This window comes from Amblyomma maculatum, chromosome 6, assembly GCF_055883805.1.
Source record: "Amblyomma maculatum isolate TAMU_Amacu chromosome 6, ASM5588380v1, whole genome shotgun sequence".
Classification (NCBI taxonomy): Eukaryota; Metazoa; Arthropoda; class Arachnida; order Ixodida; family Ixodidae; genus Amblyomma; species Amblyomma maculatum.
In genome coordinates this window covers 184,538,651-184,610,739 of record NC_139349.1, presented here as the reverse complement: position 1 = coordinate 184,610,739, position 72,089 = coordinate 184,538,651, and the positions used below count along the sequence as shown (strand labels likewise).

The following is a 72,089-nucleotide window of genomic DNA, read 5'->3' as shown; positions in this document are numbered from 1 at the left end:
CAGCGATGCCTTGTCTAGCGTTTTAATCTGATGACAATGATGATCATTATGGTATGTACAAATGAAAGAGGAAGATCATGGAATGAACAAATTAAAGAACATCCGCGGAAGGCTCACACAATCTGCCCGGGGGGTCGGAAGCGGCCAGCCTGGCCGCTCCTAACTAAGCGATGCATCGCGGCGCACAAATGGTTTCAAGCGAGACACATAAACAATTTCAGTTCCACGGTGGCGTCGATCAGCTGGGGGATCAACAGGCGTCACTTTGTAGTTCACTGGAGAAGTTTGGCTTATGACCTCATAGGGACCTACGTAGCGGTGGTGGAATTTGTCACTAAGGCCAGGGGTGCGCAATGGTGTATAAAGCAGTACTTCGTCACCAGGACGAAAAGAGGCCAGTCGATGTGTGAAATCATAGCGAGTCTTGCGGTCTTCCTGGCACGCTGCCGTATTGAAGTGGGGAAGATGACGGCATCTGTCCACACGAGATAAAAAATGGGTAGGTACTGATGTGGAGTAGTCGGGCGTAGAGAAGAAGGAAGCGTCGAGAATTGTAGTGGGAGAACGGCCATAAACGAGGGAAAATGGAGAATAACCGGTAGTCCGGTGTTATAGGCGAATGTGACGAATGCTAGAATAGTGTCCCAATTTCGATGATCTGGTGTGATGTACATGGATATCATGTCTGACAAGGTGCGATGAAATCGCTCAGTCAGAACGTTAGTCTGGGGATGGTAGCTTGAGGTTGTCTTATGAAGGGTGGATGACGCGTGAAGAACTTCGGCAACGACTTTCGATAAGAAGGTTGTAGCGCGGTCACTTAGGAGCACCCGAGGAGCGCCATGACGCAATACAATTCATCGCAAAAAAAGAAATTTGCTACTTCTTCAGCGGAACCAGTCGCTACAGGTGCTGTCTCAGCGTAGCGTGTGAGGTGGTCGACAGCCGTTATAATCCAATGATTACTCCCATCGGAGAGAGGTAAGGGACCATATAAGTCGAGGCCGACTACGTCGAATGGCGTGGCGGGACAAGGAAGAGGTTGTAGAAGGCCAGCGGGCGAAGAAGTCAGCCGTTTGCGACGTTGGCACAGAGGGCAGGATGCGACGTATTTGGCAACGGTGGAAGATAAGCCAGGCCAAAAGAATCGTTTTCTCGCGCGGTCGTAGGTTTTGTCAAAACCAAGGTGACCTGCAGTAGCGTCATCGTGGAGAGCCGCCAGTATACGTGGGCGAAGCACACGCGGCACGACTGGGATCCAGCAAGTTCCATCAGGGCAATACACGTAACGGAGTAGGATGCCATCTTCGAGCTTGAAATTGCGAAGCTGTCGGCGAAGCCTAGCATTGGGCGGGTCCGAAGCGCCGATAAAGCGGTCGATGTTAGGACGGCAGTAAGCATCGGCTAATTGCTGTGAGCGGAGAGCGTGCTTGTTCTCAGAGTCGTCAAAACAAACGGTTGTGATATACGTCGGGCAAAGAGATGGTCGGCTCTGGTCAGAGGTGGAAATGCATTGGGAAGGAAAACAGCAAGTTGATTCCGAAAGGGGACAGCGAGAGAGAGCGTCGGCGTCTTGGTGTTGGCGACCAATTTATACATGACGTCGAAATGGCATTCTTGCAGGCGTAGAATCCAGCGGCCTAGTCGGCCTGTCAAATTTTTGAGTGAAGACAACCAGCAAAGAGCATGGTGGTCGGTCACAACTGTGAAGTGCCGACCGTATAGGTAAGGGCGAAATGTTTGGACAACCCAGACGACGGCAAGACACTCCTGCTCGGTAATAGTGTAGTTTTTCTCAGCTGGAGTCAGAGTCCGACTGGCAAAGGCAATCACTTTCTCACGCGATGTTGCATCACGCTGCAGAAGTACAGCGCCAAGACCGTGACCACTGGCATCGGTGTGCAGGATAGTTGGAGCGCTGTCACTGAAGTGGCCAAGAACAGGATCTGATGTGAGGGCGTGCTTTAGGCCATTAAAAGCAGTTTCGCACTGTTCCGTCCACACGAAAGGGCTGCGTGCTTTAAGTAGCTCATGAAGTGGTGCAGCAATAGTTGCAAAATGCCTTATAAAACGCTGGAAATAAGAGGCGAGGCCCAGGAAACTGCGCAAATCTGTAGTCCGTTGTGGACGAGCAAAGTTCAAGACCGCGATTATTTTTTCAGGATCTGGGCGAATGCCGTCATGGCTGACCAGATGTCCCAATATTCTAATTTCCTTCTGTGCAAAGTGGCGCTTCTTGGTGTTGAGCTGCAGGCCTGCCGAAGCGAGACAGGTGAGGACTTCATTCAGGTGCGTGAGATGGTCAATAAAGGTTTCCGAAAAGATAACAATGTCGTCCAAGTAACACAAACAGGTTCTCCATTTTAGGCCACGAAGCACAGTATCGATCATTCTTTCAAATGTCGCTGGTGCGTTACAAAATCCGAAAGGCATAACATTAAATTCGTAAAGGCCATCGGGTGTTGCGGAAGCGGTTTTTTCTTTGTCGTCCTCGTGCATAGGTATTTGGCAATAACCTGAGCGGAGGTCCAAGGTCGAGAAATATTCGGAGCCTTGGAGAGAGTCAAGGGCGTCATCAATTCGTGGCATCGGATATACATCTTTGCGGGTAATTTTGTTGAGTGCGCGGTAATCAACACAAAAGCGTACCGAGCCGTCCTTTTTTTAACTAGCACTACTGGGGATGACCATGGGCTTGGTGAGGGACGAATTATATTGCGATGGAGCATGTCATTTACATTTTCTTCAATTACTTTTCGTGCAGAGAGGGAAACCCGATAAGGCAGTCGGCGAACAATAGAGTTACCTTCAGTAATGATGCGATGGTGCGCAACACTAGTCCGTCCCAGTGGTGTGGAAGTGGCATCAAAAATGGCTTGGTGGTGTCGAAGCAATGTCAGCAGTTCTTGGCGTTGGTTCGGTGTGCGTTTAGGATTAATAGTCTTTGCGAGAACAGAAAGAGAGACGTCTGACGAAACACTTTGCTGAGGCGGAGGGGCGGTGAGCACCATCAGGGAAAAAGGTTGAACACCCACCATACAATGCAGAGAAGTTCCTTTTGGGAGCACGAGGGATTCACGTGAAGTGTTAGTGGCCAGTACTGTCGCTGATCGGTTGTGGAACCGGACAAGACTTGACGGGAAAGCGATGCCGCGTGCAAGATGACTATATGATGGTGCTATGAGTACGTCCCCGTCAGTGATGTGGTCAGAAACAACAGTAAGCAGTTTTTCGCACTGAGGAGGCAAAACAGTATCAGCGGCGGCAACGAGGGGATGATGTCGTTCAGAAAAGTCAGATGAAAAATCGCTGTCTGTCATATGGATAACACGGTCACCACAAGAAATTAACGCTGAAGCGGTTGACAAAAAATCCCATCCAAAAATCATCAGGTGCGCAGAAGGTGAGAGCACAGCAAACTGCACATGATGGCGGATGCCGTCGATAACAACTCGTACGGTGCACTTCGCTGAAGGGCGCAAAGGGACGTCATTAACTCCACGGAGTTCAGGCCCATCATATGGTGTTGTCACTTTTCGCAAACGGTAGCACAAATCAGCGTGAATGACAGAAATTGCAGTCCCTGTATCAATCAAAGCTTCGACCGGTAAACCTTCAGCAATAACGGCATTCACATTATACGGGCGATCAAGAGGACTTTTAGTAAGTTCGCAGAGTGCAGTTTGACCTCCGGAAACTGCAACACTTAGTTTTCCGGATGGCGGACAGGGATAGTTGTTGCGGGGCGGAGAGGGGAAACGGAGCGGCGGTATGGGGATGTGGACCGGCGTCGGGATACATGGTTCCCACCAGGCTCAGAGGAAGATACTGGAGGTGGGGACGATCGTCGAAGTGGGCTTGGAATAGACCACCGTTGATAATATGAGGTTGAAGGCATGTTAGTTTCGAAGGTGTTGTAACCACGGCGCTCGTTCTGAAGGCGGCGACGACAGAAGCGGGATATATGTCCTCTAATACCACAGTAATAGCAGACTGGTCGGGAGGGACGCCAAGGTGCGTAATAGGGTGGTGTAGGTTGAGCCATCGCCATTGCATTGACGTGATTGTAAATTGGTGCCGGTCGGGGCGGGGGAACCAAAGAAGGGGGGGGGGGGGATGCAGCGCTGGATGGTTTGCAGAAGGTTCGGATGTCATGGGGTGGCTGATAGTTGATAACTCTTCTTTAATCATGTTGCGGAGAACGGCGTCATTAGAAGGTGCGGAAGAATGATCGCACCCATGTCGACAAAAAGTATTGAGGGCTTGGAGCTCCTCGCGGATGATTGCTCGAATCATTGCCCGCAGATCAATGTCAGCAGAGGTCGGACCAGTGGCGAAGCTGGGCTGTAATCGAGAGGACTGCAGCTGGTCGAGGTGTTGACAGGTCGTTATAATTGAATCAACACTTGAAGGATTCTGGGCAACTAAGGTATGATAAGCCATAGAATTAATCCCTTTTAAGACGTGGTGCACACGTTCAGGTTCTGTCATGGTGGGACTAATGCACCGACAAAGTGCAAGAACAGCCTCTATGTAAGACGCATATGATTCATCAGGACCTTGACGGCGGGAAGCGAGCTTGTTTCTCGCGATCTCAGTCCGAACTGCCGGGTCGGCGAAGTATTGTCGGAACTGCTGTTTGAAAGTGTCCAGTTAGTAGTGTGGGGTTCGCGATTAATGAACCAGTTTCTGGCGACCTCAATGGGATAGAACGAAACGTTGAAGAATTTTAAAGCATCGTCCCACCGGTTATAGGCACTGCAACGTTCATACGTGTCGAGCCAGTCATCGACGTCTTCGTCGCGACGACCAGCGAACAGCGGCGGGTCACTTTGACGTGGGGGCAGAGTCGGAGGCGTCGGTGCAGCCGAGGTAGAGGGTCTGGCCTGGTCGGGATTGCTCTCGGTGGACATGATTATGGTGTAAGTTGCCAAACGGCGACCGGAACGTAGCTCCAGCGAGAGGCAGGGCCCAAGGCAGCAAGGGGATCGAATTTGACCTCCACCACTTGTGAAAGAAGGCTAGGTTGAGACGGCAAGGTCGTGACGGCAAGGACAGCGATGATTTGTCTAGCGTTTTAATCCGATGACAAAAACCCAGGCGCGTGCCGGAGCCGGCGCCACGGGACGATGATGATGGTATGTACAAATGAAAGAGGAAGATCATGGAATGAGCAAATTAAAGAACATCCACGGAAGGCTCACAAAATATATATCTATATATATATATATATATATTGTCACGAAGACAGGGATTTGGGGGTATCGGCAACAGGGGCAGATACACACAGTCAAGAGAGAGGTTCCCGAGAAACGGTAGCACGAAGACACAAGCTCAAGAGTCCACAAGGATTAACTAGCCGAAGCGCGCGAGAGTCTCCAACTTCTTTGTCGTTCAAGCGCTACCTCGAACCGTCAGGTGGCATTATTCCCCCCCTCGAAAAAAAAAACCGCAAGCTCACAGAAAAAAAAACTGCTCCGGATGGCAAATATGACTTTCAGCGGGTAAAATACGGCTTCATGCGAAGCACATGCACCCGGTCAGACGAGCACTGACGACTGGAACTCGGTACAGTTCCGTCTGGAATAACCTCGTACGTAACTTCTGAGAGGCGACGCAACACTCTGTAGGGTCCGAAGTAACGATTGAGAAGTTTTTCTGACAGGCCTGGGCGCCGGACAGGTGTCCACACCCAGACTTTGTCACCAGGCTGGAACACGACATAGCGATGGCGGTCGTTATATCGGCGTGCATCTGTTGCTTGCTGTTTTGTAATGTGATTACGGGCGAGTTGGCGAGCTTCCTCAGCGTAGGTGGTGAATTCTTCTGCGTCAGCGGTAAGCAGCTGGTCGTCAGCCGCACATGGCAGCATAGCGTCGAGCATGGTCTGTACATTGCGTCCGTATACTAGGCGAAACGGAGTGAATCGAGTTGTTTCTTGGACGGCCGTGTTATATGCAAATGTGACATAAGGCAATATCTCGTCCCATGTTTTATGCCGGACATCGACATACATGGCGAGCATGTCCGCTATTGTTTTGTTTAGTCGCTCAGTAAGGCCATTAGACTGAGGATGGTAAGCAGTAGTCTTGCGGTGATGTGTCTGGCTTAGTTGGAAAACTTCTTCAAGAAGACGCGCTGTAAATGCTTTGCCACGATCAGTAATGACGTATGAAGGGGCGCCATGGCGGAGGACAATCTGCGTTATGAAAAATTGTGCCCCTTCGGAGGATGTTGCACGTGGCACCGCCATAGTTTCCGCGTAACGTGTCAGATAATCTGTAACCACGATAATCCACTTATTGCCAGCTGACGACAGAAGAAAAGGGCCAAGAAATTCCATACCAATTTGGTCGAATGGTACTAGCGGTGGGGGAATAGGCTGCAGGAAACCCGCTGGCTTCAATGGCGGTGTCTTGCGTCGCTGGCACTCGCGGCAACCTCTAACATATCGATGAACGGTGGCGGTAAGTTTGGGCCAGTAGTAGGCCTGGCGCACTCTGGTAAGAGTGCGTGCAAAGCCCAAGTGTCCAGCGGTGGGTTCATCATGGCAAGCATGAAGGATTTCATCGCGGAGATCTGCAGGGATGACTAGAAGATAGGCTCGGTCACTGTTGCCGGCGCTTTTCTTGTAGAGGATTCCGTCGCGCGTACAGAAGGATGACAAGTTCTTAGCAAACAGTCGAGATACTGTAGAATCGAAACCCTCCAGATGATCGATCACAGTTTTGAGGTCTGGGTCAGCCCGTTGCCGGGCCTTTAAATCAGAGGAACTGATAATGCCAAGAAAATGGGCGTCTTCATCCGTACTGTCATGGGCCAACTCCACGGGTGATCGAGACAGCGTGTCAGCATCTTCGTGTTTGCGTCCGGATTTATAAACGATAGAGTAATCAAACTCCTGCATACGAAGGCTCCACCGTTCAAGACGTGCTGATGGATCTCGAAGACTAGCTAGCCAACACAAAGCATGATGGTCTGTCACAACTTTAAATTTACGGCCGTAGAGGTAAGGTCGGAATTTCATTGTGGCCCAAACGACGGCGAGACACTTTCAGAAGTTGAATAGTTTGATTCTGCCCGAGAAAGGGTGCGGCTGGCATAAGCGATCACTTTTTCCTCGCCTTGCTGGTGCTGGACCAGAACAGCACCCAGACCGACATTGCTGGCGTCGGTGTGAATTTCGGTGGCAGCGTCCTCATCGAAATGTGCAAGAACGGGAGGGTTGTGCAGCCGTTGGCGCAGCTCGGTGAATGCCTCCTGCTGCTCGGAAGACCAGACATACGGGACGTCATCACGTGTCAGGCGCGTCAAAGGTTCTGCAATCTTGGCAAAATCGGCAATGAAACGGCGATAGTACGCGCACAGGCCCAAGAAACGTCGGACTGCTTTCTTCACTTCACTTCACTTTATTCACCTTAAAGGCCCCCTTCCGGGGGTATTACATAAGGGGTGGGTTAATATATACAACAATAATAAATACATGTCATTGCCTTACGATAAAAGTAGTTATAGCATGTAAAAAAGAAGATGGGCACATGATAGTGGCGACGTTGGTGGGGAGGGCATTCCAGTCCACAGCAGTGCGGCGGAAAAAGGAACCTGAAAAAGTTGCAGTACGAGATAGGGGCCGGGCAATCTGAAACGGATGTGCAGTGCGGTGAGATATGCGGGTCGGATGAGTAATGTAAGGTGTTTGATTCAGAGTGCTGTGGTACAACTTATGGAGTAAACAAAGGCTCGCGATGCGGCGGCGAGCTGCGAGGCTTTCGAGACCGGAAATATTCTTCAGAGATGAAACGCTGATGGTATACGAATATGCAGAATGAAAGTAGCGGATGGCGCGGTTTTGGACTGATTCAAGTGCATTTGTTTGGTACATTTGGTGAGGGTTCCAGATGGGACTAGCGTACTCGAGTTTAGGTCTGATAAGTGTTTTATAAGCCAGAAGTTTAACGTGCTGCGGTGCATGACGAAGATGACGTTTTAGGAAGCCTAGAGATCTGTTGGCAGAGGATATGATTGTGGTGATGTGTGTTCGCCAAGAAAGATCGCTAGACAGGGTTACACCGAGGTACTTGAAGGATTGAGTGCTTTCTATGGGTGAATTAGCAACTGTATAGGAAAACATAAGGGGGTTGTGATGACGTTGGAATGAGACGAGTTTGCATTTTTTGGCGTTTAGCGTCATTAACCAGTTGTTACACCATTCATGGACACAGGTAAGGTCATTCTGAAGGGTCATTTGATCACAAATGTTAGTAACGGTACGATAAATTACACAGTCATCGGCGAAAATGCGAATATTACATGATACTTGTAGTGCCAAATCATTAATGTAAATTAAAAACAAAAGCGGGCCGAGCACAGATCCCTGCGGAATGCCGGATGTTACAGACAGGGTGCCTGAGCTGCGATTGTTAATAGTAACGAACTGAGATCGGTTAGCAAGGAATTCTTTAATCCACTCTGGAACATTGGGGTTTAAATTTAAAAGGGCGAGCTTTAGTAATAGGCGTTGGTGTGGTACCTTGTCAAATGCCTTTGCGAAATCTAAGAATAATGCATCGGTCTGCAGGTTGCGGTCAAGGTTACTATGCAAGTCAAAAGTGAAAACTGCCAATTGGGTTTCGCAGGAGAGACCCTTGCGAAACCCATGTTGAGCCGGATGAAGGAAGTTGTGGCAATCTAGAAAATTTATTACATGAGAATAGATGACATGTTCCATGATTTTACAAGGTACGCTTGTTAAGGAGATGGGGCGATAATTTAGTGGAGAGTCCTTTGTACCTGACTTGTAGGCCGGAATGACCCTCCCCACCTTCCAGTCGGTCGGTAGGGTTCCTGTTGAAAGCGATTGAGAAAACAATAATGAAAGGTAAATGGCTGAGGTGTGTTTCGTGTTTTTAAGCACTTTAGAGTTTATTTCGTCCACTCCTGCGGCTGATGAAAGTTTAATTCTGTCAATATGGTTTATGATGCCTTGCACAGTAATTTCTATGGGTGACATTGCTGGTAATGATACGCTAGGCGGGGTAGGCAATGAGGAATCAGTTTCATCTGTGAAGACGGAAACAAACGCACGGTTAAATATGTCAGCACATTCGTCATCAGTGGCTTCCTCGCCCGCGGCACTTGTAAAAGCGGTGGGGCACGTTGCTTGCGGGTTTATTATTTCCCAAAACCTCCTGGGGTTGTTTTTTAGGATATTTGGTAGGTCATTGTGAAAAAAAGCACGTTTGGCGGAGCAAACTGCAGCATAATAAGAGTCCTCAGCTGCGTGGTACCGTTCCCATGCTTCAGCACTTGAGTTCCGTTTTGCTGTACTATAAAGTCGTTTTTTTTCTTCTTTCTAATCTTTTCAGATTGTGTGAGAACCACGGCTTCTGGCGGTTTGCGCGAAAGCTGATACAGGGAATAAATTTGTTTGTTAGTTCGTTTATCTTGTTTTTGAAAAGTGACCAGTTATCAGTAAGAGACCGGAGATGAAACGTGGATTGAAAACAGGGCAGAAAAGCTTCTAGTTCGTTGTTGATTGCTTGGTAGTTTCCTTTGTCGTACAGGCGGATGGTTTTCTTGAACGTTTGGCGGGATGCGGGCGAGAATTTGAACGTGGAATGAATAACTCTATGATCACTGATTTCACGCAAGTAAGTAATTGAGGATAAGCTTTCAGGGCTGTTGGTTAGTATTAAATCCAGGATGTTTGAAGATCCTTGGGTAACCCGAGTCGGTTCAAGCACCATTTGCCTGAAGTTGAAATTTAAGCAAACATCTACAAAGTTTCTTGCTTCAGAGTTACCAGCTACCTACGTTTTGCCAATTTATACTCGGGAAGTCTCCAAAGAGAAGCATTGGGGTGTTTCGTAGTAATTTGGACCAGAACATCGTTTAGTTTAGGTGCAAAACCGGGATTGCTGTTAGGGCGCCTGTAGCACACTTTCTTCGTGGTAGGGATGGGAAAATTGGCTACAGCGGCTGTTTTATCAGGGTCAAGCCGGACACCGTCAGCGCTAACCACATGACCGAGAAATTTTAGCTGCTGATATCCAAAGTGACATTTTTCCGGTTTGAGTGTCAAATCGGCCGAGCGAAGAGCGTCCAATACCGTTCGCAGCCGCTTAAGATGTTGGTCAAACGTTTCTGAAAACACGATGACGTCGTCCAAATAAACCAAACAGGTTTTGCCATTTAAGACCAGCAAGTACGGTGTCCATCATTCTCTGGAACGTCGCTGGCGCTGAACACAGACCGAAAGGCAATACTTTAAATTCATATAAGCCATCGGGTGTCACAAAGGCAGTCTTTTCCCGATCGCGCTCATCCACTTCTATCTGCCAATATCCACTTTTTAAATCAATAGAGGAAAAGAACTTGGCGTTGCGAAGTCGATCGAGTGAATCGTCGATACGGGGCAACGGATATACATCATTTTTTGTGATGTCATTCAGTTTCCTGTAATCAACGCAAAAACGCAGCGTGCCATCCTTTTTCTTAACCAACACGACGGGCGACGACCACGGACTTTTAGACGGCTGAATAACATCATCATTAAGCATTTCCTGGACTTGTGTCCGAATTGCCTCACGTTCTTTGGCCGAAATACGGTACGGCTGCTGTCGAATAGGTCGGGCATCGTCAGACGTTAAGATGCGATGCTTGGCGATAGAAGTTTGCCGGACTTTCGATGATGAGGCAAAGCACGGGGCGTACTCTAGCAGTAAGGCACACAGGTCGCGTTGTTGACAGGTAGAAAGGTCACAGCTGACCAGGAGTATCAATAATGTCAGACGCAAAACATTCAGAAACTTCGTTTAACAGTTCGCCGAAAGCGATGGCAGTAGAGCGATACAGGTGGCGAGATTCATTCCTCAAGTTCGTGACGAGAAGCTCAGAGTGACCATTGCTGAGAATAATTAAGCTTCGAGCTGCACAGATGCCATGAGAAAATAAAAGAGAACGGTTACTTTCAGCTATTATCGGCCCGTCACGAAGCCCGTCGCACACAACACTCACAAACACGCTGGAGCGGGGAGGCACTGAAACACACTCGGCTGAAACCCGTAGGGCGCACGTACGTTGGCCATCGGTGGGGCTGGCAGCCGCTTTCTCCGTTGAGAACGAGACCGTTCGCTGCCGGAGATCGATGATGGCGCCATATTCCCGCAGGAAATCCACACCGAGAATCAAATCACGAGAACATTCCCGGAGAACGACGCAGCTGACAACGAACGTTGGAGTACGAATCTGGATTCTAGCCGTGCGCTGTCCAATAGGAGTAATTACATGCCCCCCAGCCGTGCGTATTTGCGTGCTACACCATGGTGTCATAACCTTCCTAAGGGTCGCTGCCAGTTTCCCACTCAAAATCGAAAAATCTGCTCCGGTATCCACTAAAGCGCTGACATTATGACCATCGATGCACACAGGAATGTCCAGCGATAGCCGGTCTCGTGAACCAAATGCTGTCGTTTCTGCTCCAAAATCCATATCTGTTCTCATTGGGGGGACTTCTTTGTGCTGACATTTAGCGGCCCCGCCCCCGGAGGTCGCTCTACTCAGTTTTCCCGGTGGGGGCTTGGCGAGCGACCAGGCGGTGCTCGCGGGAAGTTGCCAGTTGTTGAAGCGGTTTGCCGACGTGGGGATGGAGACCTGGATTGTTGGCGCGCCATCCGGAGGCTCTCTTGTGCGAGGTTGTCTCCAATGTCACGAGGTAGTTGTCCGAACGTGCGTCTAGGCGCGTTGGTGTAAAAACCCTCCGGTCCGAGTTCCCGATAAGGGCACCACCGGAAAATGTGACCAGGTTCCCCACAGTGGTAGCAAAGGCGGCGGCTCCGAGGTGCCTGCCAGACGTCCGTTCGTCGAAAGTTTGATCGCGGTGGCCGCACGTACCGCGTAGGCTGCTGTACAGGAATGTATTGCATTGGCTGCTGGACGGGCATGCACTGGGTTGGTGGTAACGTAGACAACGGAGCTTGGACGGGAACTGGGCGTCGGAGAATGTCAGCGTAAGTCGGACGAGAATAATCAGGAACAGGGGTACTTTGAGCTTCAGCAACATGCAGAGATGGCTGCGTGACTTGCTGAATCTCTTCGCGGATCATATGTGCGAGAGAATCACCCCTGGGTTGGAACGTGCCACAAACCTTCTGCAGTTCCTCGCGTACAATCGCACGAATAAGATCTCGGAGCTGTTCAGTATTTCTTACAGCAGCTGTAAGAGGCTCGGCAGCAGTCGTAGCGAGGATTGGGCTGTCGTAGACCGCCGAGCGGCACTGGTGCAGGATCTTTTCCATGGTGACCGCCTCTGTTAAAAATGAGGTAACTGTAGTTGGTGGGCTACGTACAAGACCTGCAAAAAGCTGTTCTTTAATCCCATGCATGAGGTGGCGCAGCTTTCTCTCTTCAGACATGTTGGGATCCGCACGTCGAAATAGTTTCGTCATGTCCTAAACATACATCATGACGGACTCGTTTGGCATCTGTTTTCGAGATTGTAGAGCACGTTCTGCTCGTCCGCGCTTATCCAGGCTGATATACGCCTCTACGATAAGACGGCGGAACTGAGGCCATGATGTTATTGAGCCTTCTCGGTTCTCATACCATGTCAAAGCATGGTCTTCCAGGCAGAAAATGGCGTTCCGTAGCTTTAAGCTGTCGTCCCACTGATTAAAGGATGCGACTCGTTCGAACTGAGTTAGCCAATCCTCAACGTCTTCATGCGCAGTGCCATGGAACGATTTCGGCACTCGGGGGTTTTGAACGTAAACAGGAGTACCTTGCATGACTGTCGTAGTGCTTTGCGTGGCTGGCCGGAGGCTCGTTGTTGAAGTGGACTCCAAGGGCCCGTGTTCGGGAGGAAGCCCAGGTTCCTCCGGCTGACGCGATGAACTGGCGTGTCCACAGGCAAAAGCTCGGTGTCGTTGGTTCGCGGAGGGGTGTGCGACATTGAGAGGACAATTACCCAGCACCTCCACCAAAACTGTCACGAAGACAGGGATTTAGGGGTATCGGCAACAGGGGCAGATACACACAGTCAAGAGAGAGGTTCCCGAGAAACGGTAGCACGAAGACACAAGCTCAAGAGTCCACAAGGGTTACTTACCGAAGCGCGCGACAGTCTCCAACTTCTTTGTCGTTCAAGCGCTACCTCGAACCGTCAGGTGGCAATATATATATATATATATATATATATATATATATATATATATATATATATATATATATATATATATATATATATATATATATATATATATATATACGGAGAAGTCAGATTTTCTGCACTGTCCAAGCCCATGTCAGCTAACGCTGCTCCTCAGCTATGCGCTAAGGCCCTCGTCACCGAAGACATCGACATTCCTCCCTCTTCTGCCCTGCTTGTAAATATCACTTCTAACTCTGTGTGCGACCAAACTGCCCTCTTCACTCCGGCACATACATTTCTGCGCCAAAAGTTTCTTCCTTCGCCCTATGCTGTACTATTTTCGCTGGCTCCTCTGCGCTCTGGGTCTCTAACCCGTTTAACTATCCCACTGCTTAGCGCCACGGTGAATGTCTCGGGAGCTTAAAACCCATCGCATCTCTTCTCCGTGAAGAGACTGACGACGCACCGCTCCTCGCCATGACTGTTCTCAGCCCTCAACTTTCTGTACCAGCTTCCTCTTCCACGGACCTGGGCCCGTATTCCGAGTTTGCGTCGTTATCGAAGTGTCGCTGTCTCACGTGACCTCGAGTCATCTGATTGGCCGAGACGCCGAAACCGGGTGTTGCCACTACGGAACCAGGAAAGGTGGCAACATCATGTTCCGGTGTTTCCACCAATCATATGACCCGAGGTTGGGGAGATAGCGACACTTTCGATAACGACGCCAACTCGGAATACGGACCCTGTTCTGCCACTCCATCGACGCCAGTATTCCGCCGCTTCAGCGAGCGCAACTTCTTGCCCTCCTTCAACAGTTCAGCTCCTCCTTCGACTCCCATCAGAATTCCCTGAGCCAAAGTTCAACTGTCACTTATTGAATCGACACTGGAGACCACGCATCATGGCGACAGCGGCCATACTGTGTCTCAGCAACAGAGCGCCAAGTTATTTAAGAGCATGTAGACAAGATGCTCCAGAACGGCATCATTCAGCCCTCCAACAGCCCTTGGGCTTGGCCTGTTGTGCTCGTTAAAAAGGAGGATGATTACATCAGCTTTTGTGTAGATTACCGCCGACTTAACAAGATTGCGAAGAAAGATGTATATCCTCTTCCGTGCATAGACGACGCACTGGACTGTTTGCAAGGGGTTGAAGTCTTTTCCTCCCTAGATTTACGTTCCGGATACTGGCAGGTTGCGATGGAAGTGGCCGATCGCTCTGAAACCGCTTTTGTTACTCCAGATGGCCTGTACAAATTTACTGTTATGCCTTTTGGCCTTTGCAATGCTCCTGCGACATTAGAGAGAATGATGGACACCATTTTGCGTGGACTGAAATGAAAGGCCTGTCTCTGCTATCTCAACGACACTGTCGTAATTCAGGTCAGTACAGCGAATCAAAGAATTCGAGATAAAAATTGTTGGGTTTAAGCATGGTTTTAACCTAGTGATAGAACGAAAGTATTGAGTGTTGCACCGATAGCCTCTGTAAAACCCGCTTTTGAATACGAGGTTTTTCATAATATTTATTTAAATTTGGTTTTTGGGAAAGGAAGGAAAGATATCCATATACTTTTGAGTAGACGCCACGGTATTGTGGACACCTACACCTAAGTAAGTCAAGATCATGTTTTTATATTTTTTCTCGTAGATCATACACTGGTTCATAACAAAGGGAAGCGCGCGCAGTATTTGCTATACTTGAGAAAAGGAAGGTGAGAGTGGAAGCGAAGAGATAGAGCTCCCGTAGTGGAAGGCTACGGAGTAAATTGGCCACCTCTGGGCCTTAAACGTGCGCGGGTATCCAACACCCCAGGGCTGCATGCCGCTCCGTTTAAAGTGCGTTTTAGGGAAAAGATGGCGATGTATACATTTGGGTGAAAGCAACCAAATCGTGGAAACACACTTAATTATGCCAAGGTCATTTGAAGGGCAAATTCAGAATCGCACGATTACTTGCTCTACCTAGCGAAGTGAAGCATTCGCTTCCAATATACATTGGTTTATAAGAAAGAAAAGGCGCAGAATCTGTCAAGGTTACTTGAACGTGAAACCCTCCGTGACGCTTAAGGCTCGAAAAGCTGGCTTAGTGAAGGTTTCGCTTCAAAAACTGTCGCCACCGGGAATTAGACCAGGACTCACTATTTCCAGCAGAGCGCGCACACTACTCCACGCCGGCAGGTAAAAAACTGGTGGTGGTAGAAACATTTATTGCCAATATTACAGAGGGTGGGGGCGTTGCCTCTACGTGGCATTTGAGAACCCCCTCCGTGTACGGAGGGCCCTCTTACAAAGCAAAAGAAAGCCCTTGGAGGTTCCATCCGAGCGCATGTAATGATCTTGCGCTGGTCCTTATAGGAGGTACTGGTGAGTAGCTTCTCCTAGTAATCTAGGGCCACCTCTGGTGAAGGAGGATCAGGGAATGAGGGGCAGGATCATAATTCCTTTTGTCTAGCGTGACGATGATAGTAGCAATGACATTGATTGTGCATTTAGTTGATGAGAGTAGCGATAGTGATGTAGTAGGAGTGACAATGCAGCTACTGAAATTAGTCCTGTGAAGTGATTTTCGCAATTTCCGCTCTTAAGCAGACTTAGGCGCAGCCCTCTAATTTTTAGGCGAAAGCCTTAGTAGGCTCATGAGTATCCGCGAGGTGTACCACACTTCGCGAAATTCCGCGTGGTTGTAAATTCGGGCATGTAAAATAACCGGAACGGACATTACATCCGGTCATTACCGATGACATAGCCAGGCGATTCCCAAATATACGAAGCTGAACCCCGCCCGGGCATCCGATCCAGGTGTCAGGGATGCGCCTTTCATCTGGAGCTTCCTCGAACGTAGCACCACACGGCATACAGAAACAGACATAGGAGTCCGCTACGTTCGAGCCTTGCCTCGTCGCACTTTAGTGGTGCAAAGTAGTAGTAGTGTTTTATGTGGTTACTTATAGTCGCTCGCCTCTGAAGGGAGCGGACGCACGCTCCGTTGCCTCCCGACTAGGCGCGTTTCCTCTCGCGTCAGTTGCCTTTCAGCTCTCGGTGGGGGCGGGTGTGTGCGGCGCTCGCTCCGGCGAGCTCGCGCGCGCCCGCTCTCACCGAGCGCTCGCGCGCCTTCGCCTCCCTCCGGCGCTGGCTCGCCCTGCTCGCCCCGTCGCGACTCTCAGCCCTCCGGTGCTCCGGTTCTTACCGGCGCACTTCCCTGGTCCTTGGATCATCCCCGCTGGCCTCATCCAGCCCTCCAGCCGAAGCGAAGCCCGGATCCATCTCCCAGCGCAACCTCCGACCCTTGGGCGTGCGAGTGTGTCCCGTGCTGCGGGCGTTGCCAGGTCTCTCCCTGCCAGCACACCCTCCTCCCTTGTGGAGTTATCGGTGCGGCCCCCTTTGACTTTGGACTTCGCCCGTGGTGCACCGATGTCGCCCTCGCCCGAGGCGAGCCCCAGTGCTGGAACGGACTTGTGGCTCCTCGCCGAGGCTCCCTGCTGCTCCTTCGGGGGCGCAGTCCTGCTGGCCCATGCCAGTACCGCAGGGTACCTCAGCCGAAGCTGAGGCGCGGCAGGTGACGCTGGAAGGACCGCCGGGAAGGGCGGCGCGTCGAGGCCCGAGAGCAGCAAGTTCCCGGGATTGCTGCTCTCGGGCCTCGACGCGCCGCCCTTCCCGGCGGTCCTTCCAGCGTCACCTGCCGCGCCTCAGCTTCGGCTGAGGTACCCCTGCGGTCCCTTCCGCTGCCTCAAGGATTTCCCAAGAGACAGTGTCCCGTGTGCCTCTCGCGCACGGGCCTAGGAGTGCCATCTTCCGAGATGCCCCCTACCCGCCGCGCCGCTGCCACGGCAGCGTTTACCCAGCGGTCCTCCCAACTGCCACCCGGACTCTCCGACGTGACAGCGAACTGCAGACCTTCTGCAGTCACCCCGGCGTTCTGATCTGTAACAGGAAAAGGACGCTTGCCGAGCAGCACGCTGCTCGCACCAAAGCCGACACTGCACTGGGCTCCGACCTGCCTGTAGTGGCTGTGCTTGTGATGTGCGCTACCCGCTGTGCTTGTGCTGTGTGCTACCCGTTGGGCCCCCAGGATAGCCCTCTGTGTTCTGCGGACCTCGTCGCAGTGCTTCCGTTCTTCGGCCCCGACTCTGCGGACTTGCTCGCGCGTCCTCCCCCCCCCCTCCCAACCTTCCCCTACCCCATTCCCCTGGCCACCAAGAGTGCCGCAGCTAGCTCAGGCTGGCATACGTCGTGCCCAGTACCCCATCCCCCCTCATCATAGTAACCACCTAAGGCGAAAGCCTTTAATGGTCATAATGGCGAAAACCTTTAATGACAGCAAAGCTGTCATGCATTTGCGGTGGCTCTGGTACTTGAAAAATAAATTAATAAACCTTGTCTCCAACCTGAGAATCGAACCTACATTCCTGGGATACCCCGCCCAGCGCTTTACCACTGCGCCACGCCCCGCAATTTGTTTTTATTGCTTGGATTGGCACACGACACAACACGAAAGGAAACTCCGATCACAACATGAAAGAAGGCGCACAAGGCGAATGTACATGAATGAATGCCATTATCAGCCAGTGTTAGTCTGGCCACGTCGCTTTAGAATCCCTGCCTCTACGGCCGCTTTTCGATGGAGGCGAAAAGCAAGGCGCCCGTCTGCTGTGCGACGTCAGTGCACGTTAAAGAACCCCAGGTGGTCGAAATGTGCGGAGTCCTCTACAACGGCGTCTCTAATAGCCTCAGTCGTTTTGGGACGTTAAACCCCACAAAGCAACCAAAGCAACCTTTAAAACTCTCGCAGCGACAACAAAGGCTCTAACCTTGAGAGCCATTCGGGAGGTTCCTCAGCCACTTTTTGGGTGACAAAAAACTACTCCATACTCCCTCGAAAACATATTCGAGAAGGTCTGGCATCCATGTCACAGTGATAGCCTGCAATTTTGGAGCGCCATATACTGCAGAGGCCCATAAGCATAACTACGTACAATGGAACCCCCCCATCCTCCTTCTCTATGCTTAAATATCGAATGCCGTGCGAGTCTAGTGAAAAATCCCTTTTTTATGGTCCGTTGTAATACATCCCAGAAATATACCCCTTCCCAAAAGCCCCGAACTGTGAAACTGTCTTCATAATTCCCCTTCTGTACAGTGAGAATGATGGCGATTGATTGATTGATTGAAAAATTTATTTGTCTTTTGGAAGTTTGTTAGCGGTGGAGGTCGAGGCTTCTTCTGGAAGTCCGTCACCTCCCTGGCCGTGGTTGGGCCCCTAGTCCAGGGCTCCACTGAGTCGGGCCACCTCGCTTGCGTGTGCTATGAGTGCCCTCTGGGCCTCTAGCTCGCAGCTGGTGAGCCGGCTCTCCCATTGCTCCGCACTTGGTGTTTTTTGTTTGTGAAATGCATGATTTCTCTCGCATTCCCACGTGATGTGATATAGTGTTAGTTTTGATCCGCACCATGGGCAGCTGGCGCTATATTGTGTTGGAAAAATCTTGTTTAGTATGTGTAGGTTTGGGAAGGAGCCCGTTTGTAATCTCCTCCATCCCGTGGCTTCTTCCTTGGTTAGTTGTTTGTGTGGCGGGGGGTAGTGAAACCTCAGCCCCTTATGATTCCGCGAGTAACAGTTACTGCGCCTTTCCTATCCTGTAGACTAATTATAGAACGCCGGTGAAATTTAATGCGTTCAATGAAATGCTGGGTGTGTTCGACAAGGGGCGTGCGATGTACCGTCCCGACAAGTCATGACGTCACAAGGCGATTCATGCATATACGAAGCTGACCCCACCGGGTGTCCGATCCGGGGGTCCGTTCGCCCCTTTCACTTGCCACTTCCTCGAACACCGCACCTCACAGCAAACAGAAGCAGACCCAGATGTCTAGAAGGCGTTAGTACAGCAGGCCTCACCGGCGTTTGAAATTATTTACAGGATAGAAAAGGCGCAGTATGTGTCACAATTCTCCGCGTACACATGTGCCACACCGTAAAGAAAGGGAGGAATGTGAAGCAGTAGTCACCCTCTTTACTCGAATACTCATATACCGTCACATTCGCAACAAATGCGTAGCAGAATGCGGCACCCTGGCTTTAGCCGTTCACCACTTTAGTCGCCAGTGTCTCGTATCATACATCCAAAAGCAAGTAAAAGATGTTTGCCAACCCCTTTATCTGCTATTTGAAGCACCTGAACTGGAGCGACGGGAGTAAAGGGATAGGGACAAATCGGTCGAGGAAATCAAAGATGTGAGCGATAGAAAGGACCGGGTAGATAAATAACAATATGTACATTATGGAACAATATACAATAGTTTGCTTGAGGTCCGCCGGCAAATGTCTAAGGTCATTAATGGTGGTGCAAAATACCACACTGATTTTGTTGCGGAAGCATTACTAGGCTCTGTCGGTCGTCTACATAACGTGTTTACAGAATGCGTCCGCAGCCCTTGTGTCATTTTAGGATCAAACGAATGGCTTTGGTTAATAGATGATGATGCGATGATGCTACAGAAAAAAACAATATACCAGTAGGATAATTAGCTATTCGATAACAGCCAAAAATGTAAAAGTAATTTCATCAGACGGCGAAGTAGCTATACCTTTAAGGTCGACGTCCAAAACGTACAAGGGGTGTGATGACACGCCAACCGGTAGTGGATGCGCTTCTGACTTGCGGCAAACAAACGCGTAATAGTGATAAGAAGCGCGTAAAGTGTGTCGAAATCTCGCGTCGTTGACATTTGAGTATGAGGGACGATACTTGGCTTTTCATTGTTCTTTTAATTTCGTGTTCCCTCCGGCGGCAAAGAAAGCGGCGGACGGCTGCGGCAGAACTGCGATGTGTCATTTGGGACGTGTGCGCCAGCTGCCGCATTTCGATGAAGACGAAATGTAAAAGGACCGTATCCTGCGTGATTTCTGTGCAACCCATTACAGACACGTTGGCTGTCCTGTGCTACGACAATCGTCCCAGCGACGAACATAGTGCCACGCCTTTGTTTCTCTTCCTGTTTTAAGGTATACGTTAATTGCGACCATGTGTCATTGTGGCGAGCTGATGTTCTCGACGAACGATAAAACCATGCGGCTTGACATGATCTGGCAACGGTTGTGTTCGGCTCTGTCTCAGCAGCGAGCATGGTGTAAGATAGCGAGCGAATTATCCATGCGCCACGCCCTGACGCTGCACGCGCAACTGGTGTAGCTTTGGAACGCGCAGCCCCAAGTATCAATACCATCATTGTTTGTTCGCTGAAGCGCGAACGAGAAAAATATAAAATAAAAGCTCCGATAAAAAAGGAGTGAGTGTACAAACAGCTACAACAGTGAGGAGAATGACATCATTTGCCTTATGCCACGTCCGAGGATTCTCAGAAATCGCGCTGTTTCTGTTCTTGGTTGATGTCCACGCGATAATCATGTAATCATGCTAGAATACATGTAGCGAACACTAGCTGCGTACGCGCATGACACGCCCTATCATTCTCTCCCGCGCGCAGAGAAACGCAAAAAAAAAGAATATTACAGGAGGGCATTTAGGTCTACTGAAGAGCTGAAATAGTGATGGCCACAACAGGGTTGTTCTAACTGAACTACATCGTCATTTTTATCCCTATTATAATCATCATCATAACTATCGATACTATCATCATTATGAACTAAATGCACCGCAATGCTCATCGCTACTACCATCATCATCATCACTGACTACAGTGTAGTTATCATCCTACTCTCGTCATTATCACTAACTGCATTGTCATTGTCATCGATACTATAATCTCATGCTTGACAAAGAAAATTACGACCGGCTTCCCACAAGCCCGACTTGCTGTTTTCGCGCATTCGGCAGGAGATCGGAGGGATAGTGGTTTGATTGCAGGTGGAGACCATTTTTTTTCTTTACTGTCAGTTAGTGCGAACATTTCCTGCGGACATTGGCGAGCCCATGAGCCAAGAAAGGTTTTCGCCTTAAAAGCAGCCGAGGTATGCGCCTGGTCACTGATCGTCCTAGGGCCAGCGCCGCTAGAGACTAGGGCAGGGTATCAAGACACATATAGGTCATCCAAGGTCCGTTTGTAGACTTTGTAGTTGGTAATTGTTACCAGTTGAATAAAGGAACGAAAGCCTGAAACGTTAAGTTATATTTGCCAGAAAAAAAAAAAACAAGCCATGAAACATTTCAAACGTGCCTAAAGAGCTCGCGCACTTCAACCGAAGGACGAAAAAATTAGCTGAAATCACCATGACCGTACACATTCCTCGAGAGTCGTAGAGCAAAGCCGATGCTTATCCTCTGACAGCTAAGTGTAAAGTTTTTCCACGCGAAACCTCAGCACCGCTAAAAGCTTCTTACTTGAACAGCTAGTTTAGCATTTTCTTTTAGCCATTTTACAAAAAACGCAAAGGTTGATCACAAAAACCTTTTACTATAAATGAAGCAGAGAGACGATATTTTCAGGAAAAAGCAAACCCTGCACGACTTGCTACTGTTTAAAAATTCTCCGCAGAACACAGCATCTCTTGAAAGTTATTGTATATATAATTACCTGTTTCGTACACCATTTCAAAGACGCATTGCTAATAAACTAAATGATGCCCGCTGATAAAAATGCTTAACGTTATGCATTAGCATCCAGTCTCAAACCACCTCGAACGGTTTTCCTCTAGGTGCAAAAGGTTTCGCACAATTTTTCATTTCCTGAGACAAGTAGAGCTGAAAAGCCGTTTCTTACCTTTGTGTAAAACTTAAACATCTTGGCAGCTATTTATAAACCAAATGTACCATTCGAAAGCAGAGACAACAAGCTTTAAAAAGATGTTTAAAATCCCATTTATAAACTAAACGAGTGCGGCACAGTAGACATAAGTATATAACCAAAAATGTCGTGTTTTCACTGTTGGAGTCGGACCGCCACCTTAAACGGCAACGGGCTACAAAAGGGGGACAACCAAACACGGAGTCCAGACAGTCTTCCGATCACTTTATTTCGGCCGACATTGGGCCATTGTCAATTCCTGACGCAAGACCAGCGTCGAGTGCCAATAACCTTCCAGGTCGCAAAGGTGATCGGGCCGACCTTTTGCCAAACACCTTTTGTTTGCTCAGTCATTTTAAGGAGAATAGAGCCTCTAACAATACTGTGTTAATGTCGGCGAAAATCGATGAATGCTGATTTAACTACTACTAGCAAGTACCGTGAAGTACCAGAGTAATCGGCGAATGCAATGCATAGAGCTAAATAACTAAAAATTTATCTCTCTTGAAAAGCTAAGTCAACTGCTTAGGAAAAGCTCTTGAGGCCATAACAATGTACCTAGAGGGACCATAAGCCCTAGCTCCCTTCAACACTGTGGCAAGAAGTTCTGAGAACACAGGTGTAGTGCACAACCATACATAAGTAAAAAAAAATTTAACACTAGTACTGTTTTGAGGTTGTTAGTGTGGTTTTTTAAGCGACAATACCTATACGGATTAGTGTAATGTTTTGGTGAACGTTAAAACAACACCATTTTAACACGTATGCAAAATAAATGTAACATTCTTGAAAATGATAGAGCAACCTCCTACGAGGACACACACCTGATGGTACACAACCTGCACGCCTTGCAAAGACCGCAATACAGCACAACTCCTACACTCACCTCTGAACAAATAGCATCAAGTTTGTATATCCATCGCCGACGGGTGTACAGTTAAAAATAGTGGCAAATTGATAACAAGCAACGCTGCCTTATAAATTAATAGGACTATGCATTCACTCTATGGCAAATTCTTCTTAAAGGTTTCGTTGCGAAGTGTTATTTAAAAACATGTTTGACAGAAGAAAAAGGCCAGTAGTGCGGACATTCAGCGCCTAAAATAATATTTGATGTTATGTAGTTATAAACGAAACATGTTTTTAATGTGCAGACGATCATATTAAAATTACATTGTAATAAGTACTTTGTAACATAAAGTGATGTTTAAAATTCAACTAAACAATTTAACATTATAGTATATTCAAGTCAGCCTTAGTATAATGTTTCATTTGAATGTTCCACTGATGCTTTTATGTCGCCCCAAATTTAGACAAAATTCATTAAATTTACATAACAATTATATAACACTGTTCGAATGTCCGGTGCTACCTGGAAAAGGTGTCTATGATTAAGTCAAAGTCGCTCAACTGATTTTATTTATAAAAGAGGTATTTTATTATAAAAGAGGTATGTATTGAACACAATGTAAAAACATAATACCATATGGGAGGAGTGCTGAGGGCAGAGTTTAGGCCCATGAGAATCCAGCTCTGTTTTGTAAGGAAGAAGCGCCTGGATAATTTTGTTCAGCTGCTGCAAATGCGGCAGACACAAATGACCTCAATGGGGTTGAAAGGCCACTCAGTGAAAGCCACAGTACTTGTTCATCCACTGTCACGAAATCGGCGCACATTTTCATCAAGCCGGTACGGCGCGAGGCCCGCGTGGCGTCACGTGCAAAAGCATGGAGAGAAAAGCCTCTTCCCTGCGCGGGAGAGCGCGTAGCTTTGTACGCGTTGCCGTCACCCTCTTTCCCATTGCCCGGGGAGGACGGTGGTTCATCGGACTGGAATCAGCCAGAAAATTCCAGCATCTTCTATAGGATCTAGCCAATGACGACGCGCGGCTCGACGGGAGGAGAAGAGAGCGCTATAACCAGCGAAGCTAAGTGTGTGTGCGCGCTAGCTTTAACGCGTGCTAACAAACAGACGCGGCGCGCCCTATTTAAAGCGACCGCGCCGCTTGTTGAGTCAGTCAGTCAGTCAGTTCGTCAGTGTTTTGCGACGTGCTCGCCTGTGTTTCGGCTGGACTCCCGGGGATCACCCGCTGCTGGCAAGCCCACGGACTTTCAAGGGAGCGGCGCTCGTCTCGTATGGCGGCCACATCGTGACTCTTGAGGCGTCGGACTGCAACAGTGCCCGGTGAACAATTTGGTGTTTGTTTATGTAACTCTCTCGTGTTTGATCTGTTGTAAAGCCTGTGTTATTGAATCATTCTGTAGTTGCATGCTTAGCGTTTGTATTCTGTAAACCTCTCGGCTGTTGTATTTCAAGTGATCTTGTGTGTTCCTTTGTATCGTCTCTTGCTGTACATAAATTGTGTTTTGTTTGTTACTTCTGACTCCAATCCTTACTCTGGTTTGAACCGGCGACAGCTGGGCACCAAACGGCCCATCCCTTCTGTCACTACTAGGTAGCTGAATTCCGGCTGAGCTTGCCACGCAGGTCGAGGGCATCTCCTTTGCGACCGGAACAGCTACCCCCACTCACTCTAAGGGTGTCTGGGAGTGTGCGCACCGTTAAGGGCGCATCGTTAATAATACCCCCATAATTATTAACAGGTGACAATTATTCTGGCGTCCGCGACAGGACGTTTGGTGCACTCAAGCCCAGAGGACGGTGAACGAGTTGGAAGAGTTTACGAAGAGGTCGTAAACAGTGTAGCAGCAGAGCGGTAGCGAGAGGTAGTGCCGCGCGGAAGCGTTTAGGCGAAGTTCGCTAAGCAGTGTTTAGGCTACACCCAGACGGTTCGCGCTTCAGATATGAATCTGAAAGAGTTGGTGGAGACTGGCACCCAGCTGGGGTTGTCCGGTGCCGAACTGCGCAAATGGGTTAGCCAGAGAGAAAAAGAAGAAAGAGAGAGAGAAGAAAAGGAACGAGAGAGGGCTCGAAAGGAAGCCGAGGAGGAACGAGAGAGGGCTCGAAAGGAAGCCGAGGAGGAACGAGAGAGGGCTCGAAAGGAAGCCGAGGAGGAACGAGAGAGGGCTCGAAAAGAAGCCGAGGAAGAAAGAGAGAAGGCTCGAAAGGAGCGGGAAGAGGAATTTCAGTGAGAAAAGGAATTACTTACCATGAAACTTCAGCTCCAAAACTCAGGGAACAACAACGGTTTTGCTCAAGTGCATAGCCCCAGTGAAGGACATAGCAGCTTGCGGATAGACGCAAGTAAATTGATCCCGAATTACGACGAGAGAAGAGACGATATCGACGCGTTCGTCTTGCGCTTCGAAAGGATCGCCATAAATGCAAATTGGACAGACAGTGAATGTGCTACCATCTTGAGCACTTGCCTTAGCGGCGAAGCATTAAATGTGTTTGGAAGACTTCCTCCTGAGGATGCAGGCAGCTATAACAAAGTGAAAGCTGCATTACTTAAAAGGTTTAGATTTACGACGGATGGGTTTCGTGAGAAGTTCAGGACTGGAAAACCTATGGACGGTGAAACGGCAACACAGTATGTTGCGCGACTGAGTCATTATTTCGACCGCTGGACTGAACTCTCAAAAATTAAACTAGAGTATGGCGCACTTCGCGAACTCCTAATTAAGGAGCAATTCCTGGGCAGCTGTCACCCTGGTCTGTCGCTTTATTTAAAAGAAAGAAAAGCGAATACATTGGACGAAATGATGGATCTGGCAGACCAATATTTGGAAGCCCAGGGAGGCGAAAATTTGAGCAAAATTGTAAATTCTGAAAACCCTCGAATGCCCGAATTCCGGCATACAAAACCTAGCGTAAAGTCACCCCCGAGGTGCTATCTCTGTGGACAACTAGGCCACATCGCACCTAACTGCCGCAAACTCGCAACCAACAATCCATCCTCGTGTTGGAAATGCGGACAGAAGGGCCACAAAGCGATGTCGTGTCCCGACGGTGACAAGGCAGCTCCGCAGGCGGCATGCGCGAGGACTCCGTCAGAGTCGGAATGTCGCCTGGAGGAAGAAGATGCCGATGGCTTTGTTGAGCTTAAGAACGGCAGGAAAGTCCGCGTGGTGCACGGCCAAGAGGAGGAGGAAGCAGAGAGAGGGGTTAATCGGAAGGACAAGAAACTCCGGGTGGTGAACGCCGTAGTACATGCACAACCTGGATCTGCGGTGAATCGTATGCCGGTTTCGATGGGAAAGATAGGAAGAAAGTCAGTTTCTGTGCTACGAGATACAGGTAGCAGTGCCGTAATCGTGAAACGAAGTTTGATTCATGAGAATGATCTGACTGGCGAGAAATGCCCTGTGAGGCTAATTGACGGCTCCATTAAATTGCTACCTGAGGCAAAATTGGAAGTGCAGACGCCATACTATTCTGGAAAACTGACAGCCCTGTGCATGGAACGCCCTATCTACGATTTGGTGTTGGGAAATATCAAGGGCGCAACATTTCCCGAGGATCCTGATCAAAGTCCCGCGCCTGTGCGCTGCAAGGAATCTAAAAAGAAAAAGGCAAGGCAAGGAAGCAAGGCCGTGAGAAGCCGGAAGAAAAGCCTCGAGACATGAATAAACAAAAGGAAGCCTCCCAGGAGGAAACTGAAAAGAAAGGGACGGCTCAGAAAATCAAGTCAGGAATGCCTAGGCCGTCGTTGATGCAGGTAGCCCAAGTGTTTGTCCTACTTATTGGGGCGTTACTTGGGATATTTCACCTTCAGCGGAAGGAATACCGGTGCCTAGGAAGGAACACTATTACAGTGATTCTTTTTGTTGGTCTGTGCGCGTTGGCACAGGTTCCCGTGTATCCGTCGGCGCTACTGGTTGTAGGGGCAATTATCGGCACACATTGGCTGTGTGATTTACAAGAGGATAAGTCCTGCCTCAGGGAATTTTCAGTAGCCCGATCGGAGAACATAGAAGCGTCTCAAATGCGAGAGCCTAGAGCGAAGGCAGAATCCCTGGCGGACAGAAGCGTGTCACGCACTGATCGCAGGTTGTAATTACGCTCGGAATTTAGGTTTGTGCGCTTCGCATTTGAAAAGCGGTGTGTTGTTGATTCTTATATGTATCTGACGACATCGTGGTGCTATGTTTGTGAACATCATGGCATTGATGTGTGAATTTTGCAATGTGTTATGGCAGTTGTGAAATTTGTGCAATGTGTGGACATTTGCCCCATATACTTGTGAGCGCATGCATGTGCGCGCGATGTTCGTGGTTGTTGTGAATATTGTGGGACAATATTCTTAAGGGAGGGGCAGTGTCACGAAATCGGCGCACATTTTCATCAAGCCGGTACGGCGCGAGGCCCGCGTGGCGTCACGTGCAAAAGCATGGAGAGAAAAGCCTCTTCCCTGCGCGGGAGAGCGCGTAGCTTTGTACGCGTTGCAGTCACCCTCTTTCCCATTGCCCGGGGAGGACGGTGGTTCATCGGACTGGAATCAGCCAGAGAATTCCAGCATCTTCTATGGGACCTAGCCAATGACGACGCGCGGCTCGACGGGAGGAGAGGAGAGCGCTATAACCAGCGAAGCTAAGTGTGTGTGCGCGCTAGCTTTAACGCGTGCTAACAAACAGACTCGGCGCGCCCTATTTAAAGCGACCGCGCCGCTTGTTGAGTCAGTCAGTCAGTCAGTTCGTCAGTGTTTTGCGACGTGCTTGCCTGTGCTTCGGCTGGACTCCCGGGGATCACCCGCTGCTGGCAAGCCCACGGACTTTCAAGGGAGCGGCGCTCGTCTCGTATGGCGGCCACATCGTGACTCTTGAGGCGTCGGACTGCAACAGTGCCCGGTGAACAATTTGGTGTTTGTTTATGTAACTCTCTCGTGTTTGATCTGTTGTAAAGCCTGTGTTATTGAATCATTCTGTAGTTGCATGCTTAGCGTTTGTATTCTGTAAACCTCTCGGCTGTTGTATTTCAAGTGATCTTGTGTGTTCCTTTGTATCGTCTCTTGCTGTACATAAATTGTGTTTTGTTTGTTACTTCTGACTCCAATCCTTACTCTGGTTTGAACCGGCGACAGCTGGGCACCAAACGGCCACCCCCTTCTGTCACTACTAGGTAGCTGAATTCCGGCTGAGCTTGCCACGCAGGTCGAGGGCATCTCCTTTGCGACCGGAACAGCTACCCCCACTCACTATAAGGGTGTCTGGGAGTGTGCGCACCGTTAAGGGCGCATCGTTAATAATACCCCCATAATTATTAACGGGTGACATCCACTTGTGAACAACAAAATTCCAGGCGTGCACTAAGTCATCTTAGGTTGCAGAATGCGAAATCATTACGATTTCTGTTTGTTTGTTTTGTAGTGTTTAACTTTCCAAAGCAACTCAGGCTATGGAAACGCAGTAGTGAAGTATTCCGGAAATTTCGACCACCTGCGGTTCTTTAGCGTGCGCTGACATCGCACAGCGCACGGGCGCCTTGCTTTCCGCCTGCATCGAAAAGCGGCCGCCGAGGCCGGGGGATTCCGCATCCTTGGGCACAGTAGTTGAGCACCGCAACCACTGCGCCACTCCGGCGGGGCATTACAAGTTCTGTCAGGCCGTCTCGCGAATTTGTTCGGCACACGTAGCGGGCCTTGGCCGCACTCGGACATACCGCCTATCCTTCTTTGGGATTCAATTTGGCATGAAGGCACACCTTAAGCGAAAACATTTCCTCGTGAGTGACGTGGACAGGACGTGCGACCCCGAGTTCTGTACAGGCGATAAAGGTGATAAGAAAGACGTAACTAGCGGTAGATCAGTAATGATAGTAATGATAGCGAGGCAACACAATGTACGGACTACTAAATCATGATAATGGGATTAGGCAGATAAATTTGATAACGTACTTAAATCAATGGAACTTTAGGTCAACATTAACAATACTATTATGACGTCATCTGTTAAAATGAAGGCAATGATAAGAGGGACAGATATGGTATGATGGTATTAAATAACAGAAAAAGTAACTTATGAAATTTTAGTACAACATTGATGATAATTGTACGTCTAAGATTGGACAGGTAATGATAAGGTACATATTAACGATAGTGACAGTTTATATGATAGTGAGATAAGATAAGCACGAGTGATAGCGCAATTGAATGACGATTTCAACATCAATCGTGTGGCATCATCACATTGGGCATACAGCCACAAATAACATAGGGATATAGCTAATGATAGTTATGGCGTTAGCTACTGATCGCATCAAAAGAATATATATTGATACGTGGCGAGGTTAGGGCACGAAGGTTAGTCCACGTTGACACAGCACACACAAAGCACAGAATCGCAACAGCGTTAACCTTCTTCTAGCACTAAACGTTGCTACCACTTTGTCTTCGTCTGTGTCACTGTTTCTGATCCTTGTCTTCTTTAGCGTCCAGCGATGCAGGGCATATATGTCACATTACCCCCCCACGAAAAAGCACAGTCCTGGTGCGCACTAGGACGAACTACTGCAGGGGTAATACGGCTTTATTCTGGCGACATGAACAATCTCGGTGCGTGGCATAGAGGACTGTCGCGGCGGATGTACAGGGGCGACCTCGTATGTCACAGGGGTCACTGGCCGTAAAACACGTTAGGGTCCTACGTAGCGTGGCAAGAGCTTCTCACACGGCCCAACTTTACGAGCGGGAGTCCAGAGGAAGACGAGAGAGTCCGGAGAGTAGTGGACATCCCGGTGGCGAGAATCATGGTGCCGTTTTTGAGAATTTTGGGAGGAGGCCAGTCGTCTGCGAGCAATAACACGGGCTGCGTCAGCTCGGGAGATGGCGTCACGAACGTAGCAACTGGCGTTAGCGGTGGGAGGCAATACGCTGTCAAATAGAAGGGGAGGGTCACGGCTGTATAGAAGATACGTGGCGAGGTTAGTGCACGAAGGTTAGTCCAGGTTGACGCAGCACACACAAGGCAGTGGGCACAGCGTTACAACAGCGTTAACCTTCTTCTAGCACTAAACGTTGCTACCCCTTTGTCGTCGTCTGTGTCACTGTTTCTGATCGTTGTCTTCTTTAGCGTCCAGCGATGCAGGGCATATATGTCACAATATGAAAAACGTCGGCCACACGATGACGTCATAGCTATATGCGACAAACATGACTGGACAAGATGTCGCACGCTGGAAAAGCATCGGAGCTCACAAAACGCCGAACGGTCTCACAATGGAACTAGGTACGAAACGTACGATGGTTTCGCATTTCCACACGTCAAAAAACTTCGGTGTACCCCTGTAATTTTATAATACTTCATATTGAAGACATTTTTTATCCCATGCATTTATAGAACTGAAATTACAAGTTTTAGTGCTGGTTTAAAAAGAAGCGCTTTCTTCCACTTCTGGGCACGTCGGTCAGTACGTAGCTTAATATGATGCCTACAAACTGTGCGCTCCACAAGATGGATACTTTCCAGTATAATTATCAAACTCAGCGTGTGTAAGGAATTCACACACCGCGACCATTGGACTGAAGCAGTTGGTGGTTTTGTGTGTCATGTAAGCAAGCTGACAGACTTTCTGTCGCCAAATCCATAAGTCTTCATTTGTAGCGTTTACAATCCCTAGGAGCGTCCTCAGGCACCGTTTTGGCTATGCTTAAAATGTTACCCATGGCAACCCAATGAGATGATATTCAAAAAGTTCAGCAAACCGCAAATTACGAATATATGCTGCGACTCATGATCAAGACCCGAATATATCAGAAAAAAAAAACTAACGTGTTTAAAGGGGAAAACCATTAATGGCTCATCGTTGTGATCTGCAAAGTGCCACGCTTTTGGGGCGCTTTGACTGACTGAGGTGGGGATGACGACATAGCGGTCTCGGCCAATCACAGGGCACTATCTTATGGCAGGCGCTGGCAACTCGGGTCTATCCTTTCGCATGGGAAGATATCAGCCTGCCAAGACCCTTGCATTCACGTTATCCCTAGGCCACGCAGACAGGCTTGGTTAAAGCGGGGCTTTATATGTTGGCTGGTAGCTAACGCTATCTAGTCATACCGATACCGTGTGCGCCCTTTCATTTGCCGCTTCCTCGAACGCCGCACCACACAGCAAACAGAAGCAGACCCAGATGCTTAGGAGGCGTTAGTACAGCAAGCATCAGCGGCGTTTGAAATTGGTTTGCAGGATAGAAAAGGCGCAGTATCTGTCACAATTCTCCACGTACACATGTACCATGCCGTAAAGGAAGGGAGGAATGGGAAACAGTAATCACCCTGTTTACTCGAAGCATCATTCATGGCCACATTCGCAACAAATTCCTAGCAGGATGCTGCACTCAGGCTTTCGCCTTTCAACTTTAGTCGTCAAAATGTCTCGTAATTTTTACTACTCTATATACGTTTATTCTAGTAGCGGTACCCACTACTAACATAATGCCCTAAATATGGAGCCGTTAAGCTTACGTGACTTGATGTACAATACAAGACACACGTACACATCAGACGTCTAAACGTATATGGACAAAAATTGTTGGAAGTAAAATTTTCAGAAATTAAAAATATTTTCAGGAACAACTTCTCAGCCAGTGGTGGCGTAAATAAATGACGTTTATGAAAATAAAGACATCAATAAAACTCATTGGCAAAGTTTTAATTCGCGCAGAATAATGGTTATATAGTGACAGAAGGGAGATCGAAGCAATGCATAATGTGATGCCTCCAGTTTTTCAAGCGCCGAAAAGAATTCCTTGAAAGCCCTGCGGCTTGGAGATGTTTGACGAAATTTTACGCACTAAGCATAGGCACCTGACTAGGAAGCACAGTGTACGGTGGAAAGGCAGTGCTAGATTGTGAAGCGGTGCAGTGCCTCCGTTGAAACATGTGCAGTTGCTTTTCAATATGTTTTATTTTATAAACAAAACTTCGACTTTAAAATAGATTCTTGCACAAGTAATCGAAGCTGGTGAAGTTTTCGCGGCCGTTTTCCTCGATAACGCGAGTCTTGGACGCGGTCCTATATTCTTGCACAAGTAATCGAAGCTGGTGAAGTTTTCGCGGCCGTTTTCCTCGATAACGCGAGTCTTGGACGCGGTCCTATATGGTGGTAGCCCCGCCGGGGTGGTGCAGTGGTAAGACGCCCGACTACTGTGCCGAAGTTCCCGGGATCGAATCCCGGCCTCGGCGGCTGCGTTTCGATGGAGGCGAAACGAAGTGGCGTCCGTGTGCTGTGCGATGTCAGCGCACGTTAAAGATCCCCAGGTGGTCGAAATTACTCCGTAGCCCTCCACTACGGCCCCCCTTTCTCTCTATCCACTTTCACTCCCACCTTCATCCCTTCCCTTACGGCGCGGTTCAGGTGTCCACAGAGCAAGTGTGACAGATACTGCGCCTTTCCCTTCCTATGAACCAACCAACCATCCTATATGGTGGCCAAGGGCTGCCGTATCCCAGTGGGGGCACGGTGCTGCATGAATAAAAAAATATTTGAGCCGCCACATCAGCTTGCTGGCATCCTTCAAATTCTGTTCTTCGGCGATTTATACAGTGCTCGATAAGGCAAGGCCTCTCAAGTGGTCCTGTTACTCGCCATGACTACGCGTTACGGTGCTGGCTGTACTAACATGCGCGAACATTCCCTAAAACATCTAGAACTGTAAGCCCACCTAATGCTGACGTTTATTAGGAGGAAGTGAGACTGCGCGTTGATCGTCGGAGGCGCGCATTTTGCTGCGTTTTGCAGACTAGCCGGTCATCACTTCCATCGATCCCTTAACACAAACGTATTGTGCTTCAAAAAAGCACACCCCAAAACTTAGAGTTAAAACACATTAATGCAGAAAAAGTCATTTAGTCGCACGCATTCTCTAGTGATGCCTTTGATTTCGTGCTACACTACCCAGTCTCGTACGCCGGCTGCGCCGGAACGATCCTGCAATACTCTCTCAGTGTGCCGCTGGCTTGCTAGGCGATCGCGGCGCTTCCCAGCGGATGCCTATTGCCGAAACGCTACTCCCTGTTCAAAAAAGCTCTTAGCACCAGCCACGTACACTATGGGACTGTAAACGTCACTCAGCCGCCGAAACCATTAGAAACGACACTTCTTGTTTAGCTAGCTGGTTTTCGGAGTAGTATAGCCCGTACATCATGACTAGTGTAGGACTGGCCCAGTCCTGTTTTTCCGTGTCCTCTTGTGTCCGTGTTTCCTTGCTCTGCTCCTCTCCATATATCCCAAGTCACTCGAACGTTTTGCAATCAAGACGGATTAGCGGGTGTATTTAGAATAATCAGCCAAGTTAATCGAAAGAAAGTTTCTAGAGCGTTGGAGAATAGGTTACTTATCCTTGTCTGTATGGTGGTTTGGTTTGGGGTATTTAACGCCCCAAAGTTACTCAGGCTATGCAGACGCCGTAGTGGAGGGCTCCAGGAATTTAATTCAATCACTTAGGTTTCTTCAGCGTACACTGACATCGCACAGCGCACGGGCGCCTTGAATTTCACCTCCATCAAAAAGCAACCACCGCTGCCCGGGTGCCCATACGCTCTCGCATTACTTCATTATATAAGTGATTAAAAACGTTCCAAATTAGTTTCGTCCCTGAAAAAAAGCGATCAAAGAGAAAGAGCACGAAATGATCGAGTGCTCAGCTATCAGCTTTCGCATTGAAGGAAGTGAAATGATTATTTCTGGCGTTCAGTATCGGGGCACCAGCACAACCCAAAGAGTTGACTGCTGAAACCAGATCAGAGCAAGCTGAGTGGGAATGCCGGCATGGCATAGGGGCAGAATGTGTCTGACTCGGCGTCCAACGGTACGACATTCAAAGCCCATGTTACGCTGATTTCAGCTTCATTAGCGCATGTCACCTTCTTTATATACTTACTTATCCTAAACTTGTTTCTTTTTCATGTGATCTGCACCACAGTTTATGTGAATTCTTATTTTTCTGCAATTCCTCAGTTTGACGTGTGACGTCTAATCTAACACTCCAAATCCGAACTTTTCGAGCAAAGTAGATCGCCTCCCATGTGCCAGCGGCGCCGATGTTATCGCAGGCAACTGAGACTGCTGGCTCCTGTGCTGAACGAGAGCCTTAACCCTGTCGCGTTGAATCTGTGCAGATTATTGGTGTGAAGAAATCTAACGTTTGACAAAAACTCGTCTGGTCGGAAAGTAGATGGCTTCCGAGGATTGTTTTTGACGTTCAGTATCAGGGCACTAGCACAGCACAAAGAGTTGACTGCTTTCGTATGGAAGGTGAAACGTTTGTCTTTGTATTGTTAACAATAACCTTTGGTCGGTGCTCTTTTTTCTTAATACAAGAATTCATTGGTGTGCCATGCAATAAGGTCACGAGCTCGTCTGTTTCCCCCAAGAGCGAACGCCCCTATGTAATGCAATTTCTACAATTGTAGGGACGTCCACAATGAAGTTCATTCCTTGGGTGCCTCGATGCAAGGCCGCTATCCTGGGCCGTGGCTGTCGCGCGATTTTTGTGCTACCAAGATATCCTTCACAATAGCAGCGTTTTTCTTTACCATGAAGCTGAAGCCTGCCCAATAATGCCATGCGGCTCGAACACCTTACTTCATGTGAACGCTAAAGGTGCTTTAATTTCTTCAGCAATGCCGCTGCAATGATTGTGACCCAAAATGTTGCATCTGGCCTTGTCAAATCAATAGAGAGTAGGTGGCGCAACATAAGCTCAACCGTCGCTGGCGTTGCACACGCTTTATCGGTTGCCCCTTCTAGCGGCAGGCTCACCCTTTTGCGGCGAACTGAGCCACCTGCTCGATCCCTAGGGGCGGTTGGAAGGAAGTGCTGACGGCGGCCGAGTCCTAGTAGTAGTGGAATCCTTCTGGCACCGCCTGTGCCACGAGCCGTGTAGGACACAGCACGATAACCTGTGGCAGGTTGCGCAACACCTCCTCGATGGAAGAGACCCGCAGCTTCTTCAGTATTATCGGTCTCAAGACGGAGTCGATGTTGAACACGCCCATCACGAAGTCCAGCACTGCTTCAAGTGTCGACGCGTTGGCCTCCTGCACAGGGGAGAGCGTTTGTGCTGGTCTCTCCACGCAGACAATTATTAGAGCAAGATTTGATTAGACAGAGGCAGCGAAGACGTTTAACTGCCAACCCTAGACTGGGACGTAGTCTTAAGAACGAACGTCGAAGCCTATAGCGCCCAATGAATGGGTGATGTGGACAACGACGAATAGTTGTGTAGTACTAGATGGCGAACTGCAAGAGGAACAGGGCCGAGCTCCCTCCACAACAGGGTATCTGGGTAGCGACTGGTGTTCGAGGTGGTGTAGCAACTGCGTGGTACGTTGGCAACGGTTCAGCCCCACCTTCGTCAACGTGGGCTCGCCCACGCCTAGAATGACGCTCATTTCTGCGGTTCTGACGCCACGGCTCAGTAGGGTGCTGGAGGTGTGCGTGGATACCTATTGCTATATGAGTGCCCCTGTCACACTCCACGTTTTATCGCGCTTCCAAAGCGACTAGTCGCTGAAAGAAAGCGAAGCATGAAAAAATGAAACATTAATGTAGTCAAAATAGGGGCTGCTATAGAGAACTCACCTGCTATTGCCTTGAACGTTGAATCCCGTAACACGCGCATACCTTTTGCTCGTCGCACGGTTAGCGTGTGCGACATAGTAACCTGTGCTGTCCCCCGCACCACGGTAGTCATCTTCCGCCCCATGCTTATAACTATGGCGTTGCCGCGTGAACCCTTCGCCACTTACGCGCTGGCTAGTCTAGTCCATTGTTAATAAAAACAGCGCAAACACGAAGATATAGGTTCAAGATAAAAAGAAACCTACAGGACAAGCACTGACTTACAACTCAGACGCAGCCTTTAATTCAAAGCGCAGAAGAAATAAAGTAGACGAAAACAAAGCCCTTTCGCGTGAAACACTCTTGGGTTCATAGGCTAGTTAAAAAATTACTCAAATAAGAAAACACTTTGCTTGAAAGAGCAAAATAATTATTGGTAACGCATTTGATGTCTTTTGAAATAAAATATGCTTCTACTACTTTTCTAGTCAACTTTCCTCTGTGCCGATATAAACTTTTAACATGGACAAATAGGGGAGCACACTTCTCCTTCTTCATTTTCTCAAAGGATTGGCAATGGGAGACTAGAAACGTTTTGTCCTTGCCACTTTCCAAGCTGTTTCGGTGTTCCTGTAGCCTTTCATTGATACACCGTTCTGTCTGTCCTATATAACAGCCTCCACAACACCGGTCTTGCAGCTGACAAATGGGTCTCTATGTTGAACATCACATTCTTGCCTCGTAAATTTTCGTTGCCTTTGAATAGCAGGACAGATAATCACCTTGAGTGGGGCAATTATTGCCACATCTACACCGTACATCTTGCCATCATTTTTGAGGCCATGTAAAATCCTATGCAAATATGGTACCATCGCAACGTTCCTGTTCTCCTCACCCATACTCGGCAGGGATTGCTGCCTGGTTGTTCAGTTTGTGCTCTTCAGTAGAGGAGAACAGGCCTCATTAATAACGGAATCCCGATGACCGGCCTTTGCAATTCTTGTCAGTTGCCGTTCAAAACTGTTACCCACGCCGTGGCAGCAAGACTTCTTTAACGGATTAAGCAACCATTTGTTGATCATCCCATTTTTTTATTAATTTCCAATGTCCCGAACTTGAACTCAGCAAGGGCTTCACCGATCTCTGATTGTAATCTCGACGAATGTTATCCCGCCCGAAATGAATCAACAAATCCAAAATCTGCAACCAATCGTCCACTGGTTCTCCGACAGTAAATTCCAGCCCAGATCCACACTCAGTAAAAACTTCAATGATGCCCCTCATTCCTTGATCGAATCCTTCACGGTCTGTGAATACTAAAACGTCATCCGCATACCGGAAGGTAGGGTGATGGAGGCCGCTTAAGTTCTCCTGCATGTCTATTTCCGCATACATCAAGAAGATATTACTCAGGATAACAAGATGTTCATTTCCGAGCCATAGTGTTTGAATAGGGACCTTGGCAGCAACAGGTCTCCAAGTATTTGCAGAGGCACCTTTCCTCATTGACTTTGTCAGACCTCCTAAGGCTACCTAAGTCTGAAGCCCTTCTTGATTTCCTCAACGACCACAACTTAAGTAAGTGTGTTGGCTTCAGGATGGACGTAAATGATTTATACTACAGCCTCCCCCATGATTGCCTGCTTAAGCGTCTTCGATTCTGCATCACTGAGGACGATAATAAGCGCGATTTCATTGATGCCTCTCGAGTGTGTGTGGAAAGTTTCATCGAGATTTTGAAGTTTTTACCAACAGTTCACCATCATAGGCTGAAAGGACAAGTTATACACGCAAAAGGCCGGAGTCTGCATTAGATCGAGTTTCGCCCCTGGCCTGACTGATATCTTCTTGATGTATGTGGGCAGAGACTTGCAGGAGAACTTAAGGGGCCTCCATCACTCTGTTTTCAAGTATGTGGATGACTTTTTAGTATTCACAGACCGTGAAGGATACGATCAAAGAATGAGGGACATCATTGAAGTTTTTACGGAGTGTGGATCTGGGCTGAAGTTTACTGTCGAAAAACCAGAGGACGATCGGTTGCCGTTTTTTGATTTGTTGATTGAGTTCCGGCGGGATCATGTTTGTTGCGATTCAACCCGAGATAGGTGAAGCCCTTGCTGAGTTCAAGTTCGGTACGTTCGAAATAATTAAAAAATGGGATGATCGACACATGCTTGCCTAATGCGTTAAAGAAGTCTTGCTACCACGGCATGGGTAACGATTTTGAACGGCAATTGGCAAGAATTGCAAAGGCTGGTCATAGCGATTCTGCTATTAATGAGGCCTGCTCTCGCCTACTGAAAAGCATAAAAAGAACAACCAGGCAGCAATCCCTGCCGAGTATGGGTGAGGAGAAGAGGAAAGTTGCATTGGTACCATACGTGCATACGATTTCCCATGGCCTCAAAAATGTTGGCAAGAGGTATTTTGTAGATGTGGCATTGACCGCCCCGTTCAAGATGAAGATAATCTGCCCTGCTAATAAAAGGGAACGAGAATCTAGGAGGCTAGAATGTGGTGTTCAACGTAGAGACACATAAGTCAGCTGCAAGACCAGTGTTATGTATAGGCTTCCGCTCACTTGTGGAGCCTAGTATATAGGACAGACCGGGCGGTGCATCAACAAGAGGCTACAGGAACGCCGAAAAAACCAGGAAAGTGGCAAGGACAAAACGTTTCTAATCTCCCATTGCCCATATTATGAGACAATGAAGAAAGAGATGCGCACTCCCCTATTTAACCATGTTAAAATTTATATAGGCACAGAGAAAAGTTGGCGAAAGAAGTGATAAAAGCATATTTTATTTCAAAAGATATCAGATTAGCTGCCAAGATTTCTCTTGCTATTTCAAGCAGAGTGGTTATTATTTGAGTGATCTTTTACTAGCATATGAACCCAGCAGTGTTTCACATCAAGCGGCCTCGTTTTCGTCTCATTTGTTTTTTTACTAGGCTGTGAATTACAGGCTGAGGCTGAGTTGTTAGTCAGCGTTTGTCCTGTAGCTTTGTTTTTATCTTGTCTTATGTCTTCATGTCAGCGCTGTTTATTATTAATGGAGTAACTAGCCAACGCGTAAGTGGCGAAAGGTTCACGCGGCAGCGCCATAGCTCGAAGCGTGGGGCGGAAGATGACTACCACGGTGCGCGGCTCAGCGCCTGTTACTACGCCGCACGTGCTAACCGTACGACAAGCAAAGGGTAGGCGCGTGTTGTGGGATTCAACGTTCAAGGCAATAGCAGGTGAGCTCTGCATAGCAGCCCCTATTTTCACTAGATTAAAGGTTCATTTTTTCATGCTTGCCTTTGTTTCAGCGACTGTTTACTTCGGAAGCGCAATTAAGGGTGGAGTGTGACAGGGGCACTCTTTGATGGGAGCAGAATACGAAACAAAGCACATAGTTATTCCTTCTTCAGTAGATGTCTCTGGTCGCCCAGTAGGCTTATATGATGCTTCCAAGTCCCAGTATCCAGACTTAATGTCCTAAATTATTTAATTCGAACCAACGTATGGAGCACTGAGTGAACCCACCTTCGCCAGGGGCAGAATGGTGTCGGTGAAGAGCACCCTCACATCAGCTGCGTCCGATCCGGCCAGCACGGTGTGGGGCCAGGCGGCGGCCGACTTCTGTAGCATGGCCAGCTCAAACCGAGGAGCGAAACGCATGGGCAGCCCCGATGCCCGCGACGCCGCCAGAAGCTGCTCTACGGGAGCGGCGCGATAGCAGGGTATCCACATGTTCTTCTCAGCGTTGCAATGTAGCGCAGTGGCCAACTGATTGTACATCGCTGTGGGATTTTGCTGCTCGCCGGGGTCAAGGGCAAGAAACGGAGGGTATACATGAGAAGTTTACAAAGGTAGCGTGTGCACAGGATGGCGTATGGGCTAAAACACTTTGCAGATCTTCCCGGTGGTGTTCACTGCTAATAGAACATTGATTCATAGGCGCGAAAAGAGGAGGGTGATGGAGGAGAAAAAATATCAGTTAAGCACCAGGCACATGGCACTGCTCATTCGTTGCCATCGTTGTTTGGTGGTGCTGCGTAGATTGGCTAAACTAGTTGCAATTGAGATGATCAGATTGGCAAAGTGAGCACGCCCAATTATTTCCTTAGAAACTGATAACAGTAAACAAATTTACGCGATGTCAGCGCACGTTAAAGATCCCCAGGTGGCCGAAATTACTCTGCTGCCCTCCACTATGGGTCCTCTTTCTCTCCTTCCACTTTCACGCCCACCTTCCTCCCCTCCCTTACCGCGCGGTGCAGGTGCCAGCAGACAAGTGTGACTGATACTGCATCTTTTCCTTCCTCTGAACCAAGTATTATTATTATTAATCAAACCATTTGTGCAAGAGTGACGACTCTCTTCAGGCAGAGGTATCAGTCACTCAGAGAACTGATAGAATCCTGGCAAATACGCATACCCAAAATAAACTGGGGCAGTCAACCTTCGTTGTGCTGACCAACAGGCAGTACTAATTTTTTAGACTTTGGTGGCATTAATGAAAATGTACATTGTCAGTTCTGTCATTTGTTTCTTCACTCCGCCGTACGTAATCTGACCTGTTGAGGATTAATGCTCTGTATGTATTTTGTCCAGTTGTGATTATAGGTTTCGTGCTATTACGTGCAGCTTAAAGCACACATTTTCAAATTTCGAGTAGGCGCTTGTTCTTGCGTTGTTCATCACATCTTATTTTTGTGCATAAATGAAAGAGTGTAGACTTCTACAGAATTCCGGTATCAGCACCTCGCCGCATCCATCCTTCTATATCGACTGTTGTATCAATGAATTTCTTTCAGCAGTATTACTATAGCAATGACAGAGGGCGCAGTCGAAAACGGAAAGCAACTCTACGTTAATGCTCAGATTAAAAAAGGCAAAACCTTGTTCGCTTTTGATGCCACCCCGTCGGTCTGTAGGAAGTCGTGGAGGGTTGCAAATTAAATATTTAGGGCAATGCATAAGTTTCACTTTGAAAGTAGATCAGATAGCATGCGTGTTCACTCACTGCCTCACATCATTCAAACACTCCTTCGTGATTTAAAAGCTTGGCCCAGTTTTTCGCTGGCTGCGAGTATTAGCAATATTATTGATAACAATCTGTGGCAAACGTCTTCGGCGCCGGAAACGAATGTCTGGGTACCTACCGGTTTCAGGGGCAATAGGGAGCCGTAGACGAGTCCGTGATATAGGGCGCGGCGCGCTGTGTTGTTGGGCATGCGACGGAGCGCGGTCGAGAGAAGGTACGCTCCTGAGCCGCGACCCACCACCACCAGGCCGTCGGGGTCAGCATGAAACGCGGCCGCGTTGTCATGCGCCCAGTGCAGTGCGCTCATCACGTCGTCCACCGCCACTTCCTTGTCCCCGTCGTATTTTGGTGGGCTCAGGAAGCCGAACACGCCAAGCCGATGGTTAGGCGCCACCACCACCACGTCACCTACGAGAGTATACATTTGGAACTGGGAGTAGTTTCTCGTCTTGAAACAAGCGATAAAGTGGAATAAAAAGTCCGTTTAAACTCAGTCTTGGCCCCGCCGTGGTGGTACAGTGGTAAGACGCCCGGCTACTGTGCCGGAGTTCCGGGTTCGAACCTGACCACGGCGGCTGCGTTTCGATGGAGGCGAAACGAAGTGGCGTCTGTGGGCTGCGCTATGTCAGCGCACGTTAAAGAGCCCCAGGTGGTCGAAATTACTCCGTAGACCTCCACTACGGCTCCCCTTTCTCTCTTTCCAGTTTCACTCCCATCTTCCTCCATTTCTTACGGCGCGGTTCAGGTGTCCACAGAGCAAGTGTGACAGATACTGCGCCTTTGCCTTCCTTTGAACCAATTATTATTATTATTATTATTATTATTAGCTCAGTCTTGGTTGTGAACCAGAACACTCCATATGAATGAAAGAATTTAGACTTCTACAGAATTCCGGTAGCAACGCCTCGTCGCATCAATTCTTCTATACCGACTGTTGTGTCTAATTTCTTTTAGCAATATGATGACAGAGTGCAGAGTTGAAAATGGTAACCATTTCTATGTTTATGCTGAAATTCAAGAAGGCAAAACTTTGTTCACTTTTGATGCCACCCCGTCGGTGTGTAGGAAGTCATGGAGTATTGCAAATTAAATATTTAGAACAATGCACAAGTTTCCCTTTAAAAGTACATAAGCTAGCATTGCCTCATTTACTCACATGTAGCTACTCTGACGCTACTTCTATCACACCTGCTTCTTTGGTCAATATTAACGTGTCAATCGCCCTGAATATATCAATCAACAGTACATATATCATATGCACTCCACACAAGATTTCCATCATTATCTGGTATATTTGTCGACTAATCCTCGAAAAAGGAGCGCAGGTGATGACGGTTATAGATATGATACACTAGAAAGTTGAGGCGCCATCTCTATTGGCAAATACTCTAAGATCTGAAGTTCTAGGGGCCCCCGCATAAAGGCGCAACCCAAAATGTTTTAGTCTGAAGGTTTTTGACTCTTCCTTGAAAGCTCCCTCTCAAACGGAAGTACGGCGATTGCTTTTAGGCACAACAAGCCCAATACGCTTTCGCGTAAGTAGTTCAAGCTAGGCCGCTATTTCCGAGGTAGTTAGCACGGTTTCACCTGCGGTGATGCTGCGATGAGGCCGACATAGTCAAGGAAGTCAATACTGTTAACAGCAAACAGCGAGACTTCACAGCGAACTGTATAGCTACGGAGCCTCTTCGCGTCTACGGCTCATAAAGGTCTGGTGGCAAAAGGAAAGAGCTGCTTTCTCTTTCAGACAATGGCTCTACTTCATCATCATCATCATCAACATCATCCATACCCCCTGCAGGGTGAAGGCCTCTTCCATATTCCTCCAATTAACCCGGTCCTGTGCTAGCAATTATTCCTTTGCTAAGAAATTGGGCATATAGCAAAAACCAGATGTATGCGATAAGGGACAAGGCGGGCAACGTCATCACTAATATGGAAAAGATAGTCAAAGTAGCCGAGGAGTTCTATACAGATCTCTACAGTAGCCAAAGTAGTCAGGACCGTAATGAGATTGGCGGTAGGGAAAAACAGTCAGACGTTCCACCAGTGACGAAGGACAAGGTCAAGAAAGCACTAGAAACTAGAAAAGGGGAAATCAGCTGGAGAGGATCAGATAACTACAGATTTGCTGAAGGACGGGGGTGATATCGTGCTAGAAAAACTGGCCACCCTGTATACGCAGTGCCTGGTGTCATCGACGGTACCGGAACTATGGAAGAATGCAAACATTATCCTCATTCACAAGAAAGGTGACTCTAAGGACCTTAAATATTACAGACCAATCAGCTTACTGTCTGCTACGTATAAGGTATTTACTAAGGTAATCGCTAATAGAATCAGGACAACCTTAGACTGCAATCAAGCAAAGGATCAAGCAGGGTTTCGGGAACGGTACTCTACTATCGATCATATCCATACGATCAATCAGGTGATAGAAAAATGCTCGGAATATAAGCAGCCCTTATACATAGCATTCATTGATTACGAAAAAGCATTTGACTCAGTTGAAACCTCGGCAGTGATGCAGGCATTGCGAAATCAGGGAGTAGACGAGCCGTACGTTAAAGTGCTGGAAGATATATATAGTGGCGGCACAGCAACCATAGTTCTGCATAAAGAAAGTAACAAAATTCCCATAAAGAAAGGTGTTAGGCAAGGAGACACAATCTACACAACACAAGGGCATACAAGGGCGTATTCAGAGACTTGGAATGGGAGCAGTTAGGGACAAGGGTAGATGGAGAATACCTCAGTAATCTGCGATTTGCTGATGACATTGCCTTGCTAAGCAACTCGGGGGATGAACTGCAAATAATGATTGATGACCTAGACAGGAAAAGTAGAAAGGTAGGCTTGAAAATCAATATGCAGAAGACTAAGGTAATGTTCAACAGCCTCGGGAAGGAACAGCAGTTTACATTAGGTAGCGAAATACTGGAAGTAGTAGGCAAATATGTCTAGTTAGGACAGGTAGTAACCGCAGATCCGGACCACGAAAAGGAAATAACAAGAAGAATACGATTGGGATGGAGCGCATTTGGCAAGCACTCGCAGATTATGACTAGCAGCTTACCGCTATCGCTCAAGAGGAAAGTATACAACAGCTGCATCTTGCCTGTACTCACCTAAGGGGCTGAAACGTGGAGGCTAACCAAGAGAGTTCTACTTAAGTTGAGGACAACCCAGAGGGCTATGGAACGAAAAATGGTAGGGGTAACATTAAGAGATAGAAAGTGTGCAGAGTGGGTCAGAGAAATACCTCAAGTTACCGACATTCTAGTAGAAATTAAGAAGAAGAAATGGACATGGGCAGGTAGTGCGAAGAGAGGATAACCAATGCTTTCTTAGGGTAACAAACTGGATTCCAAGGGAAGGAAAGCGTAGTAGGGGGCGGCAGAAAGTTAGGTGGGCGGATGAGATTAGGAAGTTCGCAGGGGTCAAGTGGATGCAGCTAGCACAGAACCAGGTTAAGTGGAGAAATATGGGAGAGGCCTTCGCCCTGCAGTGGGTATAATCAGGCTGATGATGATGATTATGTGCTAGCAACCTGACATAGTAACCCAGTGCGTGAGTACTTGCATAAGCACGGGGGTGGCGGCTGAGCCAGCACTGTGTAATGTGAAGAGGCTCGTGTGTGATAGAACGTTTGTTGCAAAGAAACAGAGAGTGAATCATATGTTGGGGAGTTGTTTTCAAGCGCGGTTAATTTGCTGTGTTTCCTCGAACTTCATGACCGATCACTATGGGTGACCTACGGTATTTGTTTCCTGGAACAATCGTCAACGCATGCTGGTTGGTGCATTACCTACTTGCTAGCATTTACAACTAAATAATGCGGACGTGCACAATTTATTCCCAGCCTAGGTTTGGCATCAGCGTTAGAGTATCACATACGCCAACCTTTACCGGTTGTTGACTGCGCCTCCTCTTCCATCTCGCAATGGCCTCACAAGCACACGAGCCACTGTCAATGGTCTGATTCTCGAGCATGAACCTCAAGTTCATGCGATAGACACAGTTCAAAGCTGTGCCCTCACACCGCGTTATCCTATCAGATTGTGACAATAGTAAATCTTATAGTGTTTGAAAGGAAAGCCACAAATCTGCTTCAAGGTCGCTTGGTGAGGTACAGAAACCTGTAGCATGCCGTGGAAGACCAACAGCACCGAAGAAGGGTCTGTGAAATGGTCGAGAAGTGCAGTCGGATAATTGTGGAAAATGTGAACGTTGGTGCCCATTAGAACGTTCTGTAAACGGCATCAGCACGCTCAGAAGTTTTTCCGCTTTGTACTCGTCGCTGCATGGATTCAGAGCTTCATTCCACATCTCATTGCTTAACGATGCACCATGCGCTTTAAGCGGCTGTGAAAGATCTGCAAAGTACACCACGACTGAAGACGTTATAGCAGTTCAAAATGCCGATCCTCGTAACCAAAGTCAAGAATTGCATGAGGAAGATATGATCTGTGGTAATTTAAGTGTGTACAGGGATCGTTTGTTGTCGTACAACGTTAATAAAAGATGCAAAACATTTGACCAAACGTCCAGCTTTGTTTTCGTATTCGCATCCTTGGAAATTTCTACGCGTTCACCTTGATTGTGTGCCTTCCCTGTCGCAGCTGAGAAGTAATAAGAGAAGAAACATTTTCATGAGAACGCAAAAGTTTAGCCGCGCCTCCAGCCGTGGTAGCCGCAGACTTCTTAATATTGTTATGTGGCGGTGACAAGGCCGATGACGACAATGAGTCTGGGAGTGCACTAAAGGTCATCTTTGTTGGGCTGACTTGCGCCCTCAAAAGAAGTAAGCAATTCGGCATGCGCTGATAACAGCAAGCCAGCTTGGTGGTCGTCGAATTGCGAATGCCCGCTTGTTGCGGTAACGCTGAATTTAAAGTCGTCGCATAAGCACCCAGATAAGCCAGAAAGGATACTGGAACAGTTTGGAAGAACAGGGAAACTGATGTGATTGCCGGCAACCATTCCAGACTGATCTCGGCGCATCTTGCGCTACAAAGAAAAGGATAAAGGCCCTTTTCGCGACATTGAGTGTGAACAAAAAGCACAAAAACGTTCCGCGCGCTACAGTGATAAGACCGCATGCCGGCAGCTGTTGAAAACAAGAGAGATTTGTAACCTTCACGGCAAGATTCAGGAAAACAATGGCTACTAGGCCGCGCTAGTGATATGAGGGGAAATCCAGTGCAGCTTTCTTATAGGAGCAAGTGGTATCACGTGACCTCTCTTATTATTGAGTATACACTCGATTGAATTTATGCGATTTGAAAGTGAAAGTGTCATTTTTCTCTGTAGCTTTGCTTGTTGGTGAGTGCCAACATTCCACATTTGAATCTCGCATTGTTGCTTGGGTTGTCTGTAGTTTGCTTAAGCTGTTGCTAAAATCCATTGCATGCTTTCTACCTCAATGAGACAAATTCGCAACAGACCACTTCATGGGCTCGCATTTCCACCCGAAATGTAATCTGAGAGGTGCTTGATTAGCCCAGGTTTGAAGGGTCAAAGAAACGAGTGTTTATTCTCTTGATTCCAGCAAGGTTTCTTCTATGCAGTTGATGCTACAGGCTGTTGCGCAAGTAGCGACCGAATGATCGGTGCGCGTTAACGTCTTTGCACTCATCACTTTGAAGCTAATGAAGAATGATTACTGGCAGAGTGGAAACGACTGTGGCATCTTCATGGAGCAATGTCTTCTCAGAGCAAAGAATATTTTTCCAAAATCGGGGCGGGGGGTGAAATGTCTCCTCAAATGCCATCGCACTAAGGGCCTATAGCAAAAGTTTTAGTGAGCAAAACTAAATGGTTCTGCCGTTGTGTGAAATGGTATGCGTGATAAATTGTCACCTCCGCAATTCTTGTAGTAATGATTTAAAATCACCGGCAAAGCGAACAAAAGGGAGCAAGAATATCATCGATCGCAATGTGCTGATTTTCCGGTCAGCCAAGCTACACTGCTCGAGGAAACCTTCCTCCGCCCGAAGCTTATCAGGCGGCATAAACAGCAGGCAGTGCTCACGAATTCACAGCATGGACCAAGACTCTGCAAATTTATCTTAAAAGATTTCTCCGTTTCATCTCTACTATCACGTTTGCCTATTCTACTGCACTCAAGGATACAACCCAACGGCTCCGTTTCCACCTTCACTGTCCGGAGGTCCTTCGCATCTGTGAGAATTCTGAAAGCTCCGCTCCTCTCGCAGAGAAATCATGCTACCGATATTTAATGACCGTTCACCTTTCACTGGTAGTGCGGCCCATTCAGTTCCTCACACAATAACAAGGTTGGCCAGTTCCTACGCTTCGACATCTCGCTGATTTGGTGAAGGCTTTTATTGTCCAATAAGGAGACATAATACCATGGTAAGCTTAACCAGGCCCAAATCAAATTTATTTTAAATAAATAAATAAACAAACTTAAGATAAGCGCGCAATTATTAACCTAGGAAAGCACAGCACAGCAGTAGTTCAAGGCGAGTTATCTCACTTGTCCTTCGTGCGTGCCCTGCCGCGAGGTGGCGCCCCTGTATGTCGTCACACCCTATTAAAGGCTATAACAGATTGAAATCTTCAACAAAAATCTCGCCAGGAGATTTATTATTATTCATACAGTTCCCTGTGAAAGTAAGAAGGGAACCCAAAATAGCTTGTAGTTGCTCATAGTTTTCTTTTGAATACAATTCATTTTGTGTCCTACAGGCCTCGAAAAGCATTCGGTGAGGGGGGCATATAATAATGAACATACAGAAATAATAATCCAGTACAGCAGCGCATCGGACGTGGTGCTGTCGAGCGCAATATGAAGGTTATCGAGCTAGCTGCGACCAGCACTCCAGGCACCTGGAGGCCGGGTTTGTAACAGGAAAAATCATGGTTTCGCAACTTTCTCTCCCTCGTTCTCTGTTCCATACAACAGCCATCACCCCCGCGACAATTACACCACCCTTTCGCTCTATTCTAAGCTTTCCATTTGTTGCTTGTATTATCTGCGTGTATTATCTGTTTGTTGCGTGTAGGTATTGCGGTATTATCTGAAAGTGTCCAATTTCAGATAATACCGAAGTATACGTCATGCGCACAACGATCACTGCCTGTTCGCAGAACCAAAAGAAAAAAAAAGCAGTGATGTCCCAGCAGGGAGTGAGCTGCTGAAGGAACAGCAAAAAGAGTGAGGGAAGCTGGCTTGATATCTCCCTCGCCTCGGCAGAGAATTCTGGGCCATGGCGCTGTTCATGCTCCTGGTCGACGCTCGCGTGATAACCTTCAAATCGCGCTCGACTGTACATGAAAGGAGCGTATGTGTAGATAAAAAAACAGGGTAAGAATGAAGCCGAGCACGATCACAGAAAATGCAAAAAACGGAACGCGAACATTTTCGAAATACATTTTTTTAGATACTACCTACAATTAGCCTGAAAGTACTCTGAACCGGTACTGATGCAGTTGCCCAAACGTTCAGTTTATTGTTCAAATAACCTTGCAAATTCAACCTCTCCGATACCTGGTAGTGCAGATGTGAGACGGCAGTGTCTTTTCAAGTTCTTTTTCATCAGACAAGATAGGAAGTCTGCGGGAACGAAATCTGGTGAGTAGAGCACTTTGGCCAAGGTATAGTCTTCTCATCTGAGGCCAAAGAATGGCAATTACATCCACGTGCGCGATGGTCCCTTCACACTTCGGTGAGAAGTGTGAGGCACAAACTAACTAGCCAGTCGTTGCATTATCAGATCAGAGTGAAATATATAGTAATTGGAGATCCAGTATGATCCGGATAAGGCATACAGGTTGTCGATGGTACTGGGGCTCTCTATCGTGATGAGTTCACGGAGTTGGTCGACGTTGTCATTGATTAGCGCAATTGAAGGATGATCGTAACAGCGCCGATATTCACTTGTCATTTTCCCTCGTTTAAACCGAGAAAATCATTCGTGCCCTTGCTAGTTACTGATAGCATGTTGTTTTGTATACAGTGCATAATCACAAGAGTTTTTGCTGCGTTCTTGCCGATAAACAACTTCATACCCGCACATTGCTTGAGAGAATCTGCTATTTATTCGGGTCACGAGTGCAACACAAACACATGCGCACGCACGTACGCACGCAAAGAAAACCATCCGAGACACCACAGACCTCGATGCTGGTTTATACCATTCGGAATATTTACCCAGGAAAGGGCCTTGCACAGTATCTTAACTATGCAGCCTCTACTACAGGTACGCGATGCGCAGCATAGTTATGGTAATCATTGGTTCCACCCTCGTGTTCTTTAACACTAAGCCATCCGCGTGCTCCTGTTAGTTGTTTACGCGGAAATAAACTTGCTTCACTTGTGCATGGAACAGCTCATCGGTAGAAAAATGGCCGAGCAAAGAGCCTTACCTTTGGCGGCCAGCCTAGGCCAGTCAGGGTGGTCGTTAGAGCCACCCTCAAACCAGAAGCTGTCCAAAACCACCACCACTGCACGGGATGTTCCCACAGGTGGCGGCGTCTCCGGTGCCCAGACATTGACGTGCAGGCAGTCCTCTGAGCCCACGAACGTGCCGTTAGCATCCATCTGCGGGCATGGCTCCCGAGAGTTCAGGCTGTCACGGACAACGCACGGGTTGTCAACCACCAAAGGCATTGGCAGTGCGAAGCGCAGTTCTCCGGCAGTGCTCTTAGCGAAAGGCACGCCTAGAAATTGCGACAGCTTCACGCCGTCTACGACGATCGTGCGACCGATGAGGCGGCCAACTCCCGTGGCAACCTGCGCCACCGGTTACCACCCCACTGCTATTTAAAACCATCCGGGAAATTTGGAAGAGCCTTCATATGCATTTTTTTTCTCGGCCAGCGGCAAAATGACCTGCAGAAAAGACATTAATCAGATAGAAATAAAGGCATCACTCATCAGGTTGCCGGTATACAACGCTCTTTCCGCGGCAAAGGCCATGCAAGGGCGTATAGAACGTGGGGAAATTAAAGCTGACAATATGAGTGCGCATGCTTACTCAGCCGTCTGTACGCTTTTTAAATGATCACTACCTTTTTTTCGCGCACAAATGATAGCATGTTATGCATCTTGGATTGCTCCGGCTATAACTGCACCCGTTCCATTCACTAAAATGTAAATGTGCTCAGAAGTAAGAGTTCTGCAGCTGCGGGCACTGTTCTTGCGGAGTGATCATCCACCTAACTACGATCCAACGTAACTTTGAGATAACGCGTCTAAAGGCCCAATCTCACTTCCTTTCATGGATTTGTTGTCCGTAGAACGTGAAATATACTTCGCGGGAATGTGTTGTGACCTCTTTGCTGGGAAATGGCCTATCAGGCTTCTTACTACAATCTGTCGTCAGAATTAGTCTTCAAAACAGCGCACTTCAACACACGGTTAATGTATACTTATAGCACATTAGCACCCGCTACGTCATTCATTGCAGCAAGTCAAAGGGCTGCAGCTGCTTCACAGGCCGCGATATTCGCGAACAGTGTAGTCTTCGAGACAATGCAGCTAACAGACCCGTTACTGTTTTTCGTCCAGGATGGAAATGAATGCCCTGGCTGTTTGCTATTTCTAAGGTGGTAACGCGTCATGTGCTGCTTTTGCCAAGTCCAATGGTTTTGTTGGTGACCTAACAACCGTTTATCATTATTTTGTTGACATTCTTCGTAGCTGCATCAAAGGAAAATCAAATCCTATTTCCTCCATACAAGACATATCGAAAAATTTAAACGACTCAAACGAAGAGTGGAAATCTGGGCCAGTTGGTACATTTTAAAAAAAGAGACCAGTCAAAGAAGTCGTCGAGGTATACGTCTCTTCTCGTCGTCCTTGTTCTTTTTTGACGGGTCTCTTTTTTCTACTCAAACGAAGTTCGAGCTCTGTGAACAGACAATTCAGAAATTCTTCAATCTGACCACCTGCTATGCAAAAGAATCTAGATGATGCACTTGCAAAAGTTCCTCACTATTTGTTAAAAGTATAGGAACGCTTTAAAAATGCTTTAGACACTCTACTGATGATGCTCCACGGCCAAGCAGTTAGAAGCAGGCAGAACATGGTATCTAGATCATGCACCCGCATATGTTGGTGATTGATTGTTATAAGTAGGAACCCATTGAATATACTGTCGCACTGTTTTAATGAAGGTATAGGACCTAGAAATGATATGCAGGCAGAACATACTGTGCGGATGATGCACACGCAACAGTTGTTTCCTGCTTATCATAAGCAGAAACCTATTTAAAATAGTGTCGCACTTCTAGTGACGCTACAATACCTAAATGAGAAGCAGGCCGAACATACTAGCTAGATGATGCATGCACATCAGTTACTGTTGTTGTAAGTGGAAACATTTCAAAAACTTAAAAAACTCTCGACGCTGTAACTATGAAGCAATACGAGCTAGAAAGGAATAGCAGACATAACATTATAGTCACGCTCAGCATTAAGGAAGTCTAAGGCGAACAGTCTCAGAACATCGCGGATATTATTTGAGTCCTGATTAAAGTTCCTGATGTGGGCCAATGTGGCAAATGAAGAATGATTATCCTTAAAATGATAGACTAAAGTACAATGCGAAAATCAAGATCTACAGCAATATCCAGGAAGCAGGTTGTAGCACACTAAAATGCTTCTGTGCTCAATCAGTTGGGAAGGCTGCTGTATTCAACGGAAGATGCTCGGGTAGAAAAGTGTTCATAATTTTCAAATTATTGACCATTTCCAAAATTACGGGCGCAAAAAGTGAGAAACTCAACTCAAAAAAATTAGTACCAAAACCAATTCGCGCACACGTTTTTGGTGCTAATAATAACGGCAAAAAAGGGCTAGGTATTTGAAACAAGCTTGAAAGGCCCGTTTTTATTCACGACCTTGACATCGGTATTCATACAGAAACGCGGCTTCATGATGCATGATGAAGTTTATGCCTCAGATTAATGCGAAATTTTTTTATGATGAGAACCTTTGAAGAGGCGCGGTCACAAATGAGATAACACGGCTGACTGGGCTCTGATACCTTGACGCGCGATCACTGTTTAATCACTGCTGCTTGTTGATCAATAAGTGCTAGCGCTTAAGTACTAGAAATCTGATCAGTCTTTAAAGGACCAAACAGTTACAGACAGATTAATATGTGCAGCGCTTGTGACTTTGCAAAGCATCACTTCGGACTTACGTATTCATCCGGCTTGTCTAGTGTCTGTCTAGCATTGTAATTGTAGTATCATGCTTAACATTGGTTTCTTTTATGAACTAAGACAAGCTCTTCAGAAACGTACGCATGTTAGAGCACATACGAGTTCTTGACATTATTCGTGTTTTCTGTATTGTCAGAGGTGTTGTAGGCGGTAGCCAAATGCAGGGCCTGTTAGCTTGGCTGCGTTACAGCGTGCTCGCGCGGCACTCGCTGCGGCTGGAAAATGTCTCATGCTTGGGCCTGTGTTTGCCTAGGAATAAAATTACAAGGGTTCAACGCTGCTGAACCAACTATTGAGAGAAAGCATTAGCTGCGGGTGCTGCGCTCTTCTTCTCTTTTTCTTCTTTCGCAGCCCACATATAAAGCGCAGCTTTAATTTAGCCGTATGAGCGTGCCCTAGTGACCTATAGGGGTAACGTGAATGCCAGGGTCCTAGCAGGCTCATTGTGACATAACCGTCCCATGTGAAACGAGAGAACCAAGTTGACAGCTCCTGTCAGCCCATCTCTCGCTTTTGTGTCAAGTGGCGTGTGACGTCAGATGCTGCGCCGCGGCTGCGACCGCGCTACGCCGACCGCTTGTGTTGGAAGCCCAGCTAGGCACTGTAGCCCAGCTGTCACCCTAGTGTCACGTGGGGCGTCACAGAGTCACGTGGGTGCGGCTGCGCTACGCTGACCGCTTGAGTTGGTAGCCCAGCTCTCACCCTAGTATCGCGTGGGGTGTGACTTCATAGCGTCTTGTGGATGCGGCCGCGCCACGCTGAAGGCTCGAAACCTAGAGTAGTATTGCTTTCGCAATAAAAACGTGCCCTGTTCGCAACTAAACATTATGTCAGCAGTGGGATCTAAGTTCCTGGACTACGCGCCGGCACATGGCGTCCATCGTTATTCAACCGCCAGAGGCCTTCTGCTTTACGAAGCCTGCCTAGGGACCGAAATAGAGGAAGCGGCTCGCGCGCTTCTACGCGGCTTCTGGTAACTGTGACAAGCGAGGGCTGCACCAAGTCGATACGCTCCTTTACTTAATTGGCGGCCAGGACGTCTTCTGAACCTTCCAAACCTCCGGAGGCAACGTCCAGAACTTAGAACTAGTCCTGAATCAGGTCAACAGCTACTTCATATCGCGGCAAAACGTCATCTATGAACGGGCACGCTTCTTTACAAGAGTCCAGCCCGACGGCGAATCAGTGGAAGACTTCGCGACTGCGCTTATCGCGCTTTCCAGCCATAGCGAATGCGGCACCCTTCGAGAGGAAGTGGTTCAAGACAGACTGGCAGTCGTCATTCAAGATCAGAAATTGTCGGCTTGTCTGAAACTTGACGCTGACCTTACTCTGGCGCTTGAATCCACCAGGCAGGTCGCCGAAAGCGTACGTCAACAAGAAGAGCTTTACGTACTGAAACGCTGACCGCTAAATAAGCTGCTTCAGGCATACAGCACGTCAGGCATCCCACAGCGCTACTCACGTCAACAACGGCCGAGAGCAATTTGAGTCAATGCCACTTTCTCGTGCAGCTAACGAAATTCCGACATTGTGTCGTTGTATGAAAAAGAGCGCCACCTGCGTTCACTATGCTCAGCGCGGTGACAGATATGCAAAGGCTGCCACAAGAATGGCCACTACGCGCCTGTCTGAATGTCACGCCGGGTTGAGAGTATTGAAGCATCATAACCCGGCCGCGAAGGTGCCTTTCTCAGAACCGTCTCGTCCTTCGATACGATTTGCCTTGCAACGATGCTCGTGCAAGGTTATTCTGTCAAACTAAAGATCGACACAGGCGCCGATTATTCTGTGCTCCTTACTGTGACTTTCAGCATGCTCTGACATCAGCCTCCATTGTCATGTGCTCCTCGGCAGCTCTGCTGTCCTTATGGGAGTCTTCTCGCAGCCAGAGGCGTCGTGTGTCAACTCGAGCAAAGTAGAGTTCTGGACTAGTTGGTAATACATGATAAGTGGGAGGCTTAGCGCGGAACAAACAAGGACAAGAGAGGCACACAGGACGAGCGCTCGTCCTGTGTGCCTCTCTTGTCCTTGTTTGTTCCGCGCTAAGCCTCCCACTTATCTTGTGTCAACTCGCATACCATGGATGTGAAACGCTTCAAGACGTCTACGTGCTGGAAGATGTCCACATGCCCTTACTCGACAAGCCCGCCTTAAAAGATTTGCAGATGCTAACCTTCGTCAGCGCCACCGCAAAGAGGGTGAGCCCAAGAGACGAATTTCCTTTATTGTTTCAATGCCTTGGAAAGTTACCGAGAGAGAACCACATTCACCTACACGAAGGTGCGATGCCATTTGCTTTGAGCTTCTCTCGCCGCATATCAATTGCATTTTACCAGAAAACAAGGCTTGAACTGCAGCAAATGAAAAATATTGATGTCTTTTGTCTGTTCATGAGCCGACTGAATGGTGTGCTCCTAAGATGGTAGTAGAAAAACCAAACGGTGATATCAGATTCTTCTTGGAGATCTCTGAACGCAATCGCCAGGTCCTGAGACAGTGGCATCCGATTGCTGCTACCGAGCATACACTCGGGCTGCTTCACGGGCCCAAGGTGTTTTCGTTTCGAAGGTCGATGCCAATTCAGGCTTCTGCCAGATACTACTCAGTGAAAACAGCAAAAAGCTGACTACCTTCATCATGCCATTCGGGAGGTTTTCAATTAACAGGCTTCTTTTGGCATCGCGTCCGCTCCCGAGCACTTTAAGAAGCAGATGTCAAACATCAAACATTCTGGAAGGTGTCGACAGAGTTGTATGTCTTATGGATGATATCCTCGTCTGGGGCTCAGACGAAATAGAGCAGAACGAGGGATTTCGCACCATCCTTCAACTACTGAGGCAGGCGTCACGCTAAACGAATCAAGTGCCTTTTCAACCTCGACCAGCTCACATTCCTAGGTCACAAGCTTGACCAGTACGGAAACAAACCCGACGAAAGAAGCTTTAAGCCGCCCTAAAAATGACCCGTCTCACTAATAGCAGCGAGTTGCAAAGGATTCTCGGAATGGCTACATATCTTTCCCGTTTTGTACCCAACCTTGCGGACATAGTTTAACCGCTTACTTGTTTGCTGTCAAAAAAGTGGTAATTCGTTTGAAACTTTCCTCAACAGCAAGCGTTCGACAAATGGAAGGAGCTACTTTCATCTCGCCCAGTGCTAGGGGTATACGATCCTGCTAAGGAGATCATGATCAATTCTGTTTACTCCCCTTTATCCCCATCCATGGCCATGAGCCTTCCCATTAAATAAAGGACATTCAGTCAATCAATGCAGACGCTTCTTTTCTAGACTTGGGCCGTGATTCGATAGAAAGAGACCAGTGGCAAGTTTTCAGTCATCGCCTACGCCTCCAAGCTTCTATCTGACACGGGGAAACTATCTGCACAAATGGAGAAAGAGGCTTTTGCCTTTAGTTGGGCACAATCAAAGCAGTCCGCAAGCCGTTGGTACCCATATTTACGTCAGACATCTTCATGATCTTACGCCAAGGCTACAAAGACTTGAAATGCGAATGATGAGGTACCAGTACGAAGTGGTATATGTCCCTGTAAAGAACTCCTCGCGGCCGACATGCTTTCCAGAGCGCCTTTGCAGGAGACTGGCGACGTTTAGCTAGATAGCGACGTCGAGGCTCTTCTCCGCTGAGGGAGGATAAACCTCCCCATTAGCAGCACTGACTGGAGCGGCTTAAAGAAACCCTGAAAACAGATCGCGTGTGCCTATATCTTCGAGAACTCTGCACGAAAGCCTGCACCTCCAGACGAGATTTATCTCTTGACGTAAGACCCCTATACGAGGATTGTGAACAACTCACCATAGAGAACGACCTGCTACTCTACGCAGCTCGACGGGTGGTCCCACACACATGCAAGAAAGAAATTTTGATATTGTGCCTGACGGCGACTATCTTGCCCCGTAACAATATCACCAAGAAAAAAGCCCGCGCTAGGACTCCGTTTGTTGGCCTACGGTGGTCAAAGACATCGAAACTACTATAAAACATTCTCAAAAATGTGAAAAGACGTCCACAAACCGAAACAGATGCGGTGGAAAATAGAACGGCAATGTATGGGGAAGTAAAACTTATCTTATCACTATTCTCAAGGCTGCGGAAGAGGAGAGACACGCCCAAGACGTCGTGTACGAGGCATTTCTGTATGGCAACACACACATAGACACTTCTCCGGGAGATTAAGAAACAGCCTGCACTGAGGCCTGTGCACGAGGTGTGGACGTTAAGTCTTTCCTCCAAAGAGATTGCTTTTCTGTCAGGGGAAATGCTTTAGGCCGAAGCAACATGCCGTTTCTAGGCCGGTTAGCTTGGCTGCAGTGCCGCGTGCTCGCCCGACGTTCGCTGAGCACGGTAGATGCTTCGTGCTCGGGCCAGTGTTCGCCTGACTGAATAAGCGTGTCCTGTTGGCATCTCAACGAAAGGTGACTTACAAAAAAACGATTCCTCGGATTATGCGAATATGAAGCGGTATTCTTGAAACGCAGAGTGGTGCGACAACCTCAGCTAGAGAGAAAAGTGCTTCGCCAATTTACTAATGCTAAGGCTTTTCACATGCGCTTGAATGGACGATGATGCCATTTCTAAATAATTGCAAAGATGGCAGTGCAAATGTGAGTCACTAGTATTTACACTTGAAGAGTACGATATATGAGTGCAATCCTAAGCATCTGCGCCTAAAACAAAATTAGGTAAGTCATGCTCCTGAATAACATACAGTATGCTACACTTTGGACAGTCCGCTGGACAGGCCGCCCTTGGAAACTGACCCTGGCAACGTTTAACGCTAGAACCCTACCTAGTGAAGCTAGTTTAGAACTAGATGGTATGAAATGGGATGTCATAGGGCTTAGTGAGGTTACGAGGCCGAATGAGGCATATACTGTACTGAAGGATGGGCATGTACTGTGTTATCGAGATTTAGAGGAGAGGCGACAACTCGGAGTAGGTTTCCTTGTCAATAAGTATATAGCGGGTAATATAGATGAATTCTATAGTATTAATGAGAGGGTGGCAGGCAGGCCTTATAAGCGGTATAAACTGAAGCTTGTACAGGCCTATGCACCTACATGAAGTTATGATGACCAGGCAGTTGAAAACTTCTACGAAGATGTAGAATCGGCAATGCGGAAACTAAAGACGCAGTATACTGTACTAATGGGCGACTTCAATGCCAAGGTAGGGAAAAAGCAGGCAGGAGACCAGGCAGTAGGTGACTATGGCATTGGTTCTAGGAATAGTAGGGGGGAGTTAATAGTTGAGTTTGCAGAGCGCAATAACTTAATAATCATGGGTACCTTCTTCAGCAAACGGAAGAACCGGAAATGGACATGGAAGAGTCCCAACGGGGAGACTAAAAATGAAATTGACTTCATACTGTGTTCAACTCCCGCCATTATGCAAGATGTAGAGGTAATCAGGAAAGTGCGATGCAGTGACCACAAGTTTATGACGTCCCGAATTAGCCTAAATCTGAAGTAGGAACGCTACAGATTAGTAAGAAAGAAACCCATCAACGAATTAGCGGTGAGGGGGAGGGCAGAAGAGTTTAGGATCTCGCTAGAGAATAGATATTCAGCTCTAACCGAGGATGGCGACATTACCCTAGAAGCAATGGATAATAATTTCAGAGATATCATTACTGAGTGCGCTGTAGAAGTAGGCGGTAGGATACTTAGGGAGGATGCCGGTAAGCTAGCTGTCTAAGGAGACGACAGATTTGATGAAGAAACGCCAGAAAATGAAAGCTTTCAATCCAACAGACCAGATATAATTGGCCGAGATATCAAAGCTAATCAATAAGCGCAAGGTGGCCGATATAAGGAAGTAAAACATAGAGAAAATTGAGCATGCTGTAAAGAACGGGGGAAGCCTTAAAGCGGAAAGAAAAATTTGGGCATAGGCAAAAACCAGATGTATGCGATAAGGGACAAGGCCGGCAACGTCATCACGAATATGGAGAAGATAGTCAAAGTAGCCGAGGAGTTCTATACAGATCTCTAAAGTAACCAAAGTAGTCAGGACAGTAATGAGATTGGCGGTAGAGAAAAACAGTCAGACGTTCCACCAGTGACGAAGGACGAGGTCAAGAAAGCATTAGAAACTATGGAAACGGAGAAATCAGCTGGAGAGGATCAGATAACTACAGATATTTATTTATTTATTTATTTATTTATTTATTTATTTATTTATTTATTATTTATTTATTTATTTATTTATTTATTTATTTATTTATTTATTTATTTATTTATTTATTTATTTATTTATTTATTTATTTATTTATTTATTTATTTATTTATTTATTTGATCATACTGCAGACCCAGTGCAGGGTCCTGGCAAGAGGGGCAACAATTCCAAAAGAAAACAAAAAAGCATAAAGTGCAAAAACATGAACATAAAATTTACACAAGTACAAGCAAGACAGCAAATCAATGCACGGCCTTTTCTAAGGAATCAAAGTCCTGAAGGGATGATAATGGCAGGTTATTCCATTCGGTTATGGTGCACGGGAAAAAAAGAAAATTTGAAAATGTTAGTTCTGGCAAAGTAAGGTGTTAGTGATTCACTGTGCGTATTTCTTGTTGCCCTAGACGATGCCGGTTTAAGAAACAAATCAGGAGCCATTGATAATTTATTATTTTTTAGTAGAAAGAGAAATTTTAGCCTGTGTATTCTGCGCCGAGATTCAAGGGACTGTATGTTATGTTTAAGCATTAGGGTAGATGGTGAGTCAGTGCTGCGATATTTAGAAAATATAAACCGAACAGCCTTGCGTTGAATATTTTCGAGAACAATAATGTTAGTCTTAGTGTGTGGATCCCAAACAGTGCACGCGTACTCAAGTTTAGGTCTAATCATGGTGTTATATGCTATCTGTTTGACGTCGGAAGGAGCTTGTTTTAACTTATGTCTAAGAAAACAAAGGTTACGGAAAGAAGATGAGCATACAGTGTCAATATGTTTCTTCCAGCTAAGTTTATTCGTTAGTGTTACACCGAGGTATCTGTAATCTTCGACTTCTGAAAGGTTCCGGGTGGGCAGACTGTATGAAAAAGAATGGCGGTTCTCTTTGTTCGTAATCCGCATAAATACTGTTTTGTCAGCATTTAATTCCATTCCCCATTTATTACACAATTCGCTAATACCATATAAGTTAGAATTAAGTAAAATCTGGTCGCCTGGAACATTAATTTCATTATACAAAGCACAATCATCGGCAAACAATCTAATTTGAACAGGGTGAGTAATGACGTCGGTAATATATGTTTAATATATATATATTGAAGGACGGGGGGGGGGGGGGGGGAGGGATATCGTGCTGGAAATACTGGCCACCCTGTATGCGCAGTGCCTGGTGTCATCGATGGTACCGGAACCATGGAAGAATGCAAACATTATCCTCATTCATAAGAAAGGGGACTCTAAGGACCTTAAAAATTGCAGACCAATCAGCTTACTGTCTGTTACGTATAAGATATTTACTAAGGTAACCTCTAATAGAATCAGGACAACCCTAGACTGCAATCAAGCAAAGGATCAAGCAGGTTTTCGGAAACGGTACTCTACTATCGATCATATCCATACCATCATCCAGGTGTTAGAAAAATGCTCGGAAGATAACCAGCCCTTATACATAGCATTCATTGATTACGAAAAAGCATTCGACTCAATTGAAACCTCTGCGGTGATGCAGGCATTGCGAAATCAGGGGGTAGACGAGCCGTACGTGAAAGTTTTGGAAGATATATATAGTGGCTGCACAGCAACCATAGTTCTGCATAAAGAAAGTAACAAAATTCCCATAAAGAAAGGTGTTAGGCAAGGAGACACAATCTCTCCAGTACTATTCACAGCTTGCTTAGAGGAAGTATTCAGAGACTTGGAATAGGAGCCGTTAGGGAGGAGGGTAGATGATGAATACCTCAGTAATCTGCGATTTGCTGATGACATTGCCTTTCTAAGCAACTCGCGGAATGAACTGCAAATTATGACTGATGACCTAGACAGGAAAAGTGGAAAGGTAGGCTTGAAAAGCAATATCCAGAAGACAAAGGTAATGTTCAACAGCCTCGGGAAGGAACAGCAGTTTACAATAGGTAGCGAAGTACTGGAAGTAGTAGGCGAATATGTCTACTTAGGGCATGTAGTAACCGCAGATCCGGACCATGAAAAGGAAATAACAAGAATAACATTGGGATGGATCGCATTTGGCAAGCACTCGCATATTATGACTAGCAGCTTATTGGTATCGCTCAAGAGGAAAGTATACATTAGAATTGCATCTTACCTGTACTCACCTATGGGGCTGAAACGTGGAGGCTAACAAAGTGGGTTCTACTTAAGTTGTGGACAATGCAGAGGGCAATGGAACGAAAAATGGTAGGGGTAACATTATGAGATAGGAAACGTGCAGAGTGGGTCAGAGAAATAACTCAAGTTACCGACATTCTAGTGGAAATTAAGAAGAAGAAATGGACATGGGCAGGACATGTGCGAAGAGAGGATAACCGATGGTCGCTTAGGGTAACAAACTGGATTCCAAGGGAAGGAAAGCGTAGCAGGGGGCTGCGGAAAGTTAGGTGGGCGGATGAGGTTAAGAAGTTCGCAGGGTTCAAGTGGATGCAGCCAGCACAAAACCGGGCTAATTGGAGAAATATGGGGGAGGTCTTCGCCCTGCAGTCGGTATAGTCAGGCTGATGATGATGATGATGATTCTACACTTTGAAAGTGGTGAGCGACGCTTATCGAGACAAATAAGTGGGAAACTCTGCTGGCAGTCGGCGCTAATGCGAGACGAAAAATGCAATCTTTAGCACAGAACCTTCTTATTGTCGAGACGCAAATCCTTATAACTGACCCCCAAAAGGTCTGGCACTGGTCTCTTATAAAAACAAAATCTCAAGTTGAAATCTAAAGCTAAACAATAATACCTCTTTGCCTTGAGCGACTGCCTTTAACGAGTGCTTTCCTTATGCACTCCTGAGCAATATTATTTCAATTGTCTAACTCAAAAATATTCACCTAAATATGCCAAGTTTGGTAAGTAAAGATGGGAGGGTTTTCTGGATCTGACATTTTTAAACACACACAAAAAATGAATGACGGTATGGTTCGGCTGATCACAAAACACCGTGCGAAAAACAAGGGCTTCACGCCATTTGGCATCGGGGATGCCTTGTGCACAAAGCCCCAGCAGTCCTATCTTGCTCTCTATGGTCATCAACTGCGCTGTATACACATATCGAGCACATTGGAGCAACTCAGAAGCGAAGAACGTATGCACGGTTCTACCTTCAAGATATATTTACGTGACCTTCTAAAAAAGTGACCTAGTCACTCTCAAGGTCAAAGTAGAGAAAGAAAACATTGCAACGTTAACTTGCGTCGTGAATTGAATTGCATTGAATTGCAACATTATATCGTGAATGCGAGGTGGACTTTAGCGCAGTTAAGTACAGTTGATCACATATCGAGAACATGGAGTATTTCAGAAGTGGTCTAAGCACGTGTGCGCGTCTTTTATCTTCAAGGCATATTTGTGTGATGCAACATAATGACGTAGTCACTCTCAATATCAAAGTCAGGGCCAAAATTCGGTTGTATACTTCTCACAGATCAAAAGTGGAAGTAGATAATCGTGGCAAAGGGCGGAGAACATATCGGGGCATGACCTTGCTTTGTTGCACTTCAAAAGAACTACGACCAAATCTGTCCTGCTAGCTTGATCATTCTAAAACAAAAAGAAAACATAAAACGATGAATCGGATCCATGCCGAAAAAATGCGACATTATTGTCATTTTACTATCCATTCTGTACCACTTCTGAGTCCATGCAAGTTATAATTTTGTTGCTATTCTTATACAATCTTTCAGGCACCAAGCTATCCAGTTTGCTATTCTGTCTCAATTTCGGTACTGTTCAAATTTTCGTACTGTCACAATCCACTTGATTTCCTAAACCATTCTGTGCATCATTGTTGCTGTGCCCTTCTGAGCGCAGCCTCTCTCTTTATTCTCCTACAAGGAGAAGGTGGCATTAAACTCTCCTCGACATCACCTCGCAACAGAAATCGGTGGCAGTTGAAGACCTCACGTTCCTAGTGCTTGCGGTTCAATGTCCTGAAGCGCCTCAAGCTAAGGCAGAGGCCATACCTAGGACATGAGTGTTTTTACCTTAGCCTTGGTATCTAACATTCATTGATATCACACAGATTTATCATCACCACTTACGCTAAAATAGTGTTTCGTTTCATGTATACGCCGCCAGAAAACTGGCAAGATTTCTATACTACAGAGGTAAAAAAGGACAAGCAAGGAAGGAAGCCACGCAATAAGCATATTCCAGGTTTTCCAGCTTCTGTTACCAAAGTATCAAAAAACGTGTCTAGCCCCGTGAAACTAGAAGCTGTGTTTCGTAAATATTATACCACAGTTTAATTTTATTAGCTTAATGAACAATTATCTGTCTGGAACTTGAAAACCAGCTGACTGAAATGACTCCAACAAGCTTCCATTTGCGCACTTTCATTTCCCGCCCTTGGAACAACAGTGGCACATCTTCCTGATCCACATACAAGGACCCCTGGGGGACGCGACAGCAGAGGAAAGTGGACCTAGTTCTCTGAAACACGTCTTGGGGCGATTCTAAAGCAACGTCGATGTTAGTGGAATGATTCTTAACTGTGCGCGCAATTTGTAAAGGCGGGAAATAACTCTCACAAGCGGTACCGTCTTGAAAATATTTCAAGTAGTTGATATTCAAATGAATTACAACTTCTTAATAAACGCTTTGCTCGAAAGGAGGTACCTTATTACTGTTTCGTAATTTACGTTCACGAACTGAAACACATTTTATTCTTCCAAAAGCCCTGGGTGGTTCTCACGGGGCTAGAACAGGCCGTATTTTTAAAAGGTGCGTTACCTTTATTTGAAGAACCCGGTACATCAGTAAAATGAAATTAACGGTTCTCAAGTGGTGCGCACGCACTGGCCGGGACGACGTGTATATAAGTAGCTGGTTTGGATATTGAAGTGGACCCTCTTTTGGCTAGGATTTGATCTCGGACGTGCTGCACGAAATTTCGCTTTTATGAAATATTTCCACCTAAAGGAAAGCTATTCTGTCCAAAGAAATTACAACGTTTACAAATAATTTAGAATGCTACTATGTCGGCTGTACGTAGGGTTGGGATGTGTTTTTTCTGGGGCGGTACGGTGGGCCCGTGAAAAAGAGTGCATGGTGATAGCACTCTATTAATTGTGCCCTTATTTATTGTGATGTCATACTACTCAGGCAGATGCAGTAGCGTCGATATCATGTACTCAACCAACTTTCAGCACAACGCGAACACGTCAATGCTGACAGAGCGCAACATTCGACACTACTGCGTGTTTGTGATCTACATATTCCCTGCGCTTCGCGCTTATAGTGAGCCACTGTGAGTGTGCAAAAGCAAATAAAAACTAAAATTATACAGGAGCACACTAGTTATTGTTAATCTAGAACACAGTATTAGCGGCCAAACCTAGCTTTCCTTGCATAGCTGCTGACGCCCTGGTCGAACATTCAGCACGAGGGTGATGTAAACTACAAAGCCTTTGCCAAAACTAAAGAGCCTCTAGGATTTCGAAAAACTCTAGAAAAAAATCATCGCAAGCAACGTTGATGCATAGGATGCACCAGAAACTGTACATAAGGCGTGATGAAGGGGTCGAGCATTAAATTTCTTTATTATGTGACCAAAATGTATAGGGCAGACCGGGAGATGCCTCAATGAGCCCCTTATGGATGATGCTCGCAACATAATGACTAGAAAAGAAAAGAACCTTGTTTACCATAGTCTTTCGTGCGAGGCAAATATATGCAAAGCTTTTCTGGATAAATGTTTCGGGATAACAAAAGCAGAGATAGGTTAAAGCGTGGAATAACTGAAACTGAGAAAGTACATAGTTCAGGTGCCACGTGTGTTAGCATTCCTTACAGCTTCATCAGTGATAAAGAGATCGCACTTCTGTGAATGCGATAATTTTGAGCGAAACTGTTTAAGTGGTTTTTCAGGAGTATAAATGTGTTGGTTGAGAAGAATAAAGGTTGTTGGTAGTTGGCGCTCATGGTGTTACGTTCTGTTCTGTGTACCCGTCTTCTGATGCGCTACAATGTCTTGAAGCTTTGAACCAAAAAGCACAAAAAGCCTCCCTACTCAGCCTCTAGGCGTTTTTTTACTCTAATTTCTGTTACATAACGTCCGAGAAGTCGCCTGAACGAAGCGGAACTGTAGTATTCACCCTTGCGAAAGATAGAATTTCCAGATATTATGAAAGATATCCGAAAACATGGCCAAGCAGTAGCACACTCTTACTGAATAAATTCATCATCAGCATCACCATTATCATCATCTAGACTATGCCCACTGAAGGCCGAAAGCGTCTCCTATACTCCTCCAATAACTCGGTCATATGCTAGCTGCATCCACTTGACACCTGCAAACTTCTTAACCTCATCCACCCATCTTTCTGTTGCCCCCTGCTACGCTATCCTTCTCTTGGAATCCAGTTTGTTACCTTAAGTGACCATCGGTTGTCCTCTCTATGCACTACATGGCCTGGTCATGATCAATTTTTCTTCTTGATTTCCACTAGGATGTTAATAACTAGAGTTATTTCTCTGAACCATTCGTTACGCTTTCTATCTCTTAACGTTACACACATCATTTTTCGTTCCATCGTCCTCTGAGTTGTCAACTTAAGTAGAACCCTTTTCGTTAGCCTCCACGCTTCAGCCGCACAGGTGAGTACAGGTAAGATGCAACTGTTGTACACTTTCCCTTGAGCGATACAGGTAAGCTGCTAGTCATAATTTCCGAGCATTTGCCAAATGCGCTCCATCCCAATCTTATTCTCCTAGTAATTTCCCTTTCATGGTCTGAGTCTGCGGTTACTACCTATCCTAAGTAGACATATTCGCCTACTACTTCTAGTGCTTCGGTACCTATTGTGAACTGCTTCTTCCTCGCGAGGTTGTTGCACAACCTTAGTCTTTTGCATATTGATTTTTAATCCTACCATTCAGATATTCATGTCTAGGTCATCAATCATTATTTGCAGTCAAGTCCGAGTTACGTAGCGAGGCAATGTCATAAGCGAATCGCAGATTACCAAGGTATTCTCCATCAACACTTATCCCTCACTGATCCCATTCTAAGTCTCTGAATACTTCCTCTAAGCAAGCTGTGAAGAGTACAGGGGACATTGTGTCTCCTTGCATAAGAATTTTCTTTATGGGAATTTCGTAACCTTTTTTAGGCAAAACTATGGTTGCTGTGCAACGACTATAGATGTCTTTCAGCACTTTCAAATACGGTTCGTCTACAACCTGATTTCGCAATACCTGTATGGCTGCCGAGGTGTCTACTGAGTCAAATGCGTTTTTCGCATTAAATTCCGAGCATTTTTCTATCACCTGGTTGATGGAATGCATGGATATGATTGATAGTAGTGTACCCGTTCTGAAAACCTGCCAGATCTTTTGCTTGATTTAAGTCTAAGGTTCTTCTGATTGCATTAGCGAGTACCGTAATAAACACCTTATATATAGCAGACAGCAAGCTGATTGGCCTGTCATTTTTCAAGTCCTTAGCTTCCCCTTTCTTATGAATTAGGATAATGTTAGCGTTCTTCCATGACTCCGTTACCGTCGATGACACCGGGCATTGCGTATACAGGATGACCAGTTTTTCCAGAACGATATACACCCTCACCCCCCCCCCCCCGTCCTTGAACTAATCTGTAGCTACCTGGTCCACCCAGCTGCTTTCCCCTTTTCATAGTTTTTAAAGCTTTTCGCTCGTTTTTCGTAGGTCTGACCGCCGCCATGATCAATTTATGTACAGCCGCTGGTAGCTGAGGGACGAGAGTTTGTTAGAGTAATCATAGGATGTTGCGGCCGATTAATACACCAGAGTGACCAAATCCTGATCTGCTCAGGGAGTGCGTTTCTGGAGGTGCTCACCGGATATGTTGCTCCCAAAGCCTGTTGATGCAATTCCATCGCCACGCGGATGTTTCTCCTTTTTTTTTTAATCCGGTGGGGAATAGCGTGGCCCCATGATTCAAATCCTGTTTTCTCTTTCACGCGAGGTGGATGTTCTACCTCTACGCCACCACTGATCTCTTTAAATTATATCAAATTAAACACAATCACTTTGACCCGGACGAAGGATGTCGTGAGGCTACTTGCGTTATGCAAAAGCACGGTGCGCACCATGACGGCTCCTTCCTGTAACTGGTTGTGCAGAGGCGGGCAGCCTGCCTCGGGATGCGGTACCATCAGTCCCAAGACGACGCCTGCCACCACGAGCGCCAAGCCCGCAACCATGACGAAGAAGGCAGCGATAGACACGAGCAGGACGCTGCACAAAACCGAGAAACATGCATCATCAATCGAGCGCAGGAAAATGCCTTGCTTTAAAATTCAATTAGCTGCCATTCTGAAAAAGCGAATAGGTCTTACGCTCTGCAGTTAACCGTTACACATCTCAGCAGTGAACTTGCAGCATTTTGAATACGCGCCGAAAGACAGCGATTCTACAGCTTGGAACGTAGGCCACGTATGAAGTGAATTTTTGGAAACAACTTGCATGTCACCTTATGATAGGAAACATGGGCTGGGACTCCAGCATACTGCCAGCGCTGCCTAGTGGCAGTCGCGCCTCTTTCTTAGTAGTAAGGCAACGAGTGGAGGGGCGAAATGACAGCTAAATTGTCATGAAACTGAATTCATGCGCAGCGTTCACAACTGCGCGCCTACGATGAAAATGTTGCTTTCTGTCCGGGCTCCGCCTTAGCCGTAACAAAGGAATGGCAGGAGAACTAGATTCATGATGTTGCACGAGTGCGGTAGATCGTGTCGCTTCTCGCTTGTGCGTCGCTATCGACGTAGAATCGTCTGTTGTTGTCCGGTGGCTTTCGGGACATTGCTGGCCCGAGGATTAACTGCCTTCTGGGATCCCAGTGACGTCTTATACACAACCCCGTACCCCTTGCAAAATGAGGAGCCCCTACAGCTCGATGACCCCCTTTATTGCATACAAAGATATCCTAAATAATTACAAATTAGGAAGACCAGTATGTAAGCAACTCACCAAAAGCGACGAGGTTTTGTGGTGCAAGCTACACACCGGAGTATTCCCGAACCCCCAGCTTTACAGCAAGTGGCACCCGGAAATTTTCTGGTTGGTTGGTTGGTTTATGGGATTTAACGTCCCAAAGCGACTTAGGCTATGAGAGATGCCGTAGTGGAGGACTCCGGACATTTCGACCACCTGGGGTTCTTTAACGTGCACTGACATCGTACAGCACACGGGCGCCTTGCTTTTCGTCTCCATCGAAAAGCTACCGCCGAGGACGGGATGCGATCCCGCGTCCTTGGGTACAGTAGTCTAGTGCCGTAACCACTGCGTTACCCCGGCGGGGTCTGGAAATGTTCTGCCCTAGGTGCAAACGTTGAGAGAGCATAGCGAATATGATCCACATGATAGGAAAGTGCCCTAGGTTTGGAGAACCTGACCGAACAGATGTATTCTGGGAGGCATTACTACTCAAACAGGACGAAAAAGGACAACATGGAGTCACCCTCCTCGCCCTGGACGCTGCTCAGATAAAATAAATTAAGTTAAATTGGTTCACAGGAAGGGAAAGGCGCAGTAACTGTCACACTTGCTCTGTGGACACCCGACCCGCGCCGTAAGGGAAGGGAGGAAGGTGGGATTGAAAGTTGAAAAGATTCCGGTCGACGGCTAAGGGAAGGACATGGCTGGGACGGAGCTGCGTCTCGGATTCTCGCCAACCTTCTGACCGGTAGAAATAAATGTTATTTTTCTCTCTCTCTCTAGCGTAGATGTTGAGACACACCGAGGCAGTCAACACCTTATACGCAGCATTATTTCGGATGTGTTAAGAGGGAAGCACGAAATGCCCCAGCGTTGAAAAGTATTCCTGCAATCAACTGTCGCTTACGAACTTCGTTATCCGCGCTTAAAAATATTTTATAGGGTAGTTTGGACCACTAAAGTGCGATTCTGCAAAAGTCAGTATAGAGCGGTGGATCGTTGCCCTCCTACCTCTCCATCTCTTATTTCACTCCCACATTCCTGCCTTCCTTTCCAGTGTGGTACATATGTCCGCGAAGAATTGTGACATATACTGCGCCTTCTCTATCCTGTAAATCAATTTGAAATGCCACTGGTGCCTGCTGCACAAACCCCTACTAGACACCTGGGTCTGTTTCTGTTTGCAGTGTGGTGAGGCGCTCGAGGAAGGGGCAAATGTTGTTGTTGCTGTGGCTGTAGGAAGAAGGAAAAGAAAATGCACGGGCCTGCTACTGGCTCTGTAGCTGAGCCAGTATATATATATATATATATATATATATATATATATATATATATATATATATATATATATATATATATATATATATATATATATATATATATATATATATATTGTGAGCGCAGTGCGTGAACTTTCACCTCTTTCATCTGTATAAAACCATCATCATTATCATCATCGCTGACTGCTGCTCGGAGCGTCGCGCGCTGTGTGTCAGCTGGTTCTAGAAAAGAATAGACGTTCGTGCAAGTGCTGCTTTACAATATATATATATATATATATATATATATATATATATATATATATATATATATATATATATATATAGGGAGGGGGTTGAAGCTCGAATGGGTCCGGTAGGGCATAACTCAAAGTAGGTGACACACGGTGGAAAAAACAACACTTTAATGCGGCGTTTCGGCCGGGGTCCGGCCTTTGTCAAGGAATGTAGAAAGAAGCTGTCGGTTTCCATTTCTTATATACATGCACAATCGAAGAACACGTGACCAGCCACTATCAACAAATAAACATCAAAATAACAGAACAAGATTCCATACGCGTGATGTAATGGAGGTGCAAGGTATATAGACAGAGTGACACGTGTTGCGTTAGGTCATGCATCTTAATATGTTGCACAAAGAAAGGAAGATATATCACTTAATAGATTGTCGTCACTATCAGCGCAAAAAACAAAATATCACGAGGTTTGAATGGGTGGAGTACATGTCACACTTAATCCTGCAATATTCAGGAGGGGGAGGGGGGGATTCATCTACTGAAATATTATTCTCATTGGTAGGCGACACAGATAACACGTCAGTAGACCGTGTGCCACCTCCTTTAAGTTATATATATATATATATATATATATATATATATATATATATATATATATATATATATATATATATATATATATATATATATATATATATATATAAGTATATATTGTGGTACATTTCGGCTTCAGTAGTGATGCTTCGTCGGTGCTAATTCATGTTTGCCGGAAAGCAAACAAGCAAGAAAGCTGAACACAGTTGAAGGTTTTAGCCTCGGTGTAGTGTGGTTAGAGCTTCCGTAATTCAGAGACAGCGCGGATCGCAGCCAAGGCGGGTTTTAATTAGGCGAAGGTTTTGTGTCACTAACGAGATGAAAAGCCTGGGGCAGGAAGCGCGCAGAGCCTCTGCAAAATCTGCTTACGAAATGTCTTCCGTCACACGACCGCATGAGTCGGTGGGTCGGAGTGTCATCCATGGGACTGAAACGTGGAGGCTAATGAAAATGGTCCTACTTAAGTTGAGAACAACGGAGAGAGCTATGGAACGGAAAATTGTAAGTATAACGTTATGAGACAGGAAGCCGTCCGAGAAATAACTCGAGTTAATGACCCACTTAGAACTTAAAAACAAATGGTCATGGACCGGGCATGTAATGTGAAGAGAGGATAACCGACGATCGCTAAGTGTAACACATTACATTCCAAGAAAAGGAACGTTTTGCAGTGGGCGGTAGAGAGTTAGTTGGCCGAATGAGGATAAGAAGGTCGCAGGGAACAAATAGACTGAGCTAGCACAAGACCGAATTAATTATAGAAATATGAGAGAGACCTTCGCCTTATGCCGAATATGGTCCGGCTGGTAAAGGTGACGTCCTACCAGTTGCTGACGTCACCAAATGATCTGAAAATTTCATGGCAATGAAGGTTAGCAAAACGGTGATGACATCGATACTGCCAAGGCGAAGCCATTAAACCATGCGTAAGTTCTGAGAACAGCAGAGAGAAAGTCACATGACTAGGATGACTTCAAAAACTGATGTCATCAAGTAACGTGACCAAGTCATATGAGCAGGACCTTGCTGCAAAAAGTGAAGACGATGTGTCTAATCTATGAAAATCAGCATAAACACTCAGGCTTTCGCATTTCTCCAGTGCAGGCTCTCCAGTGTTCTCAAAGATTTTGTGTCCTAATCCGTTCGTACAAATATTCTCATTCACGTACCTAAACTAAACCAGACAGCGTGCCGTCGAATGTGTTGTATGAACCCTTGTAGCATTAATATTAGGAACTCAACGACTATACCATCGTTGCAGTGCGACGCCATGTATTTACAACCTAAAACCATACAATGTACAACCTAAAACCATACAACAAAAAAACACTGCCTTTACCGCATTTGCAGCTATATGCAAGCATGAAATGGGTATATTGCAGGAACAATCCAGTCATCTGGCTTCATTGCTCCTCTTAAACCATTGTGACGGCGGCGTCACTTTGTTACGTGCGAGGCTTTGCGGTTACTGGAACCAGCCTGGCTATAATTATACGTCTTCACGTTTGTAGATGAGAGGGGGGGGGGGGGTTGACAGAGAGTGACGACCGCGGTCTCATTTTCACACGCACCTCGCAGGGATACTGCCTGGCTGTAATGTTTAGTTTTTATTTATTTTCTATATTTGGTTCCGGTTTGCTTTGTTTCTTCGGCTTGGATGTTTTGTTGGCGAGGAGCACTTAATATTTTGCTGTGTGCACAAAGTATTTGTTGCTACGGATTCTGCCGGTTTTTCTTGCACTATAATATACTAATATAATGTGTGTGTGTGTGTGTGTGTGTGTGTGTGTGTGTGTGTGTGTGTGTGTGTGTGTGTGTGTGTGTGTGTGTGTGTGTGTGTGTGTGTGTGTGTGTGTGTGTGTGTGTGTGTGTGTGTGTGTGTGTGTGTGTGTGTGTGTGTGTGTGTGTGTGTGTGTGTGTGTGTGTGTGTGTGTGTGTGTGTGTGTGTGTGTGTGTGTGTGTGTGTGTGTGTGTGTGTGTGTGTGTGTGTGTGTGTGTGTGTGTGTGTGTGTGTGTGTGTGTGTGTGTGTGTGTGTGTGTGTGTGTGTGTGTGTGTGTGTGTGTGTGTGTGTGTGTGTGTGTGTGTGTGTGTGTGTGTGTGTGTGTGTGTGTGTGTGTGTGTGTGTGTGTGTGTGTGTGTGTGTGTGTGTGTGTGTGTGTGTGTGTGTGTGTGTGTGTGTGTGTGTGTGTGTGTGTGTGTGTGTGTGTGTGTGTGTGTGTGTGTGTGTGTGTGTGTGTGTGTGTGTGTGTGTGTGTGTGTGTGTGTGTGTATATTGCAACCCACCTGCCTCGAAGCATGTGCGTTATTGCGAATAAATAAATGAAAATAAAAACCACATAAAATCAGTTTTTAAAGCATTCTTGACATATACCTGACACTCGCCCAACACAGGCATACTATAGACAGCTTATTTTGTACTTCGCAATTTCAAGTTGACTGCCATATATTCTGTTGTTTACAGTGTACTTGCTTCACGCAGTCTGCACTGCGCATAGGTACTCTCTCAATTAGTCTTTCACGAGCCTGACAGTGCACACGTCTGCCCTCTCGTCACCCCTTAATTTTAACATGACTCGGCGCAGTGTCATAGAGCAGCGGCTAATATTAAATGTGAATGATATCCTCAAATAGAGGTTAAATATTTTATTGTGGTTGAAATTAGAGTAAGAGAGCGCAAACACAGGACGATGGACAACAGGTAGAACGCACACACACAAGCCGTTCACTACGGCACGCCTTCCTCTATTATTTAACTCTCACCTTCCACCCTTCCCTCAAAAGCGTTTGAGATGTCCGCTAATGCTCAATGAATATGTGCGCCCTTTCTTTGAAAAATAATTTTCCTCCTGTGGCTAGCGTATGATGCGTATTGATTGTGCTGCATCTATCCATCTCGCATTTGGCCTTTCTTGATGACACAAGCTCCTCCTCTTCTCCCCTTGTTCCCAGTGTCCATAATCGCGGGACCAGGATTACATGACAATGGTGGCGCCGGTGTAGACCCGGACAACACGCAATTTGGGAAGCTTGCCACATGTGACCACGCTGCAGAACGACAAGTGGCGCATCCCAGCTTTGACCCATGGTGTATGCACCTGCCCCCTTCGCACCAAACGGCCAGCGGCTGCGCGAAACTCACTCTTTGGGATTTCTGTCCTCGGTTGGCGGCACGGCGCCTTCTTTGTCGGCCGCCAGTGGCGGCGCCGGAGTGGCGCGAGGCGGCTGCACAGAAAGAACATGGCTCGAATTGTAGACAGTAAAGCCTAATTGTAGA

The 72,089-nt window shown here is 46.9% G+C and overlaps 1 protein-coding gene across 1 annotated transcript; it reads right to left on the bottom strand.

The window, feature by feature from the left end:
- Positions 1–34,621: 34,621 nt before the first annotated feature.
- On the bottom strand, positions 34,622–49,313 carry LOC146187550 (uncharacterized). Its single transcript, XM_084608223.1, has 4 exons — positions 48,779–49,313; positions 40,503–40,792; positions 38,881–39,150; positions 34,622–34,825 (listed from the first exon to the last, which is right to left on the bottom strand). The coding sequence occupies exons 1-4, from the start codon at positions 49,020–49,022 to the stop codon at positions 34,622–34,624; spliced, it is 1,008 nt and encodes a 335-aa protein (XP_084464349.1). The 5' UTR covers positions 49,023–49,313.
- Positions 49,314–72,089: the final 22,776 nt, after the last annotated feature.

Bases quoted from the DNA above. Each gene is read 5' to 3' on its own strand.
- LOC146187550 (XM_084608223.1), bottom strand. From the start codon at position 49,022: ATGCCTTTGGTGGTTGACAACCCGTGCGTTGTCCGTGACAGCCTGAAC. The intron at 40,793-48,778 runs GTAAGGCTCTTT...ATACTCTCGTAG, and splicing joins GCCTAGGCTGGCCGCCAAAG to GTGACGTGGTGGTGGTGGCG. The intron at 39,151-40,502 runs GTAGGTACCCAG...CCCGGCGAGCAG, and splicing joins CCCTATTGCCCCTGAAACCG to CAAAATCCCACAGCGATGTA.